The 72,089-nt window shown below is 39.9% G+C and overlaps 5 protein-coding genes across 8 annotated transcripts; 4 read left to right on the plus strand and 1 right to left on the minus strand.

The window, feature by feature from the left end:
• The first annotated feature begins 16,251 nt into the window (after positions 1–16,251).
• Positions 16,252–24,225, plus strand: LOC111896269 (pentatricopeptide repeat-containing protein At4g16470). Of its 3 annotated transcripts, none has more exons than XM_023892280.3 (5): positions 16,252–16,670; positions 16,970–18,313; positions 18,430–18,574; positions 18,800–18,921; positions 19,044–24,225. In XM_023892280.3, exons 1-2 carry the CDS (start codon positions 16,378–16,380, stop codon positions 18,240–18,242), a joined length of 1,566 nt encoding a protein of 521 aa, XP_023748048.1. In that variant the 5' UTR covers positions 16,252–16,377; the 3' UTR covers positions 18,243–18,313; positions 18,430–18,574; positions 18,800–18,921; positions 19,044–24,225. The 3 variants fall into 3 exon arrangements, with proteins under 3 accessions (XP_023748048.1, XP_042754580.1, XP_052620910.1); XM_042898646.2 differs by having other exon boundaries at positions 16,530–16,670; positions 16,960–18,313; XM_052764950.1 differs by lacking the exon at positions 16,970–18,313 and having other exon boundaries at positions 16,532–16,670.
• Positions 24,226–24,729: 504 nt separating this feature from the next.
• Positions 24,730–27,109, plus strand: LOC111896279 (pentatricopeptide repeat-containing protein At5g64320, mitochondrial). Its single transcript, XM_023892284.3, has one exon. It carries the CDS (start codon positions 24,890–24,892, stop codon positions 27,029–27,031), a length of 2,142 nt encoding a protein of 713 aa, XP_023748052.1. The 5' UTR covers positions 24,730–24,889; the 3' UTR covers positions 27,032–27,109.
• A 133-nt stretch (positions 27,110–27,242) lies between these two features.
• On the minus strand, positions 27,243–29,070 carry LOC111896285 (pentatricopeptide repeat-containing protein At5g66520). Its single transcript, XM_023892292.3, has one exon. The coding sequence runs from the start codon at positions 28,991–28,993 to the stop codon at positions 27,401–27,403; it is 1,593 nt and encodes a 530-aa protein (XP_023748060.2). The 5' UTR covers positions 28,994–29,070; the 3' UTR covers positions 27,243–27,400.
• A 2,759-nt stretch (positions 29,071–31,829) lies between these two features.
• LOC111896293 (OBERON-like protein) lies at positions 31,830–35,481 on the plus strand. Its single transcript, XM_023892299.3, has 3 exons — positions 31,830–32,065; positions 32,686–33,736; positions 34,537–35,481. Exons 2-3 carry the CDS (start codon positions 32,692–32,694, stop codon positions 35,187–35,189), a joined length of 1,698 nt encoding a protein of 565 aa, XP_023748067.1. The 5' UTR covers positions 31,830–32,065; positions 32,686–32,691; the 3' UTR covers positions 35,190–35,481.
• Positions 35,482–43,148: 7,667 nt separating this feature from the next.
• LOC111896300 (protein NAR1) lies at positions 43,149–47,269 on the plus strand. 2 transcript variants are annotated; one of them, XM_023892319.3, is made up of 11 exons: positions 43,149–43,488; positions 44,058–44,140; positions 44,234–44,387; positions 44,525–44,711; positions 44,804–44,930; positions 45,078–45,231; positions 45,392–45,444; positions 45,513–45,684; positions 45,774–45,900; positions 45,992–46,060; positions 46,860–47,025. In XM_023892319.3, exons 1-11 carry the CDS (start codon positions 43,369–43,371, stop codon positions 46,880–46,882), a joined length of 1,269 nt encoding a protein of 422 aa, XP_023748087.2. In that variant the 5' UTR covers positions 43,149–43,368; the 3' UTR covers positions 46,883–47,025. The 2 variants fall into 2 exon arrangements, with proteins under 2 accessions (XP_023748087.2, XP_052620921.1); XM_052764961.1 differs by having other exon boundaries at positions 43,150–43,488; positions 45,774–45,899; positions 45,980–46,060; positions 46,860–47,269.
• Positions 47,270–72,089: the final 24,820 nt, after the last annotated feature.

Below are 72,089 nucleotides of genomic sequence, written 5' to 3' on the forward strand. Positions count from 1 at the left end.
AGATGTTGGATTAATGTCTAAGTCCATAACTATAATTGGTAAGACTTGACCCGACCCGGCATGGTCCATTTGGGTTGCATACCATCATGCACTTGAATGAGAGAAATAAGACACTTATGGTTATTAATATATTATAAGTTCTAGTATATTAATAATAAGAATAATAAGATTATTTAATTAGTATTGATCAAGAATTAATCTAGGATTAATTAAGTGATCAAAAGAAGACTAATTAAATATATGGGTTGATTGTGTAAATCATCCATACTTGTATAGTGGGCTAATGCTCCATGGATAATCAAGTTGGGCTAAAACCCATAGGATGGTCCATGGATGCTCCATGGTGTATTTGTACCCATGGATCCAAGGAAATGGAAAGCCATGACAATTAAGAGTTTATCCTAATTGTGTAACTATATAAGCATCTTATTATTGAGGAAAAATCGGCCACTAGAGATAGTGAAGAAAGGGCTAGCCGATTTTGAAGAGTGTAGAATTCTCTCAAATCATTCCAAGTGTTTTGATGATTGTGATTCCATTTGAGGTGTCACACTTGGGGCACTAGGCACTCAAGCTTCATGAAGACTTTCTACATCAAAGAGGTATGTATTCTATCTTGTTACATTCATTGTTTTGTATGCTAGATTAGGATAATACCTTGGAAGTTCTTATTTGCATGTATAATAGAGAAAACATAGATCCAAGGTATTTAGTGGAGCGTGTGTGGTTAACCGGCACACTAACTTGGACTTAACAAGGTAGGTAAAGGGTGACTTAATATTTATCATAGTATTGATGGAGCGTGTGTGGTTAACCGGCACATCGATTGAGGGGTAATTTATTAAGGGTACCAAGTGATTTGCATGGTTACTTCACACCTTGTTTTGTGATCCTCGGCATCCCAGTCACAAAACCTGAAGGGCACACTCGAGATTGAAACATGCCTTTGAAAAGTTCAATGAATCTCAAAGATCTAGGAGTTTCAAAACCAATTAAAACCTAATAATACATTTCGTTTATCTTGGTGGAAATTGGTGAATCGTCATTCACCTACCTTCAAATATTTTATAGCTTGGATTACGGCATACCTCTTCTAAGTTATAAAATAGTTTGTTGGGTCCTAGCCTTAATATTTCATATTGGGTGTCATATTAAGGACTTAAGATCAACTATCTTGAATATCTCCCAAAAGATGTCTGGTTTAGACACTTATGATCTTCCCAAGTCTCTTGAAACAAGGTTTCCTAATGAAGATGATGTCCCATGGATATCATACTTCTTTCTCCTCCTCCAATTATTCTCCCTAACCCACAAGTTCTTGAAAAGTTTAAGGTCACTCAAGCCCTATTGGCAAGGCAAGGTCTAGGTGTGAGCACATCTTGGAGATGTAGTCACATATTGACAAGCCGGGAGAGTTGGGTGTCAAAGTCTTGAGAAAGTTGGTGGTTCAATCACTTTCTAAGTCACATAGTGAGTTCCTTTGGGACACCTATGAAACAGACTATGACAAGACCCTTAATGATCTTATCTATTTGTTAAGATCAACTTCCTTAATACTTGATGGACATTGACAATAGTGACACAGGAAATCCAGTAAAGCATTCTCTTCCCAATGGAAAGGGATCGGCCATAGTCAATTCGGTTGACCAAATGGTAAAGAGAAAAGCTAAGTCTGTGATAGTCCTGTGTGTCTTTATCAAAGGGTCCATATGTTTATATTGCCAAAGAAAGGGGCATTGGTTGCGAAGCTGCCAAAATTTACCTAAGGATGTTAAAGTCAATAAGTTTGACTCTACTTCAGGTAAAGTCCACTATCTAACTCTGTTAAGTTTCTATTCTGAGATTCTTGATACATGATGTGACTGGGTCACATGGTGATGTTTTAAGAATGAAAGAAAAGTGAAGAAACTTAAAGAAAGAATATGCTGAATCTGATGGCGTAGATGGATTTCTATCGCGTAGTTTGAAGATCGGATTCTTGAGCTACTTCTTAGGAGTTATGAGATATTGCTTAAGGAATAGATAACAACAAGTTTTCATATGGATTGTAAGGATAAGTTTTTCCGCAAAGTTTTAAAATAAAAGAAAATTTTTTATTTTATTTATTTTAAAATATCCTTACAATGGCATTTGAGGAAAAATTGTTGCTTATATGATTCCATTAAGAGCAAGAGTGGAAATATGAAATTGATTCTTTCATTTGTGGTAATGTCTAAATTTACCAAATAAGGAAAGATTCTCATCACCCAAGTTTCAGTTGGACCGGAACTTGGAATCATGCAAGTTGTATAGCATGATGAATGAGAACTTTCAAGTATTGGAAAATTAAGACTAATTACTTGTTCACATGGATGTGTGAGTCAAGTAAAGGACTAAGGGACCGAGTACACATTCTTGTGCACTGATTAAGTCTACCACGAAAGTTTGATAAGACTATTCATCATAGTTTACTAAAGCTCAGTAAATATGATTATACTTACATGCTTAAGTATAACTCTGAGACATTGGAAAAAGGTTCCAATGTAAGGCAGAGCGAATAAGAAGAATCAAATTAGGCAGAAGAATAAAAGTTTCTCAAATCTGAAAAGATGGGAGAGTACTTTAGTATCAGTTTTTGTGATCATCTTAATGATTAAGAAACCATAGCACAATTAGTTCTCTAAGGAAGTCTTAGTGCATTCTTATGACTAAGAAGAGGGATCTTGAATTGTTGAAATGGTTAAATCAAGAAGATGAGTCATACTGCAAGTCTTAGAGTCATACTCCAAGATTGTAATTTGAGTGACATGTCTTAAAGAAGGTATAAAACACTTGTCAAATGTAAGAGTAAAAGTTTCCTACTCTTGTACATTTGAAATTGGTAAGTTGTGATGTTTTGGATAAAACAGAGACCAACTAAGGCCAATTGTGTGAAGTGTTTGTCTTGATTAGAATCTGCACTGTCTCTTGGATGTTTGACAAGAGAGTCTTATAGGTCAAGAGGACAGTGGGAGTCTTAAAGGTCTTGAAAGTCTCAAGAACTAATCAAGAATAAACCTGAAGTTTTTCTCTAGCACATGACTTGAGCTTTATAACCTATCATGTTGACATATTATGTGCCCATTCCAGTTAGAGCTGGCTTTGCATATGAGTTCTTAGAGTTCTCAAAGTGTTGCACAAACAACTTGGAAGTAATGGCAGGCCCTTGAGCTGCCAGGTGGCAAGAAATTAAGATTGAGTTCAGTCCATATGAGTTTGGATTTGTCATTATCCTTGTCTTGTGACTATGATTTTGACCATTCACATGGATAAGAACACATACACCAGTAAATCTAAGTGTCATAAGGTTTCTCTCCGATTCATGAAAATGATGGTGAGGAAACACTTTCACTAAGTAGATTTTATCTAGATAGCAATTATGATATTTGCATTCTCAAAGTCGTTAGTGGAGCGCGTGTGGTTAACCGGCACACTAATATGGACTTGTGAGAAGTGGAAAAAAGGTCTAACCATTATGATTACGACATACCTCTTCATAATTGTTTAGACACACAAGTGTGCTATCTAAGGGAAGGTGTATGATTTTGATAGAGTTTTATCAAAACAATCTAGTATCAGAAATCTGAACTTTGGTAAGAAAGTCAGCTATTTTCTGAGTACATGTCAAAGCTAGTGGGAGCATAAGTGTTATGCTAATAATCATCATGTTAGTGGGAGCATGATAATTATGATAAGTATTGCAAGTTAGCAATGTTAATTATAGAAAACAAAAAGTTTCAATTCGTGAGGTTGCAGGGGTTGAAAAAGTTGTTTTGCTATAATTAAGGGAGAGGAAATTATACTTCATCTCAAATCTATAAGCTTAGATCGTGAGGTTTTAATCATTTAGTCAAGGATATATATGAATTTCATGTTGGAATGGCTCAACATAAGGAAATTCTATATACGGGTCCATTATTTGCGTTCTAAAATTCGATTATGATTACGGCATCCCTTTTCATAATCTGAATTATGAGAACTTGGCAAATAGAAATGGAAATATTATAGCAAAAGACTGGTTTAGTCTTATGTAAGACATCATGAATCGTGTCCCATATGCTTTGGATATAGGATCGATTACATGTGCTATAATCATCCGTTCTAAAATTTTCCAAATGCCTGGGGCATTAAGAAGGGAAAAAGGTTTAGAACTGGATATGACTAAAAGGATTAAACAATTGTCGAGGACAATCTAAGGTTTACCAAAGATTGGTTGCTCAAGGACAGTTGGAAGTATAGTGATAATTCTGGAAGGACCACATTGACATAATCTGTAAGGAGGCAACTCTTGTTCAGAAGTGATAGTCAAAATGGAATCTGGAAATGTTTCAAAGTTAGAATTTTCAATCTGTGTAAGATTAAGGAAACTTAATGCAAGAAGGATATTTCCAAGGAGTTGATCTCCTTTGGAATACTCTGTAATGATTGTTGCCAAGTCTTTATGACTTTGTGCATAATCATTACGAGAGGATCAATGCATATAAGTTTAGAATCTAACAGATTTCAGTAAATGGCATGAATTTGGAATTCTTGCATTTGCAGTAAGGATTTGGGAGTGTGAAAAGAGAATCATTGAAGTTATGTTCAATTGATCTAGTTCACAAAGTAAAGATCATAGACAAACATAGTATGCATACTTGGTGTGTGGCATGACTAGTGTTTAAGAAAACATAGTGTACATGCTTGGAGCATGGGACAACTATTGTTTTAAATTCAAGAATAAAGTTGATAGCTGAAACAGTATACAATGAATAATGTGTAATCATATGGTGATAAATAAAAGGTGTTTTATTTATGTTCAAAGGGTTGATACCATATTAGATTCAATTGTTATTGTGTTTCACTTTGCATGTTTTGACTTCCCGAATAAACTAGGTTATTCTTCCGGAATGACTAAGTTATTCAAACCATCTACAGTCGGTCATATTTTGGAAGTAGATATGAATTAAGACTGTCATGATGGGTTGTAGAGGTCTAAGGTGTTGGACAAGGCTACAACAATCATGAGTGCTCATAAGTTCTGAGTATTGGATTCAACCCGCGCTCATTGGAATCACTTCATGGATTTTATCACGAGTGATCATGAGACGATAATATCTTATATTCTTCAAACCTAGAGATATGAGTTGTTACTATGAGTTGATAGTACATTGATTGCACGAAACCGCATTTGGTAACTCTGTGCTATAAAACGTGCCTTTGTGTATGATTCAACAAGTAGTAGAACAAGCCATATGAGTCGAAGTTTATCCGTTCCTTTTACCTTCGGGATAAAAGCGATATCTGTGGGCCCCTCGATGATTTGATGATGACAAATGGAAGTGCTTGGCCGGGCCAGGACTGATTTGATTTGTTCAATTAGTCAGTCGTCATAAATCGGAAATCGGGAAACAACAAATGGACAGAGAGAATGATTATAATCCATGTCTCAGTCCATATGATATCTAGAATGGAGGAATATATGATCCCTTATCTAATGGACAAGTCATTGACAAAGGTCAGAGTTCATCGACAAGGTCAGAGTTCGACAGAAGCTTTTGAGAGCTACGATTGCCGGTTGGTTCCTGAAGTCATACGCAATAATAGTTTTAGACTTATCCAAGTGGGAGACTGTTGGATTAATGTCTAAGTCCATAACTATAATTGGTAAGACTTGACCCGACCCGGCATGGTCCATTTGGGTTGCATACCATCATGCACTTGAATGAGAGAAATAAGACACTTATGGTTATTAATATATTATAAGTTCTAGTATATTAATAATAAGAATAATAAGATTATTTAATTAGTATTGATCAAGAATTAATCTAGGATTAATTAAGTGATCAAAAGAAGACTAATTAAATATATGGGTTGATTGTGTAAATCATCCATACTTGTATAGTGGGCTAATGCTCCATGGATAATCAAGTTGGGCTAAAACCCATAGGATGGTCCATGGATGCTCCATGGTGTATTTGTACCCATGGATCCAAGGAAATGGAAAGCCATGACAATTAAGAGTTTACCCTAATTGTGTAACTATATAAGCATCTTATTATTGAGGAAAAATCGGCCACTAGAGATAGTGAAGAAAGGGCTAGCCGATTTTGAAGAGTGTAGAATTCTCTCAAATCATTCCAAGTGTTTTGATGATTGTGATTCCATTTGAGGTGTCACACTTGGGGCACTAGGCACTCAAGCTTCATGAAGACTTTCTACATCAAAGAGGTATGTATTCTATCTTGTTACATTCATTGTTTTGTATGCTAGATTAGGATAATACCTTGGAAGTTCTTATTTGCATGTATAATAGAGAAAACATAGATCCAAGGTATTTAGGGTTGCATGTACACTTAGGAAGTGTTAGAATGCTCAAAACCCAACAATAGACTCATGAATGAACTGACTCTTGTGTGATTCCTTGTAATAGGAATTATGTTTGATATCTTCAAATTATCCCCATGATAATTAACTAAGAGTTAATTGGTTGATCATGTAGGTTTATACACTCTTACTACTCAAGGGTGTGGGAAACTGAATGAAAGGTGTAAACTGAAACATCAATACATATATAAGAATATAAGTGTATATGCATAGTTTAGTTCAAGAATGTAAAATAATGGTTTTTCAAGATATCTAGGAGTTTTGAACAATAATTAAGAATGACTTGGTGTCATTTTAATAAACATTTCAAAACTAATACTTTTGTTATCAAGGTATTTGAAGATAGAAAACCATTTCATGCATCACATTTTGTAGTATGTGAAATCTATTAAATGACAAACACAGTTTTAAAATACATATCAATGATTTAATAACATGTTTGTTTCTACTTGTATTTCCCCCCCCCCCCCCATTAAAGCATTTAACATCATTTAAAACATTGATTAGGGGTATGAACTCACCTGTAGTTGGTGATTGGGATGAACTGAATGGTATAGGATGGCTAGGTGTCAAGCGAGGACTTGTACACACACTACGATCCTAATGAACATATAATCACACATATATGCACTCAATTAGTCTCAAATCACTAATTGATAATGTTAAGACATCCTAGACATAATAAACACTTTATATAAGTGTTTTAAGCCCTAAGGATTGCATCTAAGCTATTGTGGGACAAGGTACTTGTGTTTAGGGTTCCAAAGGACCCCATATATGAGTTTACTCCTCATATACTAACACACATGGAGTTTACGGTTGTAAACTCTTGAGTTTACAGCCGTAAACTCCCAACCATGGGTGTTTTGTGTGTTTTGAAGTTCCAAATGATTCCTAGAATTATTCCAACTTGGTGGTTAAATTCTTGGAAGGGTTTAAGGTCTAGAAACACTCCATTTAGGAGTTTACGGCCCCAAGGCCATTTCCCTTGGATTTTACGGTTGTAAACTCCCTTGGGGTGTTGTTTTTGTTGTTTTCAAGCCTCATGCACAAGTGGGATAATTTCTAGGCATGTGTTTAAAGCTAATGAGGACCCTAGGCACACTTTGGTGCCATTGTTTGGTGTTTACGGCCTAGGAGCATTACCAAGGCCGTAAACTCACTTCAAGAGGTGATTTTGATGTGGTTTTGTCCTTCAATTAAGTGGGAAACAATTCCATGTAAAGGTCTAGGGCTTTAGGTGTCTTAAAAACACCCTTTGGTCCATTTCTATGGAGTTTACGGCCTAAGATACACTTGGGCCGTAAACTCTCATTGGTTTGTGTTCTTTGATTGTTTTCTTGTCCTTAATACACCTACAATTGAGTCTAAGGAAGTAGCATAACACAAGGAACAATCTAGGCTCGGTTTCGAGAGTTTACCGCCCACGAACACCTTGGGGAGTAAACTCCTAGATCTAGTGATTTAGCCTTCTAAATCATGTTATAAATACATATTAAGCTTTCTAACATTACTAGAAAGAGGTACTCACAATTTGGGATAAAAACCCGAAGATCCGTGAGAGAGAAAATGGCTTTTCTCTAGTTGGAAATGTGAATAATGAATGAATTTGGTTCAGAATTCTATTTATAGTCCTGAGATATTTTTGGCAGAAAATATTTTTATTCCTGTAATGATCTCTAATATAATAGAGTGTTGGAATAACAGTGTTGCACAAAACCCTAGTGCACCCACTCTCCTGATATTTCCTGAAGTGTAAACCCTAAATTACTCAAACTTACGCGAAAAGTCTGAAAATTAACTGTGACTGCTATAACTTCTATTGAAGTGATATAGTTTATACAGAATGGAAATTTCGGGTTGTCACATGTTTTGACTTCCAGAATAATTGAGTTTATTAAGAATAATCGAATTATTCAAACGGTCCATAGTCGTTCATATGTTGGAAGTAGGTATGAGTGAAGACTGTCATGAATTAGTGTGTAGATTGTTTGAAAAGTATTAGACATAAAAAAAAGTTTATTACAACATTCGTGAGTGCTTATGAAAGAGTTTTTAGCATTGGAATAAACCCGCGCTTGCTGGAATCACTTTATGGAATGTACTGCAAGTGATCGCGAGACGATAATATCATATGGTCTTAAAACCAAGATATATGCTTTATTGTTTACTAATTGGTTGTGCGTTGATAATTTGAAACCACATCAGTAAATAGATGTCATAAAACGCATTTTTGTGTATACTTGATTAGTGAATAGTAAATGCATATAAGTCGAAGTTTATCTATTACTTTTATCCTAAGAGGTTAAAGGCGATATCAGGGCCCCTCGATGCTTTGATTTGACTTATGTGTCGGGCCCGATCAAGACTGAATTGATGTGTTCAATTAAGTTCTATGTCAAATAAATCTGATATCGAGAAACTAATTGCTAGACAATAAGTATGACAATGTTTCATGAGATTGTCTGCACAGTATCAAAACAGAGGACTGTATGATCCCTTATCTAAAGGACAGGATACTGATAAGATCAGAGTTTGACAGCGTCTTTGAGAGCTAAGATTGCTAATCGGATTGTGTTTGCATTTATAGTTACTAGACTTATCCAAGTGGGAGACTATTGGATTAGTGTCTAAGGCTGTAACTATAATTGGTAAATACCTGACCCGGTTGTGCATGGTCCTTTAGGGTTGCCTTCACCATAGCAACTTGACACGGTGATTTATAAAGAGAGAAGAGATATTATTATTAATGTATTATAAGAGTAATATATTAAAGGAATAATAATATTATTTTATTTATATAAGTCATAAATTAATTAAGAATTAATTTGGTGACTTAAAGAGGTTAATTGAATAAAGGGGCATAAACTGTCAAATGTATGATAGTTGTGTTTTTGGGCTATGAATCCTTATGGATATTAGGGTGGACGATTTTTAGGGATTGGATATCTTAAAATCGTCCAAGCCTCATATCTAGAAGGATCTTTGGATTTCTTAGGGCCTAAGTTATTCAATTAGGGTTAAGGGTGTAACCCTAGTAAGCTCATAGTATAAATAGACCCCATGGGTGAGGGAAATCGGCCACTCTTGAAAAGAAAGAAACCCTAGAGCCAATTTCCTCACCTCTCCTCTCTCTCAAATCATCCTCTTGATAGTTGGTGTTTGTAAGCCATTAGAGGAGTGACAATTGTGACTCTAAGCTCCAAGAACAAGAAGTTTCAAGCAATCAACTTAAGGTATTCTTGTAGATCTGATTTCATATGTTATGATTCAATTGTTTACACTAGATCTAGGATTGTAAGCCTTGGATACATTGCATATTCAATTAGAGAAACCTAGATCCAAGCATTAGGGTTTGCATGTGCACATAGGAAAGTTCTTATGGCTAAAACCCATCAAATATACCATTCCTGCTCGTCATGTATAATCTGCAAAAATTAAGCAGATTTAGGAACCCAAAGTTGGTTGGGTCCTCCTGAGCCTTTTACTGAACAAGGAAAACTAATTGCAGGATCAACCAAATACATCCATTTTTCTAAAGTGGTTTCATTTTTCCTTTTAATGGTGAAAACTTTGATTTTGTTATTTGCTTTGTTAGAATCGGTTTGTTTTACTTTATGTTGATTCTTAACAACTCCTTTCATATCCTTTGTAAGGTTAGAGGTCATCTTCTTTATTTGCTCTTCTGAATCGGAGACTAGCTTCCATTTTCCTTTAACATCCTCGAGGAGTTTGGTTTGGTTGAGAGCGAGGATGGTTGTTTTTCTTGGTGAAGTTTCTTAGTGAAGATGACCTGTAAGAGACATGTTCCTTATGTTTCTGTAAAGCACGTGAATGATAGTGAGAGCATTGCTTGGGTTTCGCCTGCGAATTTGCTTTTGCTCCATGATTGGAAGACTTATCTCTATGCACATAGTTAGAGTTCTGGGATTGCCAAAACTGCTTCCTTTCATTGAGATTCTTCTGATATCTTCTGTTTTGTTGATGCTTTTGCTCTGCAAGTTGCTTGGAAGATTTTTGAATATTTACATTTGGTTTCGGTTTCCTTGCAGAAGTTTTGCTCCTTACTAACTGAGATTCGCTTATCCTTTTGGTCTCGCTTTGAGCTTCTTTTGTACCACTTGTACTTGCTTTGGTGAAGTTAGATGGCTTAATGATTGGTTCAGCCACATATCTACCTTTCATCCTCCAAGAGGTTCTTTCCGATAATCCTTTCGTTTCATCTACATTATCAATCGAGGCAGACCAAAAGTACTCATCACAACCATCAGCATTATCTTCATCTACCATGGAAGTTAGCTCAACTGTTTGCTTCTTAGTAACTACAGTGGTGGCGTACACCTGATTCGGTACAGTTGTACCTTTCGGTATACAACCGCCTTTTCTTTCAGGACTTTGTTTTGATCTTTAGACGATCGAGTGAACTCAACAGAGTTTTCAGATATAAGGACTTTTGTTGGTTCGGGTTTAGTTTTAACAAATTCAGAACAGTCAACCACATCCTCTACAGAAATTTCACTCATATCATCGTCCTCATCAAATTCAGAAGTATTGTTGGCATCAATCTTGTTTTCTAAACTTAACTTGGTACTCAATGAATCAAAATTTTGAACAATTTCGGTCTTAATTTTCAACTTGTCATTTTCGTCCAATAATTTTTTAAGCATGTCCTTGTGGTCTTTTGACTTAATAAAGGACTCAATTTTGTCCAGACCAATCCTATAGGCAGCAGTGGTTTCTTCTGATGAGACAATTGATTCAAAGTTATAACAATCAACATTTATTTCGTCTTCCTTTAGTTCAAGAAAAGGCAAAATCATTTTGTGAATCTTTTTGCCAATATCACAATCTAGATGCAACTGAGTAATATTTGTATAAAGACGCTTAGCAATTAAACAAAAAATATTCCTTTGTTTCAAAATTTTCAAATTTTCTCTTTGCAAATATATCAATTCGTCTTTTGCCCTAACCAACTCTAACTCCTTCTGCTCTATCCATATCCTTCGCTCCTCACTCTTGGACGACACCTTGCTCATTTGATCAGTTAGGTTAGCATTTGTGAGGCGAGTTTGTTTTAGGCTACCACTTAGACTATAAAATTTATATTTCAAATCATTTAATTCCTTTTCATAGTTAGAAACGGGTATTTTGAGTTTTTCAAGGATAGAATTTACCTTCTTGATCAACTGATCACATTCGTTGATCTGTTCGCCAAACGGTTTCGCTGTGAAGCATCTATCTTTCCTCTCTTTCGCATCATCATCCCCGTCATCTATAGTGTAGCCTCTCATTTGTGACACTCCAGCCATCACCATCAGACAATTTCCTGCTAAACCAGAACCATCTTCTTTCACCACGAATGCCCTGCCATGAGTGGGCTTGTGTACTTCCTCATCTTCCGAATCAGTAGACCAGATCTCTACTCCGCCGAACTCATTTTCTTCAACATTTTCCTGTACAAGTAACACAGGCATGGATTTATCGTTAGACTTTTTCTTCTTGGCTTCTTCAAGTTTATGAGTGTGGTAAGCTTCATCATCTTCGATCTCTTTCTTCTCGTTCATCCTTCTTAACATGCACTCCTTTGCTAGATGGTTTTTTCCATGAAAATAATTGCAGTCATAGCCGGAATTACCCACAAGTTTGCTTTCTTTCTTTTCCTCCTCTTTCTGAGGAGCACTTTTAACCTCCTCTTTTTCCTTCTCCGAACTATAGCTTCCCTACCAATTTCAGTTCTTGGCTGGGAACTTCTTTCCTGCAAACCGCTTGGGATTAGATACCATCAGTGCATATTCTTCATCTGTTAGATCACATTCAGAAAGGTTAGACTCAGTTTTTCTTCAACCAATTTCTTACCCTTTGAGATAAGAGCCAATGATCCCATTCCAGAAACTACTTTTGTTTCCTTGGTCACAACCCTTTCATGAGACTTGAGAATTCCCACGAGCTTCGCCAGCGAATAGGATTTAAACTTTTCATGAGCTTTAATAGTTGAAACCACAACCATCCATTCTGGCCTTAGACCATTCATAAAGGTGACTTTCTGCTCGATCACCTCTCTACCAATTCCATGTTTGATCATCTTGCTGAGAAGATGGTTGTAACGATCAAATGTTTGAGTGAGACTTTCATATTGTTTTTGCTTGAAGTCACCAAACTCTGAAAGCAGAAGAGTCTAAGTAGAATGTTCAAGATCTTCATTGGTGGAACACAACTCCTTAAGCCAATCCCAAATCTCCTTTGCAGTGGTACATGCACTCACCAAGCGAAAGGTTTCAAATTGTAAAGCAAATCTGACCATCTTCATTGCTTTTATGTTGCTAAGCAACTTGTCCTTCTCGTCTTGAGTAACATCCTTCACATCAATCATCAGCTGATTATACCCCTTTGGAGTCTTGATTGTTCTTTTGGTTCCTGTATGAGAAAAAGGACCCACATGATTGCTTCCCAGATTAAATATTCGTTGTCCTCTGAACCAAGGACATACTCTTCAAAGTGAAGAGCCCATACTTCATACTCTTGAGTATACTGTATTGGAATCCTTATAGTCGATCCAATGTTGTTGGAGATGTTAATGGGATTGGTTTGAGATTCGTCGTAAGACCTAATGACTTGATTTGTTTACTTGTCAAGAATCATACTTGTAAAGCGGTATTAGGGTAATATCGAGATCTATGAACAATGTCAATGAAAAGATGACGGCTCAACAGATTCAATAAAAGCGAAAACCCTAAAAATATTCTTCAAACAGAAGAGATGCGTATGATTTACACAGCCTCCTACTCTGATACCAATTGATGAGATTAAAATATTTAGATCGATAAGATTCTTAAACGAACAAATCAAGAACACAATGAAAATAATAACACGAGATGAATCAACTGTTGGATAAGTGTCTAAGTCCATAACTATTTTGGTATGTACTTGACCCGATGGTGCATGGTCCTTTTGGGTTGCCTTCACCAAAACAACTTGATAGGATGAATTATGGAGAGAACGGATTAAATATGATTTATTAATATATTATGGGAATAATATATTAAAGGAGAAATCATATTGTTTAATTAATATTAGTCAAGAATTAATAAGAATTAAGTTTGTGACTAAAAGAGATTAATTAAACTTAAGGGACTGGAATTGTAATTATAAGAAAATTACAATTGGGCCATGGATTACCTTATATTATAAGGTTGAACGAATTCTATGGGGAAACCCATGAGAAATCGTCCAAGGCCTTTAAGGAAAGGAGTCCATGGGTTGCTTAGGGCTTAAGCATCCAAATTAGGGTTTCCTTGTTAGATAACCCTGATAGCCTCACTATATATAGAACCCTTATGCTCCAAAAACGTGGTGAACTTGTTCTCTAGGGTTTCCACACGTTTTTAAGAGCCTCCTTCTCTTCTCTTCTTCATCCTCTTGCTCTTGGCGTTTGTGAACCATTAGAGGAGTGACATTTGTGACTCTAAGCTTTCTAAAGTCATTACAAGGAGGATTTGAGATTGTTATTGCTACATAACAATCAAGGTAATATCTTTAACCCATTCTTATATATAATATTGATTATCATATTCTAGATCTAGGGTTTATAGTCTTGGATGAATTGCATGTACAATAGAGAAACCTAGATCCAAGCATTAGGGTTTGTATGAGCACATAGGATGTTCTTATAGCCAAAACCCATCATCAACTTGTGTCGAATGATTAATAATCCACAACCTCAGAAGAGCTCTATGAAGAACTGCTACTATAGAGGTTGTGTTAGGGTTACTATACAATCCAAGAAGTAATTATCAAAAGCCCTCATAGTTATGATGCATGCATGCACTATATAAGGTAAACCCTACTAAATGTAAGCGGCTGGACAGGCCCAAAAACCGAGAACATAATAAACCTAAACGAAAGGCCCAATGACACAACACTTCATAGCCTAACAATACCAATTATAGTTATGGGCTTAGACACCTAATCCAATAGTAAGTTAGCTATTAAGTGAATGTGTTAAGTCACATGTAGTAAGGGTTGAATAATCTCATAGTGATGGATTTGACCCTATTGCATAGCTCTCGTTTGAGTCTAACCGTTGCATGGATGAGTCTTTCACTCAAAGGATTATCTGAGCTTTATTTCATGTGACTATATTCATGAGGTAGCTAACTGACATTATGGCGAGTTCTTCAGCAGCTGATGGCAGGGTGAGGACGAAAACCTAGGAAGACCTAGGAAATGCTTTAGTGGATCTCGTTGTGCTATTAGCGAACATTTGGAGTGCCAGTTTGAGATGGTGACTTGGAGGATCCGGGATGATTGTTGAGGAAAGTATGGATAGGTGTGGAAGGTAGTATTAGGCCTGTATTGTTGAAAGCACAAGATCCATACTCGAATCGAGAAGAGTCTTGGAGAATCTAAGAAGCTTACAGGAAGGAAAATTCTTGGTTATGCTTTGATCATGGGAATAGATGCTTTACAAGATAAAGATGAGCATGCATGGGGAAGGACCAGGGTTTGGTCCCGGCTTCGGTGGTGAGCTAGTTAGTGAAAGGACTGCCAGAGTTCTGAGTTCACGAGAATGGAAAGTGTTTTCTGCACTAGCCCTACCCCATAGGAGCTAAGGTTCGGTTCGCCTTGGATCTCTTGTATCGAGTGACAAGGATTGATTGTGCGACCTATTGCACTTTCGGGATTGGAGACTATGTCTGGGGAGTAGATTGTAGTCCGGTTTAGGGCAGAGGTTGCTCCATCTATTGCAGTTCTTCGGTTAACGATTGAGCTGGTAAGTGTGTCAGGGTGCCAGATGAATGATAGGAATCCCAGAGCCCGAGGGCAGGAAATCGATTTGGAGTACCTCGAGAAGATAGGTTTAGGTCAGGTGCATTTAGTGGAGGGTCTCGGGAAGAGACCCAAGACTTCTGAACGACGTTTGAAAGGCCAGCAAGGTCGGAGTCATTATGGCACGTGCGGGGAACCGTACGATGGGGTTATCGCTCCAAGAGTATGGGTTGCTACAAGCGTAGCAGGATTGATCGTGTCAACAGGTGACATTGCTAGTGGGTGCTTGACCTTGGGTGAGACCAATCTGATGGATCGGTGGCAAGGTTTTGGACTGTTGTGTCGGGGCGAGACTGTTTTAGGACTGCAGGGTAGCCCGTAGCATTTATCGGTCTCTAGGCAGTGGTAAGATGGTGGTAAATTTGTATTCACCTTCAGATTTCTTTGGTAAAATGGTGTCTTCGAAAGCGATTGGGATCATCCAATTGGTTAAGATTACAAGAGTAATCTTCAGGATCTCCAGAGCTGAATGATCATTGTGTTTGGCTAGCAATGGGGCGCTTGTATTGTTCGGTGCAAGATTTGGGCAGAGGAATATCAAAGAGTCCAACATCGGTAATAAAGTTGTTAAAAAAAATAGGAGCAAATGAATGAAAAATCGAGCCATATCTTTCATTTTCAAATCGAACTTCATTAACATATTAGTGACCTTATGATTTCTTTTTTCCTAAAAATAAAAATTTAGGATGGCTCTTTTAAAAGCCTATCGAACCTTAAAACTATAACCAAATTTATTAGTAATTGTTCTAAATCAATTATATAAATGTTACATTACATTTTTTTTAGTCAGCAAAATACATCCAAGGAATTGGAAATATGTGTATCCGCTAAAAGGGTTGATGGTTCAAGTCTTATTATGGATAAGAGAGTAATTCAAAAATAAAATTTAATGGGTGTGTTAAACGTTTAAAAAAAATTATAATTAGAAGAAGGAAAAAAAAAAAAAAAAAAAAAAAAAAAAAAAAAAAAAAAAAAAACGTTGTAAACATGAAAAATGAAAAAGGATATAATAAAAGAAATAGAAATTTAAGTATGAGTAGTTCCAGGGCAGCTGCGTGTATGTCTCCGGCGCCAAAATTCCTAAAACCCTAAACCCTGTTTTACTCTTCAGTCTTCACATATTACATTATACACCATATCTTGAGCTCTGCCGCTGATAACTTAACGATGAAATCACTAATCTTTCCAACAAGAACAGCCGCGATCTTAATTCCAAATCTTGTTTTTAATCCGTCTAACTCGCTTTCTTCCATTTCTAATTTCTTACCTGTTAGAAATCCTAATTATCTCCCTCAACTACGTCGTCTTAGATTATCCTCAGCTTATTCTTCGCCAATCACCGAAGAAAACGGCCATTGCCACCAAACTGAGGGTGAAATTCACTTAATTGTGGGCCCTATGTTCGCTGGAAAAACCACCACTTTGCTTCGCCGGATTAAATCTGAAAGCTCTAATGGCAGGTTTGTACCTCACCTTAGTAGTCTGCTAATTGAATTTATTACATGAATGTCTTACTGTATCTGTCGCAATTCATCCAAACAATATTTTTAAGTTGATCATTAGTAAAGCAAAAACGGCTCCAACAACATCATCAAAAGCTGGAATATATTCACCTCACCTTCATATTTTGCGTTCAATCTAAATTATAGCTGAATGTTATTGTTGGATGTTTAATCGATTTACATGTTCAATTCATAAATTTCTCCTTGCTTTCTGTTCCAATAGCTGAATGCAATTATCACTGGTAAGATATTCCCAGATTTCAGGATAAGGTCTCAAAGGGCTTCCTCAACATGGATGAAACATTGAAGAGTCTATGTTTTTCAGGAAGACTAGCAGAAGCAGTTCGACTCCTATGCCATACAGGACACCAAGTTGACTCAGAGACTTACTCCCTTCTTTTGCAAGATTGCATATTCAAAAAAGATTATCAGTTTGGGAAAAGAATCCATTCACAAATGATTATATCTGGTTTTGTTCCCAATGAATACCTAAACATCAAGTTGCTTATATTATATGCAAAATCAGGCGATCTAGTCACTGCCCACATTCTTTTCAAGAAATTACTCATCCCAAATGTGATTTCATGGAACGCCATGATTTCAGGGTATGTCCAAAAGGGTCTTGAAGAACAGGGCTTGAATCTTTATTACAAAATGAGACAAAATGGTTTAACACCTGACCAGTTTACTTTTTCTTCAGTTTTCAGGGCATGTGCCACCCTGGCAACACTAGAACAGGGTAAACGAGCACATGGGGTTATGATCAAGACCCAAATGAATGGAAATCTTGTAGTCAATAGTGCCCTAATCGATATGTATTTCAAGTGCAGCTGCCCCTACGATGGACATTTAGTATTCAACAAGGCCTCAGATAAAAACATTGTTACATGGACTTCCTTAATATCTGGATATGGACAACATGGAAGGGTAAAAGAGGTATTAGATGCTTTCCATAGAATGATAAACGAAGGATTTAGACCAAATAGTGTTACTTTTCTTGTAGTTCTTTCCGCTTGTAGCCATGGAGGTTTGGTAAAAGAGGGCTGGGAGTATTTTCAATCAATGAGAAGAAATTACGGGATTACCCCTGGGGAAAAGCATTATGCAGCAATGGTGGACATTTTAGGGAGATCAGGAAGGTTAGATGAAGCTTTTGAGTTTGTAAAAAGCGCACCTTGTAAAGATCATCCAGTGATATGGGGTGCACTTATTCAAGCTTGTAAGGTATATGGAAACATGGATATGGTGAAAATTGCAGCAAAAAAGTATTTTGAATTGGAAAGTGATAATGTTGGTAAATACGTGGTTTTATCAAATGCTTATGCGACTTTTAGTCAGTGGGATAATGTTGCTGAAATTAGGAGTGGATTGAAGGAATTGGGGATGAAAAAGGAGCCTGGTTATAGCATGATTGAGGTGCAAAAAAAGGTCCATTTTTTCTTTATGGGGGATAACATGCATGAAGAAACTGATGAGATATATGAAGTTATCAAGGATATGAATTGTATATTAAAAGATTCTCTTTTCTAGCTGCTTTTTCTGATCAAAAGGGTTATTCTTCCAGCAAGTATCATATTTTTTTATGATAGCATAAATTTTTTGTGAGTTCATTAGCTGATGTGGATCTTTTTCTTTTTTTGTTTTGGTTGAGGAAAATTATTAGTTTGAATTGTTGTTAGCTTATAGTAGTGTGATTAATGTTTATATTTGTGTGTAGAAATGCAGCTGTTATAAAGTCTAGTAAGGATACAAGATATGGATTGGATTCAATTGTGACACATGATGGGGAGAAGCTTTCATGTTGGCCACTTGAAGCTTTATCATCATTCAAAGAAAGAATTGGTCTTGAAGCTTATCATAAGGTTAATTTACACTTTTGGTCCCTGTATTATATCAAGTTTGTTGGATATAGTCCAAAAAAGAAACTTTTTAATTACCTTTCTAGTTTTGAGCTGTCTAATTTAACATCTCAGCTTGTAAACTTTTGAAAAAATACCATTTTGCCCTTGTCTTCTCTATTTTCTTCTTCTAACTCAAATCAATCCAAATTTAAATTTTAGTGATTTTTTTTAAATGTGTGATGATAGCTAGAGGTGATTGGAATTGATGAAGCTTAGTTTTTTGAAGACTTGTATGATTTCTGCATCAAAGCTGCTGACCATGATGGCAAAACTGTAATTGTTGCTGGCTTGGATGGTGATTATTTGCGGTAATTTTTATTTTTTTCCGTTTGTGGTAATTCAACAATTTTGTATTTGGATGTGGATTTTTGAATAAAAAAAGAAAAGAAAAAGTAGGATTTTATTAATGAAAGTAGGTTGGTTTTTGCAGAAGGAGCTTTGGGGTGCTTGATATAATACCAATTGCAGATTGAGAAGGAACAGGTCAGTCCAACTAACAAGCCCACCAAAGAGCCCAGGCCTTGGAAGGTCTACTCACGCAAGAAGAAAATAGGACAGGTGTAAAGTGATGTCATAGTTTGTTGCATCACTAGAGGGGCACTATATATATCTAGTTGAATGTTAGAATAAGTGTGTGGAGAGAATATTTTCTGTTAGAGAGAATCGGCTAGTGGCTAGCTTGGGCAGGAAGAGTAGTTATTGGCTCTCTTCTCTGACATTCCATTTTGTATTCCTTCCATTATCGTTTCAGAAATAAATCAAGCATTCAACCATTGTTTGTGATTCAATCTTATTAACAGCTATTTGCTTAACCTAAACCTTTCTTATCAATTGGTTCCATTGCCCTGTTTCTCCTCCTCCATCACCATGCCTGATAACACTGATGCTCACGTTACCACTCGTCTCCAATCTCTCCATAATAGAATGAATACTCAGGAGGGGAAAATGGACCAGATCTCAACACAGATGCAGGAATTGACTGTCTCTTTTTCATCCTTGAAGGAGCTCATGGAGAAAATGGTGCAAACTTCTCTCAACCGCCCTGACCATCCTGTTGAAGAAGGTGCTTCCTCCGGTACCTTCCTCCGCTCCGGCCTCTCCAATCCCCTTTTCCAACCAACAGACGATTCGCTGTTCTCTCTACCGAAGGTCAAATTACCTGTGTTCGATGGAGAAGACCCTCGTGGGTGGATAACCAAAGCTGAACTCTACTTTTCCGTTCATCAAACCGCAGATTCCAAAAAATTAAAGCTTACTCAGATGTGTATGGAAGGTTCTGCACTCAATTGGTTCACCACGTTGTTGTTCAAACATCCCCAATCCACTTGGGAACAATTCAAAGACAAACTCATCACTCGATTTGGCGGTTCTCAATTCCTGAACGCACATGAAGCTCTGGGCTCTCTTTTTCAGGAAGCCGACATCGACACCTACATTGAGCAATTTGAGTCAATATCTGCCCTAATTCCCGATCAATCTGAAGACCAGTCCCTTGGGATGTTCTTACGTGGTCTTCAACCAACCATCCGAAACTGGGTTCGTGCTCTACGCCCCAATACCTGTGACACCGCCATGGAATTAGCTCGCCATGTTGCCACCGCCACAACCACCCCTGCCGATTCCACAACTTTCAAACGGAAGACTTCTTCATTTGGATCGGGCTATCCATCATGGAAAGGTACCTTTTCTCCGGCCCAATCCTCTCCTAAACCCACTGATCTGCTTAGCCCAACACCGAAACCCGCGCCTACTCCGGGTCAAACCATGGGTAAACCTCTAGACCCGACCCGACCGGCTACTACTACACCCCGACCCAATCGCACCAAACACCTCACCAAACATGATTGGGAGGAACGCCGTCGTCTAGGGCTCTGTTTCAGCTGCGGTCAAAAGTACTCTCCCCAACATAAATGTACCGATGGTCAATTTCGTGTGCTGCTGCTTACTGATGGTGATATTGTCAATGATTCTGATGACCTCTGTCATCTCGATTCCGACCCAATCGAAGATACGCCCGTCGACGGAGAATGCCATGTGTTAGATTCTCATGGTTTCACTTCCGATCTCTCTACTACACTACGCACCTTGAAGCTTGCGGGTCAGCTCCACGGTTTCACAGCTCTTATGTTGATTGATGGTGGTGCCACATACAATTTCATCTCCAAAACAGTAGTATCAGCTTTGGGTCTCCCCATCTCTCGCACAAAACCTTTGTCTATCAGTTTGGGCAACGGTACCAAGGTCACGATGGATGAAATCTGCAAAGGTATTCCACTGTCCATAGGTTCCTATTCTTGTACAGTTGATGCTCTTGTTTACGAACTAGGATCTTTGGACATTATTTTGGGCGTTGCTTGGCTGGGTACGCTAGGAGACGTTGTGTTTAATTGGTTGAAACAGGAGATGCGTTTTTGGTTCCAGGGTTCACAGATTACATTACAGGGCATTTCTCCTACACCTCCACATCACTCCCTTAATTCATGGCTGGAACTCCATCTGAACACCATCACCGATCCTCCGGAACCCACCACTACCCTCTCTACTACACAGCAAGACCAATTAAATATTATCCTATCACAATTTACACCATTATTTCAATCTCCCCAAGGGCTTCCTCCTGTTCGTTCTATTTAACACCGTATCACCTTGCTCGCGGGACAGGGTCCTATCTGTGTACGTCCTTATAGATACCCTCATCTCCAAAAAGATGAGATTCAACGCCAGGTCGAGGAGATGCTCTCTACTGGAATTATTCTCCTAAGCCATAGTGCTTTCTCCAGTCCAGTTATACTTGTCCGCAAGAAGGATTCTTCCTGGCGACTCTGTATTGACTATCGAGCTCTTAACCGTGTTACAATCCCTGACAAGTATCCAATCCCAGTTGTCGAGGAACTACTCGATGAACTTCATGGCTCTGCTTTCTTTTCGAAGATCGACCTTAAATCCGGATTTTATCAAGTCCGGATGTGCGAATCGGATGCCCATAAGACTGCTTTCCGTACTCATAATGGCCACTATGAGTTTTTAGTTATGCCTTTTGGGCTAACTAATGCGCCTTCTACATTTCAGGCCTTAATGCATGAAGTTTTCCGCCCACTTCTTCGTAGGGGTGTTCTGGTCTTTTTTGACGACATTTTAGTCCACAACACAAATTGGGACTCCCATCTTCAACTCCTTACCCAAGTGCTCATACTCCTACAAGACCACAAATTGGTCATTAACAAAAAGAAAAGCTCGTTTGGTATCCAATCGGTTGAATATCTTGGCCACATTATTTCACAACAGGGCGTTTCCATGGATCCTCAAAAGATTACTGCTGTCCAAGCTTGGCCTACACCAAAAAACGTGAAAGGAGTTCGGGGTTTCCTAGGCCTCACCGGCTATTACCGAAAGTTCATTCCAGGGTATGGCAAGATTGCCCGCCCTCTAACTGAGTTGACAAAAAAAGACAAGTTTTCTTGGGGGCCTGAAGCACAAGCTGCTTTCAATCTTCTGAAACATACAATGACCACAGCCCCTTTTCTCACACTTCCTGATTTCTCCAAACCATTCGAAATCGAATGTGATGCATCAGGCCATGGACTTGGGGTTGTCCTCATGCAATCTCGCAAGCCAATTGCTTATTTTAGCAAGGCATTGTCTGACAAAACGCTCTCCAAATCTGCGTACGAAAAAAATTTGATGGCTCTCGTCTTAGCAATTCAACACTGGCGGCCTTATCTCTTGGGGCGATCTTTCACAGTTTTTACTGACCAAAAGAGCCTCCGCCATCTACTAGAACAACGCATTACCACCACTGACCAACAAAATTGGCTTGCCAAACTTATGGGATACAATTTCTCTATTCTCTACAAACCGGGACGAGATAATAGTGCTGCCGATGCTCTCTCCCGTGTCTCCGAAGCTCCAGACCTTCGCACCCTATTGTCATACCCTTGTTGGCTGGATGGCGATTCCTTGTTGGAGGGTTTCGAGTCTGATTCTCAACTTAAAAAAATTTTTACAGGCCAACCCTTCTTCACATCCTGGTTTTTCCCTCATCCAGGATAAACTATACCACAAAGGCAAATTGGTCATTCCAGCTTCTTCACGTTGGATTCCTCAGCTGATTGCGGAATTTCACGACAGTCCTACTGGGGGCCACTCGGGGTTTTACCGGACTTACCGACGTTTAGCAGCCCAAATTTATTAGATCGGTATGACCAAAACTATCAAAGATTATGTCCAGGCTTGTGACACTTGTCAACGCTACAAACATTCAACCCTTGCTCCTGCGGGTCTTCTACAGCCACTTCCTATTCCATCGCACATATGGGACGATATCTCATTGGATTTTATCACAGGCTTACCCAAATCAAAAGGACATGCAATGGTCTTGGTAGTTGTTGACCGACTGTCCAAATATTGCCACTTTATACCTTTAAAACATCCTATCACAGCTCGTTTCCTCGCTGAAATATTTGTCAAAGAAGTGATACGGTTACATGGTCCACCCAAGACCATCCTTAGTGACCGTGATCCTTTGTTTCTAAGTAAATTTTGGACGGAGATTTTTAAGCTACAAGGGAGTCACTTGAAATTCAGCTCAGCATATCACCCGGAATCCGACGGTCAAACTGAGGTGGTAAATCGTAGTCTTGAAACATACCTCCGATGTTTCGCATCTGAGCAACCCAAGACTTGGTCCCACTGGCTTCCATGGGCAGAATTCTGGCATAACTCTGCTTACCATGTATCCACAAATACCACTCCTTTCCATATAGTCTATGGTCGTCTTCCTCCGACAATTTTTCAGTACACACAAGGTGAGATCAGTTGTGAATCAGTGGCATCGGATTTGGCTGATCGAGACGAGGCACTATCACAGCTAAAATACCACCTTGCACGCTCCCAGTCCTACATGAGGACTTATGCAAATAAACACCGACGGGACGTCGAGTTTTCCGAAGGGGACTGGGTCTTTCTCAAATTGCGTCCCCACCGTCAACAATCAGTTATTCGTCGGATCAACCAAAAAGTGTCACCTCGCTTCTATGGGCCTTTTCTCATCACAACTCGTGTTGGTCCAGTTGCTTATCGCCTCCAATTACCAGATTCTTCAAAAATACACCCCGTGTTTCACGTCTCCCTTCTTAAACGTGCCATTGGGAACCATCAAGCTGAACCATCATTGCCCCCCGGGCTCGAAATGGACTCCACCACCCCTCCACACCCAACTGTAACGAAATTAAAGGCAAGATGTGAGGTGTGTGGGAAGCCTGCTTTTTTTACTTTAAGGAAAACAGAGGAGACAGAGAGAGAAGTAGTGGCTGGTGCTGACGTGTACATGCCTGTTTGTAGAAACCATTATGTGACTGGTCAAAAGGTCAAACAGGCTGCAAGAAATGTTCTGGAAACACACAACCTTCAATGTGGTTCATTCTTATAGTCAATTACTCATTCATTCATGGAATATCTGTAAAACGCGCTTACCCTTTCGTGACATTCAACCCTTATATATTGTATTGTATAAAAACTTTTGTTTTACTGCGTACGTGTTTTCTCTATTTAATGGGATGTTGTACGGAAATTACAAACCAAAATTCAATAAAGGTTTTGGTATACTGCAAAAATGGTCATATAAAGGTTTTAAGTCCATAATGGATTGAACTAGATCTTTATATCAAATATCTAATGGGGCATTGTATATTTGTATATCAGATTTACTTCACTGTTGCTAGAAGAATAATCGTTTACTACAAAAAAAAACATATGATGCAATGTTTATCTTCTCCAAAAATTAAAATGATTCCATTAGGATGGATGGCTTCTATTTACATGGAAGTGATGGACAACCATTGTCATCTATTATATCATTTATAACTCTTGTGGTTTTGAAAGTAAGATATTGCAATAGATTTTTACATTGCTTGTTTATATCAAAAAATATATATTAACTTGATTGGTTTTACAAGAATAATTCTTGTGGTTTTGATGAGTAGGCGTTGAAATAAATCTCTAAATTGTGTTGTTTGTAGGTGTAGATGATACTTTTTTGTTTTTGTAAAAGGAATTATATTATGAATTGGTTTTTAAATTAATAATTATTATTAATAGATTTATGAAAGGCTCGTTATTTAAAAATTAAATTTTACTCTATATTATGTTTGGAGTCGTTAACAACAAAGGAAGATGTTGGAATCTTGTTTTCAGTTGAAGTGGCAACTACGGTGTTCTTCGCTTCCGACCCAGATATGAGCTCTCTGCGATCCTACTATCATCACCACACGCATTTTCATGTCAATCCTTCAAATCATGTTGAAAAGATCAAAATTTTCATCAACCCATCTTCTCCAAATCCTAAAATCTCTAAACAAAACCCAAATTTATCCATTTTCTACTTCAAACGGCAATGGAAGTTGTTCAGAGTCTGAAACCGATTGGGCGAGATTGCTTAAACCTTTCGACATTGAACAACTCAGGGAATCGCTCCATAGAATCACCCCACTTCAGCTTCAGAAATTACTTCACCTTCCACTTGATGTATCAACTTCACTTGAAATATTCAATTCCGCCAGTACCCAAAAAGGCTACGCTCATACGTTCGACGTGTATTACGCATTAATCGATAAGATTGGAGCGGCTGGAGAATTCAAGACCATCGATAGATTGTTGATGCAGATGAAAGACGAAGGGATAGTTTTTCAAGAAACCCTTTTCGTTATGATCATGAGGCATTACCAGAGAGCCGATTTACCTGGTCAAGCCAGGAGATTGCTTTTGGAAAAAATGCGAGACGTTTTCTTGTGTCAACCGACCTCCAAATCGTATAACGCCGTTCTGGATATACTCGTTCAAGGAGGTTGCTTCAAAGACGCACCCAAATTGTTCGACGAAATGCTTGAAAGAGGCATCCCTCCTGATGTCTTCAGTTTTGCGATTGTAATGAAAGCACATTGCTCCATTAACGAAGTTGATTCCGCATGTACTCTCCTTAGACGCATGACAAAGTACGGATGTGCCCCAAACTCAAAAGTTTACCAGACCCTGATTCACGCATTATCCAAAGATAATAGAGTAGATAAAGCGTTAACACTTTTGGAAGAGATGATAGTCATGGGTTGTACACCTGATCTTGAAACTTTCAACGATGCTATTCATGCTCTTTGTAGATCAAATCGAATCCATGAGGCTGCAAAATTAATGGATAGGATGCTTCTTCGTGGGTTCACTCCAAATGCCCTAACTTATGGGGTTCTAATCCATGGATTATGTCGAAATAAGCAAGTGGAAGAAGCTAAAACCCTAATTACTAAAGTTCATGAACCAAATAGCATAATGTACAACATGTTAGTAAACGGGTTTATTGCAAAAGGGCAGTTTGATGAAGCTAAAGCCATTGTGAGTGAAAAGATGTCCATTAATGGCTGTCATCCCGATATTCATACATACACTTCACTCATTCATGGTCTTTGCAAAACTGGGCATTTGGTTTCAGCTCATGATTTGTTGAAAGAAATGGAATCAAAAGGTTATGAACCCAACACAATCACTTACACAATCTTGATTGATGGATTTTGTAAGAATCAAAGATTTGATGAAGCAAGTGAGGTGATTCAAGAAATGTCACAAAAGGGGTTGAGTTTAAACACAATTGGATACAATTCAATCATACATTCGTTATGTAAGTATGGTGATGTCTATAAAGCTGTAAACTTGTTTGAAGAAATGCGTATGAATGGATGCAAACGCGACATTTTCACTTTCAATTCACTAATATTTGGGCTATGTGAGATTGAAATGATTCAACATGCATTGAGAATGTGTCAAAAAGACATGGTGTTGGAAGGTGTTGTTGCGGATACTGTAACTTACAACACTTTGATTCGTTCTTTTCTTAAACAAGGTTTGATTAATGACGCTTTTAACCTCGTAGACACGATGTTATTCCATGGATGCTCACTTGATGAAATCACATATAATGGCCTAATAAAAGCTTTATGCAGAGATGGAGCTGTTGAAAAAGCATACGATGTTTTTGGGAAGATGAGGGAGAAGGATTTCAATCAAACTACTGTTTCTTGCAATCTTTTGATGAATGGATTTGTTAAAACTGGAAAACTGCAAAAGGCGTTTGATTTTTTACAAGATATGAAGAATTCAGGGATGATTCCTGATATTGTGAGTTATAATACTTTAATTAGTGGATTATGCAAGATGAGAAATGTGGAAGAAGGTATGAAGCTGTTTGAAGTTTTGGAGTTGAAAGGTATGAGTCCTGATGTGATTACTTATAATACTTTGATATCTTCGTATTGTAAAGAAAGCATGTTTGATAAAGCGTATTTGCTTTTAAGTAGAGGTGTTGTTAAAGGGTTTGTACCTAATGATGTAACATGGTATATATTGGTGTCTAGTTTGTTAAAAGAGCTTCAATGATTTATAGATAGATTTATGCATTAAAATGGCATTATTGTAAGAGTTATAAGTTATATACAATTTTTTGTTTTCATTTCTTTCTTTTGATGCTTTTGAACACTTGCATGTAACTTATTACTAGACATGGTGCAAACTTCCATCCACCTCCTCTCTTCTCTATATATGTTTTAGTTTCATAATTTCTTTGTAAAGAATAAAGTTATGAATTTTAATCATTCATTTATAAATTATCAACAACAATATTTGGTCTTATCGGTTGCGTTGGTTATTCTGACCAACTAACTTTTGTATGTACGGATGTATAAATTGTATGTATAGATGTAATCATTATTATAATAACAATATATCGATACTGTAGAGAACAAAAAATTATGAATTTTGATACAATATGTCTGTCAGATCTAGATCTTGATTGGGTGTGATATCAACCTCGATTGAACTCATTCCAGAAGACTTTTGTATTCTAACTTCTTCCATCTTCTTCCTAACGTTTACAGCTTCCTCCCACCTCTTACCTTCGCAATATATATCCGATAACAACACATAATTTCCATCATCATAACCTTCTAGTGCCATTATTTTCCTATTAACTTCTTCACCTATTTCAACATTTTTATGAATCTTACATCCCCCAAGAGGCCCTCTCCAAACCACCACATCCGGTTCAAAAGGCATATTCATGATTAAATCTTTGGCTTTATCTAAATGTCCTGCACGACTAAAAATATCAACCATGCAACCATAATGTTCCATTTCTTGTGTTAATCCATATACATCACTCATGGAGTTAAAGTATTCCCACCCTTTATCCACTAAACCAATATGACTACAAGCACTTAAAACACCTATAAAAGTGACACCATTTGGTTTAACTCCTTCATTTATCATATTGTTGAAATGATCAAGTGCAAGATCACCATACCCATGGTTTGAAAGCCCCATGATCATAGCACTCCATAAGAACACATCTTTATTTTTTATGCCATTGAAAACTTTCAATGCAGTGTTTATATCTCCACATTTTGCGTACATGTTGACAAGGGAAGTTGCAAGTTTTATGTCTATTTCGATTCGGTTTTGAATTATGTACTTGTGAACTTTCATGCCTGTAGTTAGAGCACATAAATCTCCACATGCGGATAACACACTCACAATTGTGATTTTATCAGGTAAAAAGTTAGCTAATTGCATATCATGGAAGAGATTCAAAGCCTCGTGAGACTGCTTGCTCCAAGAAACCAAATCTTTATCTCCATGGGGAAGTGAGGCATAACCATGGATCATGATGTTCCATGAAACCAAGTCTCTTTGAGACATTTTATCAAACAGTTGGCGTGCTAAACTTATTTCCCCAATCCTTACATACTCAGCTAGCATTACATTATACGACACCAAGTCTGGATCTTTCATATCACCAAACACCTTCCTCGCAAACTCTATCCACCCGAATTTCACGTACATTTCAGTGAGACCCGTCTGGACAAAGAGATCATTCCCAAAACCAAGTTTCAATACCTGGGTATGTATCGTTTGACCGTTTTGAAAAAAACCCGATCTCCCACACGCTTGAACCACAAGAGAGAGGCTGAAACTGTCTATAAAGAGGTGATCTTGGCGACGCAAATGGTGAAATAAAGACAGACATTCGTCGTGGTTTTGGGAATTTAAGTAAGCTCTGATCATGGTGTTCCAAAGAAATGTGTCTGGACATGGCATTTCGTCGAAAAGGGATCTGGCATAACGCAAATTGTTTGAAGAATTCAAAGAGAAGTTCCGAAGCAGCTTGGTGATGATGAAGTTGTTGGATTGTAAGGAAGTTTTTAGAAGGAATGCATGTATTTGGAAGATGATATGGAGTTCTTTTGAGTCGTGAATTAAGGACATGACTTTTTGTTTGATGGTTTTCGAGGGAGAGTGGGAGAGCATCGCGATGAATCCCATTATGTTTAACTTTACCTTCATTACTTATCGAATATTTATGGTAATTCAACTTGAACACATAAAGAAAATAAAAAATGTTTGTATTTAATGTTTATATTATAGAAATTATTTTTATTTTGTTAGATATAAGATTCGGAATAACAATAAACACTTGGATATTGTTTGGATTGTGATTAATTTACTTTTCGAGATCTGTAATTCATCTATTATTGTCTGCATTTATATAATTTCAGAAGTAGGATAATCCAAAAAAATTTATTTGTATTAAAGGCTTAATCCAAAATCATAAAATATAAGGAAGGTCAACCCTTAGACCAGTTGATGTTTTGATTTTTGGATGGGTTGAAGGAAAACATGCATGTGTGGACCTTACAGGGGTATCCCCTCTCGTAGGCTTGAGAGTCAGGGGTTTCACGGCAGGACAGGTTACATTAAAAAGCTGTCACATGCAATGTCACCAAACATGAGAAATCGTGCACGGAAAATCAACACGTGTTCATACCATTTGCATTTTATACGTTTGGTTTTCTTGCGTCGGATGCAGTGGAGCTTCTTAATAGAGTACAACGGAACATGCATAGCAATGCTATATCTCCCTAGATCTATGGATATAGTCTTCAAGAGAATTGGGTTTGCCATACAAAAAAGCTTAGCGGCGCAACTTGTTACCCGTTTGCCTTCTTATTTCTTGTACGATGATAACTAAGATGTTTTCTCAATAATCTTTCAACTTAAAAAACATAAAAATACTTTGTAATGATTTGTGTTCTTGAAATACAGAGAATTGCAGAGAGAAGGAGAAGATAGAGAAGATAGAGACAATTTTTATGATTCGTTGTATCTTTATTACAACGGTAACATCTTGGTCATATACCAAGATGTCGACAGTTGTATGAAAAGAACTTCATACATGTACCATTCTTTTGTACTTAATAAATGGGTTATTTAACAAGAAATTTTATGAAATCAAAACTCGAATAAAAAGCCAAATTCAAATTTCGATACCAATAGACGATACTAAAAGAACTTGTTTTAGACGATAAGAAAAATTTCTCTTTAATTATTATAGCCTACAATTGGTTATTTTTTCTATATTAATATATTTTAAAATTCTCTATCACTATAAAATTGAAAATTACAGTTAAACATTTTCTTTTAAGTCAGAACGTTATAATAAAGGGAAAATGACACATACACCGTATGAAGTTTCTAGGGTTTACTCTTTTAGTCACTTAAGTTTTTAAGTGGCTTTTTAAGGGAACAAATTTGCTTTTGTCGGGTCCAATATGTCCTTTTTGAGAAAATGAAGGGGTAACCCGGTTACCCCTTGTGCCAGCTCACTTATTTTTATATTTTAATAAATTAAAAAAATTAAAAGGTCTCATAACATCTCTCCCTCTCCCCCATAACACACACACATACACACACCTGCAAGTTCCTTCCATAGTCTTTTCCCTCCCTTTTTTTATTCATCGATCCGACATTTCCCAACTCATCTGATCGATCCAGGTTGTGGTGTTTCCCGTCTTACTGTCATCTTTGACTGACAATTAGCTCCCCTCCCCATCTGATTCGTCTTCTCGGTGACCCATGTGAGAAATTTCAAACCAAAAAAACCCACATACAATCATTATCAATGAAGAACATCTCACAAATACATACACAAGACCCAGAAGGAATTCAAACCCGGATCAGATCTAATTTCTGGATTGGTCCCTCAAACTCCATCGATGGGTGTGGAGAGCAGTCTCTCTGCTAAGTTCTCGTTCTCCATTTGTCATCGTTGAGGTCCTAGTGCTAGGCTTACTAGATTACAATGAAATCCTTGATTTCCCAAGAAAGTTCCTCATCAACACCAGATTGAACCAACGACTCCCAAACCTGAGCAGCTACAACGAGTCGATTATGCTCAACACCACTGATGCCAGTGACTTCTTCGAGGGTGGATGGTGCAAATCCTTCTAGAATCAATGGAGGAATGAGACAGATGTATTCAAACCACAGGCCAAGGCGATTCGAAAGAACATCGAGGCGGCTTCTATGTCGAGGTTACGATATTGGGGTGGTATTGGAGATTGCGATGTCGGTGGGCGAAAGGGTTGGTAGAGTTTTTGAGACGGTGGCTTAGATGCGGGGATAAGAGTGGCTGAGATGGGTTTTCAGATATTGGGTCTGTGGTGGGAAGTGAGAGGAAACGGGGAGGAGAGGAATGGTGAATGGAGGAAAGTAGGGGTAGGTTTGGGAGAATTCGGAGCTAAAGAGAGCATGATGGAAGGTTGAAGAAATGGAGGGAATTGGGGAAACCTTATCCCGTGTGAGAGAGAGAGATGGGTGGGCCCCATGTTTTGCCTATGTGTCCCCAAAACTGGCTAAAACAAGTAAAAGGGACTAAAAGGACAGGTTGCCCACAACTTGGTTCCCTCATAAAGCCACGAAAAACTTAAGTAACTAAAAGAGTAAACCCTAGAAACTTCATAGGATGTATGTGTCATTTTCCCTATAATAAAAATATAAAGATAAAATATAGTCAAATTACGTTCCTATTTTTGCATTTAATGCTAGCATTTTTATAAAATGGTCGAAGGGCCCAAACTGTTAGGGAGCATATGTTTCCAATAGCAAGAGTCAGTCCAAGCAGCGGAACACGTTACCCATTTCAACTAGGGAAGTTTCCAAACTCAAATTCGAAATGAGATCTTCCATCTTGATTAGCATGGTAGGTAGGCATGTGTTACCATTTACCGAATCATGGAGGGGTGTCTATAATATATAGAGATAGTTGTGGGGCTTGTTAGTCCACTGCCGAAATAAGTGAAAGAACGCTGAAGCCGCCAAGACGATGACCGGATAAACCGGTCAACGCATTGAAGAAAAAGGCGAAAAGGGAAAAAACGGTCGGCTTCCTTCTTTGGTATAAACACAAGAAAAATGGATTAGGGTTTTCGTCAGGTCAAATCGAAGGATTGCAGAAGTAGAGAAGGGAGAGCGATCTTAAAATTACGTGTTTCTCTCTCTTCATCGACTTAATTTGAAAGCTTGATTTGAAGGCTATCCATCTAATTTCTCTTCAAATCGAGGACTTTTTGGTTTCTGGTGAGTATACTTCCCATTAGATTTATGTTATTTTTGCATTTCGTGTTATATTTGTTGGATTTTAACGGAATCCATAGTTCCCGTTTCATAGTCTTTGTCGATTGGAACATCAAATCGTTGATTTAGCACTAGACGTGTGTAGAAGGTAGTGTTTGCAAGCTTAGGATCCCGAGCTTTATGAATTGCGGTGTGATGAAATTGAAAATGAAGAAGCTCTCTAAGTTTCAAAAGTCAACTGTTTTGCTCGAATTACGATTCTAAGACATTTTTAAGATTTCGAAGATGACATATATGAAATTTACGACGTTTATGAAGATCGAATTAGGTGCTTACTATATCCAGATTTCCATTTTTGGTATTTGGATATCACCGGAAAGATTTTGGGCTTTTTTACAAACTTAGTTTACGGTTTATAAGGGCACATGAGAAAAATCTCTCTACTTCCTTGATGATACCCCTTTTTCCCTGAACATTTTAGAGACTCAAATATGTAACTGTTCATTTGTTCTTGAATCTTACTCTATTATGCAAATGTTTGACCTATCATCTTCAATTACAGTCATGATGATTCATTCTGAATATTAAACTAAATCTCCATATGTGTTTGTTAATCACTTCAGTAATCAATGTTGCCGCCACGTCAGCAACCAAAGTCCGGGGTCCTCCACACATCTCTAACTCTGGTTCCAGGTGAAGCATGTGGATCTCCCAACATTCAAGAACGTGGCTCAAATTCAGACCAAATCCGTGATTCACCAACCGAAAGTGCAAGTTCCCGTGAAACCTGGCCCACACCCGACCCATTAACAATATCCAAACCACTAGAAGCCGAACATTCAGTCATCCGCCATATAACTGACAAAATGTCCCTTAGAGACATTTCAAGAGAAAGAGTCGATATAATCGCAGATAGAATGCATCATCTTCCTAACGAGTATTTAGACAAGCTAAAAAACGAACTCCGTGGTCTAATCGAAGGAATGGGTGGTCATCAACATAGAGAAGAATACATTTTTCTTCAAAAAATGGTTCTGAGTCGTGGTGATTTGACCGAAAAGACCCTGGTTTTAGCTAACCGAGGACAGTTAGAAATCTTGGTTGCTATAAAAACTGGAATCCAAGCTTTCCTTCATCCAACTGTTAGTCTATCTCAATCTTCTTTAATCGAAATCTTTTTATACAAAAGATGTAGAAACATCGCGTGTGGAAACCAGATCCCTGCTGATAGCTGCACGTGTGAGATTTGTGTAAAAAGAAACGGTTTCTGTAATCTTTGCATGTGTGTGATCTGTAGCAAGTTTGATTTTGAGGTGAATACGTGTCGTTGGATAGGGTGTGATGTGTGTTCTCATTGGACGCATACGGATTGTGCAATACATAATGCACAAATTGGGAATGGTGGGAGTTTGGGGGAGATGGTTTTCAGGTGTAGGGCGTGTATGAGGACATCTGAATTGTTTGGATGGGTGAAAGATGTGTTTCATCATTGTGCTCCTTTGTGGGATCGAGAGGCTTTGGTTAGAGAACTTGAATATGTGAGTAGGATTTTTCGAGGGAGTGAAGAAGTTAGAGGGAGGAAATTGTATTGGAAGTGTGGAGAACTTGTGGAAAAGCTGAAAACTGGGGTAGCAGAACCTGTTGCTTCGAAGGCAATACTCTCCTTTTTCCAAGGTAATCAATATTCTCATGTGGTTTTTTTTTTTTTTTTTTTTTTTTTTGAGTAAATTACACGAATGGTCCTTATGGTTTGGGGTAATTTGCACGTTTGGTCCATAACTTATTTTTTTAACTCGGAAGGTCCCTACTGTTTGTTTTTGTTGCACGCTTGATCCCTGTCTTAACACACCCCAACCCCATTTCCGCCTCACATTACCTTACCTTACCTACCCCAACGTATTTAAATAAATCAAAAAATCAAGGGCAAAATAGTCTTTTTATGTAAGACAGGGACCAAGCGCACAACAAAAACAAACTGTAGGGACCTTCCAAGTTAAAAAAATAAGTTACGGACCAAATGTGCAAATTACCCCAAACCATGAGGACCATTTTTGTAATTTACTCTTGTTTTTTTTTTCTGCTGAAATACTTAATTAGTTAATTTGATTGTAGTTTTCATTTTATAAGGTCAAATATCATAATTCGGCAATTATCCATGAAAAATAACTAGTCTGATATGGGATAAGAGATCATTCTTCATGGTCAAATATCATAATTCCGTAGTAATACATCGGAAAAACTTAGAAAAATAGAGAAAGGAGAAATTAATAATAATAATAGCTATCGTTATAATAATTATAAAATCAATATTGAAGTTTACTGGTATAATCGGGATGGAATATAGTTTAATTGCTTTGTATTTGGATGATATTGCTATAATTGGGTTTATCTTTTAAAGTACAACGCCATAATAGGAAAAAACAAAAGTAGACTGCTGTAAAATATCAATGAAAGTACATTGTGATTTATTGCAGAGTTTGATATAGACCCTCGAAAACACGAAGAAAGTGGTGGGGTAATGGCCCCACAAGAAGCATTCAACCGAATAGCAGATGTGGTCCAAGAAGCAATTAAAAAAATGGAAATGGTGGAAGAAGAGAAAGTGCGTATGACAAAAAAAGCGCGTTTAGCACTGGAGGCATGCGATCAAGAACTGAAAGACAAAGCGCGTGAAGTAGCCGCCTTAAAAATGGAAAGACAAAAAAAGAAGCAACAAGTGGAGGAGCTCGAAAGCATCGTCAGACTCAAGCAGGCCGAGGCCGAGATGTTTGACCTCAAAGCCGCCGAGGCCCGCCGCGAAGCCGACCGCCTGCAACGGATCGCGCTTGCAAAAGTTGAAAAATCAGAGGACGATTACGCCAGCAGGTATTTGAAACAGAGGTTACATGAGGCTGAAGCTGAAAAACAGTATTTATTTGAGAAGATGAAGTTGGCGGAAACTTCATCCAGAGGCGGCGGCAGTAGCGGCAGCGGTGGTTGTGGTGGTGGCAGCGGCGGTGGTGGTGGTGGGGAGCCGTCTCAGATGATGATGTATAATAAGATTCAGGATTTGCTCAAGAACATGTACACCGTGCCGACAAAAGGAGACGGGCAAGCGAGTGATATACGCTCACGTGGGTCCGTTTGATTTGGTTATTTTATTTTATTTTATTTTTTTCGGGGATGATTTGGATTTTTTTTATTTTTTTTTGTTATGTTATGTTGTTTATAATTGTAGTTCAAAGTTGTAGTAACTTAACTTTATACCGGATAAGGTAGAGTATGATGACGTTGTACTGTGTTTGACATGCATTGGAGTCTGATTGAGATTGATATCCATTGTAGTGGGATAAAACTTGTGATCTTTAAACATAACCATAAAATGTTTGTGTATGTTACTACTAATAGAAAGGTGATGAGTCTCTAGTAGTTTTTGTAAAGCGCTTTATAATTTTTATTTGAAAAATATTTGTCATTTGTTTTGACGTCAAGGAGCAACATATTTTGCTTTGAAAGGAATACAATATTCCTTTTATTGATGTAATTGTTAATTTTTAAATAATAAAGTGATAATATAGATATTGACGCACCTATTACATAGGTTTATTTTAAAAAAAGTTAAATATGAAATTTTAACAATTTGAAAAGTTTGAATTTATAAGAAAAATAAGAAAAATTTTGAATTATTAAAATTAATGAGAGTTTAATGTCTTGAATACATTATATATATAAACTCTTTTTATTAAATTCCTTACATATATATTACCTTATATATTAAATGTGAAATTTTAATTTAATAAAATAAAAAATACAATAAAATGACAAGTGGAAAATAGAAAATTTTAAAATTCTAAAAAATGTCATGTGTCCAAATGAAGGAGAAGAGGACATGTGGCAAAAAGTTCTTTATTTATTAGGGAGTATTGATAAATTTAATAACAATATTAAAGATAATGTTAATAATAATAATATATGATATATTAATAATATTTATAATGTATATTATTTTTTATTTTAAATATATTCGGAAGTTCCAAAAAACTTTCTAGGAATCCACTTAAATGAAAAACTTGAGCCTCTTTTCCTTCTGCCCAGCTCCACGAAAACAACGTTCGACTCGACTTACATGTGTTAAGCATATAGCTAGCATTTTCTTCTAAGCCATGATCAAACTCTTCTTTTCACTATGATTTGCCCCCTACAGTGGTAGAACCTGGTGAACCAAGCGTACTACTTCTCAACGTCCAAAATTCCCATGTCTTTCTTGGTTGGACCAACCGGCGAAATCCGTCTTCCTTAATTGGAAAAGCAAGAACAAGTCTCTCCATTTTTTTGGGGGAACAGAGCAGTCAAAGAATGAAACAGATCAAATGATTGTTCTAGAAGTCTATCAGTGGTGCTATTTACTATTATTTCTAGTTTTGAAATAGGAAGTTGATCTCGATCTCAAGAGAAGCGTGACGATCATTCAAAAGGAGAAGGATCGGACAAAAGAAGGTGGTGACGACGGCCCGGGTGGATAGGATGGGATTCTGACCTCCACACTTAATTAAAAAACTTTTAACGTAAAATGTGAGGCTCCTTGGAGGTTCCTACACCTTACTAAGGATTTTTTGAGAAAATATCAGAACGTATTTTCCTTGAAAGTTCATTGGTAATGTGTAGGAAACACCGATGAATTATCAGACATCGGAAATTTTTGTAGGAATCTCTACCTTTTTCTAGTAGTGTTTATGATAGAATGATTTTAAACCCTAAGAAATAGTTACTTGGTTACCAAGCAACTATTCTTAACTTTGGTAATTATCTGACCTTCAGATTCTTACACTCAGACCCTTATACATCTACAAGTTTCATTAAATTAATTAATGACTTAATTAATTAACAAACAAGATCCTTATAATTCTTTTCAAAATCAATATTGCTTATATTTGTTCTTTCGTGTAACCCAAAATGACACTGTCATTAATAGTTGTAACAACGTAAATTTTCAAACCAAAATTTTCAATTTAAAACACATTTATCTCAAACCAAAAATCACAAAAGTGTCATAATGTCAAATCATCATATCACATATCCAAAAACTGTATAAATCATAACTCTAGGATCCTCTCAAAACATAACTCAAGCTCTGATGTGTGTACAATCAAGTCGACACCTTCCCGTGATCCTGAGAAGTACCTGAAACACATAACACATAACACGGTAAGTACAAAGCTTAGTGAGTTCCCCAAAATATCACACACAAATCATTAGCCACTCGAGGCTATAACTCAGGAAGACCCTCCGGTCAATGTATCTCAGTGGGACCCTGTTATGAACTGGATTCTAAAACCAGATTCAATAACATAAAACAATCAAAAGATTCTAATATTGATTGTGAAACAATCTATAATACCAATTGATTACAAGGTTGAAGATAGGATAGCTGATTCGAGATAGCCAATCTCCTAAGGAACGAATTCCAAATTTCACACAAAAGATAGATACCTCACTCCCTGCCCACTACCCTCTTCTTATACTATCTGACATAACAAACTAAGTAATATAAAATACCTAAACTGCCCCTACTGTCATTTTATTTGTTGAATTTCCCATATTGCCCTTATCTATCATATATAGCAGAAGTTGATGCATAACAATACTCCACCCCCAAAAGAACCACCTTGTCCTCAAGGTGGATAGAAATGGTGTAACATCCAAACGCCCCCGGTGACCTCTTTGTCTTGCCTTGTGCCTTACCATGATCAGCAATTCCTATTCCTACATATGTCCCACTCACTTGCTCTACTAAATCTGATATGAAGGACGTCTCTGCCACATACTCCCAGTAAGATATCACCATCTTCATGGGATCAATAACATCAATCTCCATTAATTCCTCATACTTGTCTGAATTAAAATTTTCCCAAATCTTGACCTTGGTATCCATTCCAGCCAACAAAAGCAAGTGGTTGTTATCAAGTAGGAACCTAATGGCTAAAACCCCCTTTGTGTGCCCATTCCATGTTTGCATCATTCTTTTTGGAATATAACAGTGTTCACTTTTTGCATTGGCATCATTTGGAGGTGTAAACCAAGACATGCCTTGATAATTTTTTTCTTCTTTTCCATGAAAGGTACTCATGTCTAAGTTGCCCTCACCTTTGTTACCAATTGTCACTGACTCACTCGAGGCTATAACTCAGGAAGACCCTCCGGTCAATGTATCTCAGTGGGACCCTGTTATGAACTGGATTCTAAAACCAGATTCAATAACATAAAACAATCAAAAGATTCTAATATTGATTGTGAAACAATCTATAATACCAATTGATTACAAGGTTGAAGATAGGATAGCTGATTCGAGATAGCCAATCTCCTAAGGAACGAATTCCAAATTTCACACAAAAGATAGATACCTCACTCCCTGCCCACTACCCTCTTCTTATACTATCTGACATAACAAACTAAGTAATATAAAATACCTAAACTGCCCCTACTGTCATTTTATTTGTTGAATTTCCCATATTGCCCTTATCTATCATATATAGCAGAAGTTGATGCATAACAATACTCCACCCCCAAAAGAACCACCTTGTCCTCAAGGTGGATAGAAATGGTGTAACATCCAAACGCCCCCGGTGACCTCTTTGTCTTGCCTTGTGCCTTACCATGATCAGCAATTCCTATTCCTACATATGTCCCACTCACTTGCTCTACTAAATCTGATATGAAGGACGTCTCTGCCACATACTCCCAGTAAGATATCACCATCTTCATGGGATCAATAACATCAATCTCCATTAATTCCTCATACTTGTCTGAATTAAAATTTTCCCAAATCTTGACCTTGGTATCCATTCCAGCCAACAAAAGCAAGTGGTTGTTATCAAGTAGGAACCTAATGGCTAAAACCCCCTTTGTGTGCCCATTCCATGTTTGCATCATTCTTTTTGGAATATAACAGTGTTCACTTTTTGCATTGGCATCATTTGGAGGTGTAAACCAAGACATGCCTTGATAATTTTTTTCTTCTTTTCCATGAAAGGTACTCATGTCTAAGTTGCCCTCACCTTTGTTACCAATTGTCACTGACTCACTAATCCCCTTCTCAGCCTCCCTAGCCACCCCTTGTTGAAATCCAGTTCCATTTCTCCTCATGGTATGAGTGAAGTTTGACTTACCTGATTGATCATTGACATCTCTGTTCTCAACTTCAGTGTTTGGTATACTTGATTCCTCCTTGATTTGATTTTCTTTTGCAGCAATAAATCCAGTGGTTAGAGCGTTTGTACACCAGTGAGGCATTACATCACCTAGTGAGGGAAATGGCAAATCATTTGGTGCGTTTGTAAGACGTATTTGAAAATCTATACTAAAGTACCCAGCCTCAAACCACCTAATGATGTCAAAAGCAGTAAATGGACTTTCTGGAAACATGACAGTTGTGTCAAGATTCAAGCCAATAGCATCAGTTGAACCAGAAGCCACATAGTTATCATCCATTACGCTATGTATCAAGCTTAATTGTTCCTTGAATCCTTGGCGGGTCCTCAACAGCTTCAGACTTGATGCTCGACTTTTAGATGGATGGTATACCCCACATCCACGATAATAGGGGCTGTGCAAATCTTGTGCTAATGATTTTGGATTTCTAGAAGAATTGTTCAGAGGTTCGAGTCTGGCATACCAAGAACTTAAAAGTGAAGCATTTGACTTTAAATTCTCTAGGTAATAGACCATGTTTGGAATAGAAGTGATAACTTGTGAAGTCCAATAAAAAGTAGATTTAGTTGTTTGAGCTATAGTACCGGTCTCAACACGTCCCACTGGTACGGTTCCAAAACTCGGGTGGACCCTCTGGTCCTAACTCAATAAGCCCATAATAATAATACTCAACATAAATCACAATGACATAATGCAGAATATCACATAACTCAAGTAAGCACATAAGACCCTTCGGTCACACATAGATACCACTCATGGTAAAGTATAATGAGAAGACTCACCTCGTAAGAACTCGGATAATCTCGAACTCGACTCACCGTTCTAGCCTCCGCCTAACACAACGATAATTATCCCTAATTAATAATCGCTCTCACTGAAGCTAGACTAACCCTACTACAAACTCACAGAAGGGTAAAATACCATTTTACCCCTCCATGGGCTTAATATTCCACAAATTGACCAAACCATAAAAGTCAACCAAAAGTCAACGAGGGAGTACGCTGCGCGTAGTAGCTCTCTATGCTGGGCATACTCAGCTGCCATGCAGGCATCGGGGATGCTCGACCCCTACGCCGCGCGTATTGGGATTACGCCCAACGTACACTCCAGATTCACACTTCTGACTCGGTTGGTCTTAATCAGTTAAGACCTTGGCTCATATCACAGATCTGGACTCCCTAAAAGCTCTTACTCCATAAAGTCAGTGACTTTAAGCCTTTGCATGGCTGGAATGGTCACCAACACACAATACACTCACTCTATTATCTCAAAAGCCCATAACTCATGCATGGCTTGATTCCAATGTCCAAGATTGGATTTTTATGACACTACACCACTAAATACACTAAAAGGGGGTTGATCATAGTCTCTGGAACTCAATATCTCATAAAGTCTCCAACTTTAAGGACAAAACCCTAAAATACTCTACTATGATGCACAAAATCAAAAAAGTGAGAAAGCTTTGAGCTTTATACATCAAAATGAAGCTCTACACTCAGATAAGCTCAAATCCAAAGCCTGGAATCCCACTCGTTCTTCTTCAAGGCTCCTTCTTCACTTTAAAGAAACATAAGAATTCTCTCAAGGCTCTTAAATGCACTCACAAGCTCTAAGAACGAAAATTAGGGTTTAGGAGGGTTGTTGTCTGAAAATGGTGGCTAGGAATGAGGCCATCATATCCTTTGAATAGGGGTCTCGCCCTAAATTAGGGTTTTCACTCTAGGCCTAGTACGCCCAACGTACTAGGTGGCTTATGTGTCAAAAGAACGCATATAAGTACGTTGATCGTACACTCGCGTACGCCCCACATACTCATTCACCACCTTTTCTCAATAAGGGATTAAAATGGACAAGCACTCAAAAGATCAAGGGTCACAAGGCATACCTGAACTTGGGATGTTACAATAGTAATATCACAAACTTATTGTGGTTGTGGACACTATCTTCCAACAAAGAGTATCTTAGTCATGAGTTCAACGATCATCTTAGGAACTATTAAATAGTTTCACAGTTGGTTCCACCTATTATACCACAGCATAATGGTATGTCTGAAAGGAGAACTAAAAAATTACTCAATATGGTTTGATCTATGATGAATCGTGCTACACTTCCTATCATATTCTAGGGATTTTTCTTAGAGACTATTGCCTATATTCTAAACCTTGTACCAACTAAGAAGGTTTCAAAAACACCATCTAAAAATATGGAGTGGGGTTTAACCTTCACTGGCACATGTTAATGACTTTGCTGTGGCTCCTTTGGAGGATATTTAGGTGGATGAGCACCTCAATTACATAGAGAGACCTATTGCGATCCTAGATAAGAAGACGAAGACTTTGTGAAACAGGGTTGTAGGTCTAGTGAAGGTGCAATGGCAGCACTGTAATGGTTCATAGTGGATGTGGGAGCCCGATGAGGAGATGCGAGAGCATTACCCTGAGTTATTTGCATCGGCGGACTTCGAGGACGAAGTCTGATATAAGTGGGGGAGAATTGTAACGCCCGGTTCCCTGATAAATTCATTGAATTTTTAATGTTAAACTAAATTGCATTTGTGTTAATTACGTTGTGCATAATTGGGGTATGCTGGGCATACCTTAGCAAGACTTGGACACACAGTTTTCCCCTTAGTACGTTGGGTGTACCTATGGTACGTTGGAGGTAGTCGAGCCAGAGGTAAACCCAAAAATTTAGGGTTTGAACCCTATTTAAGCACCTTATAACCCTTAAGTCCTCTTCTATGATCAACTTGCTTCCTTCCAAAGCATCTTCCATAAAGCCCTAATCCATTTTGAGAGAATATTGAACCTTGTGTGTGTTTTGGTGTGTGTTTGGTGCATCTTGAAGAAAGAAGAACCCTTTGGAGAAGCCCTTGTTGATTTGAAGCTTGTGGATCCAGAACCTATTCACCTTCATCATCTTCCAGAAGGTATAAAGTCTCAATCTTGGTGATTCTTTGTTTAGATCTTCTAGGCTAGTTAGGGCTTTAGGCATATTTTGGTCCCTTGAGTTGATTCATGTGAGATCAAATTAAGATCAAACAACTAAAACAATCAGAATTCAACAATCGAACACTCGATTTTACAACTAGAATGCAAAATCAAATCACAACAGATGATCTAAGATGATTTTCTGAAACAGAAGAGCGGAAAATTGAAATCTAGAACGAGACTCAAAACTTTTGCAAAAACTCAGAAAAAACAGATCAATTCTATATGAATCCTGCTCTGATACCAAATGTAGTTGTAATAGAATCGAGTATGAATTACGAGATCAGAGTAAAGTAAGAATAATGTACACAAGATTTAAATAAGTTTTGTTTGACTCAATTATGCTTTCAATGAGTACAAAGAGTGGACGATACAAGATAGACAAAGTAACAAAAGTTCTATCATCTCTAGTACATATCTCATATTTATAGGGATCATGAAAGCATACAAAATAATACAAAGGACTGAACATTAAAAGTTTCGATACATAAAAGTGCCATTATAATAAAATAACAAACCGTCGAAACTATCCATGACCTTCGACATCTCACAAGGATATTCGACATCTACAAATATCAGAGAAGAAGAAATCAAGATGAAGTTTAAAAACCTTGCAGATGTCTCTTATATGTCCAACTAATGCCATATAGGAATCTTTGTGGCTACCACAATACCCACTTGACAACATCAACTCGAATGATACCAGGTAATCCGGAGGAAATCAGATATGTGGTCAACATTTGACAAAATTGTATAATGCAGGGTTCAATTTAGAAAAATGTAAGGCTTGATCAAAATAAAAAAAATGAAATTAGAGTGTTTTTTTCTTCTCACTTGCTTTTTATCTAAAAATAACATACAATATGACTTAATTATATGTTAAAATAACAGACAATATGACGGATACAACCGTCACCTAAAAAATACTTTACGTTTCTCTCTTTTTCTCCCACGCGCGAGCACATTTATTCTTCCACCGCCGCCGATGACCGCCATATGCCCGTAAAAATCCTTTCTACCATATATTCCAGACGAAACTTAATTTTCCAGACAAACAACATTCCCTTTCAATTTCTACCATCAAAATCACGCACAGTTTGACTCTAAATCACAAATCGACTCGAAAATATGTCGGAAAAATTCTCGGCAACACTAAGGATCGGCGACCTTAATGATTTCATCGCACCATCACAGGGCTGTGTTGTTTCTATGAAGTCCGGTTCCGCTAGGCTCGTTGATAAGCCAAAGGTTTCTATCATCTCTACTTTCTGAACCCTAGCTTGTTTTATACTAATCATAACCCATGTTTTAGCTAATTGTTCAGTTTTTAACGATGCTTTTGACTTGGTTGTGATTCTACTAGCTTCATCAGGAATGTGTTAGAGCACTAGAACGTAGAACTCTCTGATTTTAGCTTAACTTTTGAACGGAAAGGAGTAGCTTTGCCATGCTTATTGTGAATTTAACTGCGCGTCTAAGTTCTAACCCTAGTTCGTTAGCTGTAGAACCATTAACATTTGTTCTAGCCTTTAACTTGCTTCTATATTTTGTTCGAATTGTAACCACACTTGAATAGTAATATCTTGTGATTTTATTTAGAAAGTTGCCCTCTTTCAGTTTATCATCACATCCAAAAGTTGCATCTTCTTTGCTGGAATGGTGGGTATATTTGTTATTAGGGAAAACCATCTGAATTCACGAATTTGTATGATTGTATCAATGCTAGAACAGTTTTAACTTGTGATTTCAGCAACCATAAGAACAGACCTATTACACATATGACTATTGTTGTTCACCAAGTGCTTTTTCTTGAACAGAAGCTGGTAAAAACAACACCTGTTAAAGAGACTCTTGAAACAGATCCAGTAAAAATATCACTCAAGGATTGCTTAGCATGCAGGTAACACTTCCTGATCACTAACTCCTAGAAGCCATTATACATCAAATGTTGATGAATTGAATTTGTAACAATAACATTGTTGTAATCATGCAGTGGGTGTATTACTTCTGCAGAGACTGTTATGTTAGAGAAGCAAAGCTTGGATGAGTTTCTATCCAATATAAACAATGGCAAAACTGTTATTGTCTCTCTTTCACCTCAGTCAAGAGCTTCCATTGCTGTGCATTATGGTCTTTCTCCACTTCAGGTAAATTCCTTTATATTACCACCCTTCCACTTTCTTTATATCAATCAATGTGCAATGAGATAGAGCTAGCTTTCTCAAAAATGCTTTTTTTTTCTAAATGAAAATTCAGTATCTGTTTGTGAATGGCATGCTTTTAGGTTTTCAAGAAACTGACCACACTTTTCAAATCTTTGGGGGTTAAAGCTGTATTTGATACAAGTTGTAGTAGAGATTTGTCTCTTATTGAATCTTGTAACGAATTCATATCACGTTATAAACAAAGCAATTCAGATGACAAGGAATCTTCTAGATCGTTTCTACCCATGATATCCTCTGCATGTCCAGGTTGTGTATTATAGCATCCTACTTTCATCTCTTTCTATACTTTCATTTTTTTTCTTTTTAAGATTTAAGCCTTTCTTGTTGTATACTTTCAGGGTGGAAATGCTATGCTGAAAAAACACTTGGTTCGTATGTTTTGCCATATATTTCTTCAGTGAAGAGTCCTCAACAATCCATTGGAGCTATCATTAAGCACCATCTATGCCACAAGCTAGGCGTTAGGTGATAATCTTTTCTTATTGTATGTCATTAGTTTGCAATAATTTGAAATTACAAGATTAAATTTTTAAGTAGATTGGTTTAATAAGAAATAATTATATTATTGAGTATTATGCTTTTACTTGATGTTTATGTGCATTAATTGTATAGGGCAACTGAGATTTATCATGTGACTGTGATGCCTTGTTATGACAAAAAGCTGGAGGCTTCAAGAGATGATTTTGTTTTTCATGATGAATCTGGTGAAATGACTACAGAGGTAGATTCTGTTTTGACAACTGGAGAGGTCTTAGATTTAATACAGGTAAACACTCAACAATGAATTTCGCTCTAGTTAAAAATAAAATATGACTCATCAAATACCTAAAATATCCTTCATATGATGATGATGGGCTAGGGCAAATCGGTAATTTTTGATATGAGGCGAAAATACAGAAATAAATCTAGTTTTGTTATTTTTGCAGACAAAAGCAGTAGTAGATTTCGTGAATTTGGATGAATCTCCTGTTGATAAATTGTAAGTGTACATATTTGGGTGAATTTAAAATTTTGTTGAAATAAAATTGATATTTATTTAGTTGGCAGGTTATCGAATGTGAGTGAAGAAGAGAATCTTTTTGGGGTTAGAGTAAGCTCAGGAGGATATGCAGATACAATCTTTCGTTATGCTGCAAAGACACTTTTTGATCAGGATCTCAAAGGCCCTTTGGATTTTAAAACCATAAGAAATTCCGACTTTCAGGAAGTCAGCTTACAAGTATGTTGTTGTGTTGTAATCAAATGAAACTATTTGGATTTATTTATTTTTATTTTTATTTTTATTTGAATGTGAATGTGAATGTGTAGGTAGAAGGTAAAACAGTATTGAAGTTTGCATTGTGTTATGGATTCCGAAACTTGCAAAATGTAGTCAGGAAACTTAAAATGGGAAAATGTGACTATCACTATTTGGAGATCATGGCATGCCCTTCAGGTATAAAAACTTAATTTTTTATTTTTATTTTTGATTTTTATGAGCTTGTTATATTTTTGAAAAATCCGGGTGCTTAAATGGAGGTGGGCAGCTGAAGCCAAAATCAGGACAATCTGGCAAAGACTTGATTCAAGCATTAGAGACCACATACATGCAAAATGTAAGTATTCCTGTTTTCTTTCTTTTACTTTGATTTAATTATTTATGTTTTATATTATATTTAGAGTAAATTACACGAATGGTCTCTATGGTTTGCACGTTTGGTCCCTAACTTATTTTTTATGAGTAAATTACTGAGATTGTCCCTGTGGTTTGGTCAAAATTTCACATTTGGTCCCTAACTTTTTTTTTTGCACTCGGATCGTCCCTGTGGTTTGATTTTGTTGCGTTTTTCGTCCCTATGGTTTGATTTTGTTGCATTTTTCGTCCCTTACATACATAAAGTTAGGGACCAAACATGCAATTTTTACCAAACCGTAGGGACGAAAAAAACAACAAAATCAAACCACAGGGACGATCCGAGTGCAAAAAAAAAAGTTAGGGACCAAACGTGCAATTTTGACCAAACCATAGGGACGATTTCAGTAATTTACTCTTTTTTAACTCAGAAAGTTCCTACTGTTTGTTTTTGTTACGCACTTGGTCCCTATTTGTTTTTGTTACGCGTTTGGTCTCTGTCTTACCTAAAAAGAAAATTATTTAAATAGGGAAAAGTGGTGGGGTAGGTAAGGTAAGGTGGTTGGGGGTATGTTTATTTAAATAAATTAAAAAATCAAGGGCAAAATAGTATTTTTAGGTAAGACAGGGACCAAACGCGTAGCAAAAACAAACAGTAGGGACCTTCCGAGTTAAAAATATAAGTTAGGGACCAAACGTGAAAATTACCCTAAACCATAGGGACCATTTGTGTAATCTACTGTTAAATTTATATTTATGTATTAATGAAAAATGAATGTTAGGTTTTGGTTGCGGATCTATTTGAAAACATGATGGTGAAGAGGTTATACGAGTCATGGCTGGAACATCCGGGTTCAGAAAAAGCCAAGAAACACATACACACACACAATATCATCCCATTGTAAAAAGCATTACTTCTCAGCTCAATAACTGGTGAACATTAACAACCACTTTCAACTTCTCATGTCCTTCAACATTGACTTTTTTTTTGCGTTGACCTTATGCCAACTGGTGAAGAAGTTGCAATTTTGAATTTTGATGGTGGCCATAAAAAGATTTATTCTACATTCATACACACAAGAGAAAAAGGGGTTGGTGTAGGTGTATTTTTATTTCTTATGTATTTTGTAGATATATATTTTGTAATTTTTATGGAGAACGTGTATAATTTTATCTTAGTTTTTTAATTCCATTTGTTTCCAATGCACTTTATACTAAAACATCCTTGTTTGCTTCTTTTAATGGCTGCCTAATAACATAAATCATCAAAAGGGTAGGGAGGGTTTTGATATTAAAGAACAACCATATTTTTTTAACATTTATATCACCCATTTTGGTCAGGTGAATATACTTTGTAGTTTGTAATATTCGTTAATTTCGTCAAACAACTTCGGTAGATATTAGTGAATCTTTAAGTCTGGTATATGTTCTTGGGCCAAAATTTGAAAAGGGGTGGCCTAAATATCCTTATGGCCTTTTTATTATAAATGAAGTAAGTTTGATGTGGTATAAAATCGATTTGGAAAATGCATTTGATTCCTATAGTGTCATGGAACAAATGAACTTTGGTGGTAACTATACTTACTTTCCGTAGGGTTTTGATTCTCATCAATGGATCTTCTAAAATCGAGTTTGGTATTTCCAAAGGTGTCCGGTGAGGGGAACCTATTTTCGCACTTCTCTTTATCTTGGCAATTTAGGGTCTTAATGATGCTTTGAAGTTTACAATTGATAATAATTTATTCCATGTCTAAGGGATGAGGATGACTCACCATGTCCAAACAGAAAAAACAATCACAAATATGCCCCTTGATACGCTGTGTTTTTCTGGACAGAAGCACTTCTTCGATTAAGTGCTAAATCCCTTAAGCCCAAGGTTCATACTCTCATATCTTAATCAAATAAGGGTCTTAATGGATAATTTTCTAACTTTATCCGGATACATGGCTCAATCAAGCAAAATACTAAACCTCAACTCAAAAAGGAGTCTAAAATAACCAAAACCTTGTGCATGGCTTAAAGAGAGTTCTATCATGCATTCAAAAATGACCCAAGAACATCAAGAAAAAGGCAACTAAAAGGAAAAAAAACTCATCTATCCATGAAATAACATAAAGTAGAAAAAAACTCATCTATCCATGAAATAACATAAAGTAGAAAACTTTGAGGCTTGCAAAGCTTGCAATGGGTCTAGAATGCAGAATCTTCTGCTGGAATGAGCTTCACAATACACCAAATGCTTCATTCTTCGCCAACAATCACAAAAAAGCTACAAGGAGAGAGAGGTAAAAGGTTAGGGTTTCTCGTGTGTGTGTGTGTGTGTGGGGGGGGGGGGGGGGGGGGGGGGGGCGCTAAGGAGAGTGACAAACCGTAAATGTTAGATCCATTAAATTGCATCCAAAACCGGAGACCTAGGGGTCTTGAACTGTTGCGTCAACGTGTCATGCTTTTCCATTGAGATTATGCGCCGTGCTTTTCTATAGACAAGCCGTGATTTTCACTTCCCCGCCCAACACCATTTTCTTATTTTTATAAAATTGTCTATAATAACTTATCCGGAAAATGGGCACTACGCTTTTTAAACCTTTGTTTTGATATATGTTGCAGCTTTCTCTCATGAAATGTTTTTATTGAACACTAAATGTTTTGAAATTTTGGTTCGAGACCATTACCCACATTTTAATTCTAAAAATATTTTAATTTAAACTTTGAGACTGTTTTCTGCAAACTAAACTTTTAGATTATTTTATAAGATTTTATTAAAGCTGATTTCAAATAGGCCGTTGTTGACATGGTGTTGCATTCATTATTTAACTTATTTTACTATGTGTTCAAATTTAAAGACTTAACATATGAGTATCATGGATTTTAGAAGTCCCCTATTTGTGGGGGTAATTAGACTATTTTTAAGGGGATAATGTCATAAAAAGCCTTAAGTTTGGAAGAAAATGTCGGTTTACCCTTCGGCAGATTTTTGGTTCGTTTATACCGCAAACTTGTCATTTTTTTGTCGGTTTTGCCCTTGTTACCTGCAATAGCAGGTTTCCAGGTTACTATGAATTGTTACCCTTAAGTTTACAAATATTTTGCAAAAAAAACCTTTAAGATTATAAACATATAAAATATAAATATAAATTTAAAATTTGATAAAACTAAATAGTTTTCTACTGAAACATATTTTAGCTATACATACCGTAACTTTTATATTAGTTTGATATAAACTTTTTATATTTAAATTCTTAAAAAAATACCTAGTTTTATCAAAATTTGAATATATTTCTTAATTAATACTTCAACTTTTCAAATAATCTTTTGGTTCTGAATGGTCCGCTCACTCTGCCCATCGGTCTGCGGATGGAACGCCGTACTAAAATGCAGCCGAGTACCCAGTTCCTCATGGAACTTCTGCCAGAAACGGGAAGTAAACCTCACATCCCGATCGGAGACAATGGAGACTGGGAACCCATGGCGAGAGACAATCTCGCGGACGTACATGTTGGCCAATTTTTCGGCCGACGAATTCTCCCGTATGGCCAAGAAATGGGCACTCTTGGTCAAGCGGTCCATGATGACCCATATAGCATCGAACCCCTTCGTCGTCCTCGGAAACTTCATAATGAAGTACACCGTGATCTGCTCCTATTTCCACATGGGAATCTCCAGAGGCTGCAGCTTACCATGCGACCTCTCCACATACCAAGCGATTTCTCGCTTCATACCAGGCCACCAATAACTTAAACTCAAATCGCGGTACATCTTGGTGGCCTCCGGGTGAATGGAAAAGTGAGACTTATGAGCCTCTTCCATCACTGTCTGGCGGACCCCTCCGGACATCGGAACCCAAACTCGACCGTATCGAGTCAATAATCCACGACTATCCTGAACAAACCGGACGCTCTCGCCTTTAATCCTCTCTAACTTCCAGTTCTCCGATCTCATACCCTCAACCTGAGCATCCCTAATCAAGCTCACAAGCGGGGAATCGACCGCTATCCTCATACACCTTGTTGGGGGTAGAAGACCCAGCCGACTTGCGGCTCAAAGCATCCGCGACCACATTCGCTTTACCAGGATGGTAAAGGATCTCACAATCATAGTCCTTGACCACATCCAGCCACCTGTGCTGCCTCATGTTCAGGTTCGGCTGGTCCATGATGTGTCTCAAACTCTTGTGATCCGTATATATAGTGCAACGGACCCCGTACAGATAATGCCTCCAAATCTTGAGATCGAAAACCACTACTCCCAACTCAAGATCGTGCGTAGGGTATCTCGTCTCATGCGGCTTCAGCTGCCGCGGTGCATAAGCTACCGCTCGTCCCCTCTGCATGAGGATTGCCCCAAGCCCGAGATGGATGCATCACAAAATACCACAAAATCCTCGAATCCCTCGGGGAGTATCAACACCGGCGCCTCGCACAAACACCGTCGGAGGGTCTCAAATGCCCTCTGCTACTCAGGGCCACGCCGAAAATCCACCCCCTTCCTCGTTAAACGAGTGAGGGGTACCGCAATCTTGGAGAAATCTCGGATAAATCTCCGGTAGTACCCTGCTAAACCCAAGAAACTCCTGATGTCTGGGGGAGATTTTGGAATCTCCCACTGCATAACCGCCTCCACCTTGGCCGGATCGACCAAAATCCCCTCCTGGTTAACGAGATGTCCGAGGAACTGGACCTCTCGTAACCAAAACTCACACTTCGAGAACTTGGCATACAACCGTTCTTGCCACAAAACCTCTAGCAGCTCCCTGAGATGCTCCTCATGCTGTTCTCGGGTCTTGGAATACACCAAGATATCATCTATGAACACAATGACCGAGCGATCGAGCATCGGTCTGTAGACTCAGTTCATCAAATCCATGAAAACTGGCGGTGCGTTGGTGAGCCCAAACAACATCACCACGAACTCGTAATGACCATAACGATTCTGAAACGGGGTCTTCTCCACATCTTCCTCGCTCACCCTGACCTGGTAATATTCAGATCTCAAATCGATCTTGGAGAACCAAGATGCAACCTGCAACTGATCGAAAAGATCATCTATCCTCGGGAGTGGATAACGGTTCTTCACCGTTAACTTGTTCAACTCCCTATAGTCAATGCACATCCTGTACGAACCATCCTTCTTCTTGACGAAGAGGATCAGTGCTCCCCAGGGTGAACTACTCGGACGAATAAATTGCTTACCTAGCAGTTCCTGCAGCTGAGATGATAGCTCCTGCATCTCAGGCGGTGCCAGACGGTACGACGCCTTGGCGATAGGGGCTGCACCTGGCACTAGATCAATCCTGAACTCAACCTGCCTCTCCGGAGGCACTTCGGGTAAATCCTTCGGAAACATGTCAGCAAACTCCCTAACCGTCGGGACCTCTAAGACTGAGGGATGCCCCATATCCTGCGTATCCACCACATACGCTAAATAACCGGCACACCCGTGCTGAATATACTGCCGAGTCCTGGCTATCGAACAAAACCCTTATCCGATCCTTATGCTCATGCCATATACCACTAGTTCTCCCCCACTTAAGGTTCGAACCACTACTCGCTATCCCTCACAGTCGATCATGATGCCAAATCGACTGAGCCAACCCATCCTTACTATCACGCATACTTCGCTCATGGGAATAGGAATCAAGTCTATCGGGAAGGATACCCCGAAAATCTCCAACTCGCATCCCCGGTAGACCAAAAAAGCAGAAACCCCGTGATCGTTGGCGATCGACACTCGCAAAGGACACTCAAGCTCATCCACCGGCACACTGAACCCTCTACCGGAAGCCTGAGATACAAACGATCGACTTGCCCCCTAGTCGAATAATACCAAAGCAGGCAAATAATTTACTAAAAATGTACCAGCAACCACATCCGGTGCTGCCTTGGCCTCCTCGGCCATAAGCTGGAAGGCGCGCCCCTGAGCCTTCGGAGGCTCCACCTTGACTGGCCTCCCATCCCCAATCCTCAAAGTAGTCGATGCGAAACCCTGCGCCGGCTTGGCGGCGAGCTGCGTACAGTTGCTCTTCATGTGACCAACCTGATGACAATGGAAACAAATCCTCATATCTGCTGGAGGGGCGGACTGACGGCTATCTCGGGCATAATGCCCCTCCTTGCCACATTTGTGGCAACCACCTCCCGCATGACAGACCCAGGAATGACCCCGACCACACTTTCCAGAAGTGCAGCTCTTCTGACCCCCGGTCCGAGTATCAGCGGTCTTAGACCGCTTAGGTGCCGGCTTAGACTGTGTCAGAACCTGATGCTGCTCCCTCAACTGCAGCTCAATCTCTAACTCACGCCGCCTCGTGGCTTCCTAAAGATCCAGGAGGGTATCACAACGCTGTGTAGCCACAAACTGTCGAATATCCGTCTTGAGCATACTCAGATAACGAGTCATCTGAGACTGCTTTGAAGCAAACTATGGGCAGAACATAGCCCTCTTCGTGAACATACGAGTAATCTCCATCACAGACTCCCCATCCTGCCTCAATGTCAAAAACTCCTGAGCCAGCCGCTCTCGCTCAAAACGTGAAACGTAGCGGGTATGGAACATATCCCTGAACTGCTCCCAAGTAACAGCAGCCCGCTGGTCATCAGTGTACAACCCTATCGTCAATCTCCACCAGTCCTTTGCCCCGAGCCTCAACAGGTTCAGGGCATACCCAACCTTTTGGTCAGCAGGACATGAGCACGTGAAGAAACAACACTCCACGTCAGATAACCACCTCATAGCCCTAATCGCATCCTGTGTACCATCAAACGTCAGGGGCTTCGTGTTATCGAAGTCCCGGTACTGGAAAGCTTTGCCGGCTCCTCCTCCAACCCCTGCCGCGGTTACAGCTGATGTGGCTGCAGCGGCTGCTGTCTCTACTAGAGCTGCATATCGCTCATCAAAATATTCGACCATTGTGGTCTTAATCGACCCAAACATCTCCGACAGCTGCGCTTGAAAAGCCGCAACAACCTCATCGTGCAGAATCTCCCGGATCCTGACATCCAACTCCTCTGTCCCTATCTGAACCACGGGCTCAGGTGCTACCGGCACCTCTGACCCTCCGTCTCCCGACCTTGACCCTGATCTGGATCCCGATCCTGATCCGGACCCAGCAACAAAATGTCTCGTCACCACCATACTAAAAGATACACTCAAGACATCTGATAAACAACATAATATCGGGAGACCAAAGCCCACAAACTCTAGGGGTTGTGACATCCCTACTACGCGTATGGGTCCTGTGCTTTCAGTAATACGGGCCCATACTACCTTCCACACCTACCCATATTTGTCTGAAGTATCACCACAACACCCTAACACTATCATCAACATAATATGCGCTCAACCCTCACTCCTAGGGGAGCATTGCCTATCTCACAACTGACCTCACTACTCCTACAACTCACACGTCCATGAAACTTCCATCAACCCCTGCAGTGCTAGTGCATGCTAGTCACACATAACACTAGACCCAATAGACTTTTGAATATCCGATCCTATCCGAAGACTGAATCAAACATTCTCCGGCTATAAGATCTTGATTATGCACAACCGTGATGCCTACACTAACAACTACGGTAATGATGTCAATTCCATATACAAGAAACCCTAGGCTAGTAGACATCATATAATCATGCAAGTCTATCATACGATTCCTGAAGATCCCTAGCCTAGCACTAGCATGTTGTTCTAACATATCCTAGTATCAAATAACTGTATGGTATTTTGGGGTTTACTTACGGCTCCGGCTGATCATACCCTCTGCATCCTCCATCCTTTATTTTGGAAAACATTTTAAAATTTTTGTTTTTTTTCCAGAAATTTCCTTGATTTGAGACTGGATTCACACGAGTGTTCCAATTCACTCAAACCAAGAATCTGATACCAACTTATAACATCCATAAATTTTACGCCAAAATTATACTTTTTGAATCATAAATAAAACCAAAATAGTATTTGTTTACAAAATGTTTTCAAATCATTGTTCATCAGAGTGTCCCAATAACTAGATCAAAAGGATGAGGAACGATACGGTCACGCCTTTTCCTTGCCATGATCTCCTGAAGTACCTGAAACAATAACTGAAAACTGTAATCCCGAAGGCTTAGTGAGCTACCCCCAAAATACCAATACCACACTGATAATGCCATATCAGTAATCATCAATCAATCAACATGCATACTGGGCCATCGGCCTGACTGGACCGCCCTACAGGGTCTACAGTCTAACTGAATCTATACCGAGCCTTCGGCATGACTGGACCGCCACGTGGGCCTAGTCTCCCCGGACTACTCATAGGGTATGTTGACCTACAACACAAAGCAGGACCACCTCAACCCAACCAACAAGCAAATAACTATGTGCGCATAACTAACATATACTGGCATATACAGACATCAAATATATCTATCTTACGGATCATCAATCACAGCAATCTCTCATAACTAGAGCACAGGCCCAGCAGGCCACTAACATACCAATCCCTAAGGATCATAAAAACATAACTTACTGTCTATCCTGATTCTGATCTATCAGATCATAATCGCATATATCATATCATAACCATAACAACTAAAGGGTCGGACTTGGTGCCTTAGACCCTTTTGAGACAGTAAGGATAACTCACCTTGCAGATTTCGACTCGGTAGATAAACTCCAACTCTCGGATCACTTGCCAAAGACTCCACCACCTATTATCATAATACGAATATACCCATAAGTCCTCAACCTTACAAGGTACTCCATAAACCAACTAGTCAACCCTTGGTCAAAGTAAAAGTCCTCAGTTAAGGTCAACGGTCCATGTTGACCCTTACTCGCCGAGTTCCTTGAAGTACTTGTCCACTCGCCGAGTCATCGGAGTGACTCATCGAGTTCCTTTGGTTTACGATCGAACTCTAAGGCCACTTGTCAAGTTTCCTTCTTGCAACTCGACGGTTACACATGCATACATAAATTGGGGAAACTTTAACCGAATCGCCGAGTTGTTCATACAACTCGTCGAGCCTATGGCAATCTACAACGGATTCGCCGAGTTGTTATTCCAACTTGTCGAGTTCGTTCCTATCTTCATATGACTCGCCGAGTCGACCATGCAACTCGCCGAGTCCCTTCAGTCCTTTTTTCCATACAGACTCATTGGAGCCTTGCAGCGGCTCCAAACTATAGATCCAAGCTTCTAAGGCATGCTTTTCATGTAAAGTTGCAAACTTTACTTGCATGCATAGCTAAAAAGGCTCTTAATGTCAAATCCAAGCTCACAATGGGGTTTCATACTCAAGGAAAGCTTCATACATGGCCAAACTCGGAGCTTTATGACTCTGGGACCCAAGAAGGGTCCAGATATGAAGTTACAACTTTAGATCTAGCTCATATCCCACACTATCATCACAATCAAACCATAAAAGCCCTAGATCTCAACCAAATGAGGTCTAGAAGGAAAATGAGGTAAAGGTGGCGACTCGATACCTCCAAATGATGCTAACTGTGGTAGATTTCTGACTCCCACACCTTCCTTGCTCTTAGTATCTTTCCCTCCAAGCTCTTCTTTTCCAAAAACCTTCCTTCCAAAGCCCAAGACACACAAGAATGAAGCACCACACAAATTAGGGTTTATATGAGCTCTCAAGGACTACAAAGAGGACAAAGGAGGCTTAAGCCTCTTTAAATAGGGTGAAAAACCCCATGATTTAGGGTTTCATTTTCCAGCTCCTACTCGTCGAGTCCCTTCATGGGCTCGGTGAGTAGGTCACTAAATACGCGGTCCCACCCCGCTGCTACTCGACGAGTAGGGCAACCAACTCGTCGAGTAGGACTTAAAACCAAAGAAATTCATATTTAAATCAATACCTGAGAATCGGGGCGTTACACTACTGTTGGAAAGGAAGAGCTTGGTCACAGTCAAAGTCCTCAGTCAAGGTCAATGGTCCATGTTAACCCTTACTCGCCGAGTACCCTCGACTACTTGCCGAGTTCCTTGAAGTACTTGTCCACTCGCCGAGTCACCGGAGTGACTCGACGAGTTCCTTTGGTTTACGATCGAACTCTAAGGCCACTCGTCGAGTTTCCTTCTTGCAACTCGACGGTTACACACAAATACATAAATTGGGGAAACGTCAACCAACTCGCCGAGTTGTTCATACAACTCGTCGAGCCTATGGCAATCTACAACGGACTCGCCGAGTTGTTCTTCTAACTTTTTGAGTTCGTTCCTATGTAACACCCTGATCCTCAGGTATTAATAATGATATTTTGGTTTGGTTTTTGAGAACCTACTCGGCGAGTTGGCCTCCCTACTCGTCGAGTAGTAGCGGGTCTATCCGTGAAGTTTAATGATCTACTCGCCGAGTCCATTATGGTACTCGACGAGTAGATGCTGGCAGATGAAACCCTAGATTTCAGGGCCTTGCACCTTATTTAAAGGGTCATTATCCTCCCTTGGCCTCCCCTTTACAGCTCTTTACCTCCCAAAAACCCTGTTTAGAGTGTGAGTGTGTTTCTTGGTGATTTAAATCTTGAAGGAGGGATTTGGTGAAGGAATCACTTGAAGAATCAAGCTAGAAGAAGCAAAGGACTCGTGGGGATTCAAGATCTACTTTTGTGGAGCACTTTCTAAAGGTATTAAGCTGTCTCTTGGCTCAATTCCACCCAAAACCCTCTTGTGCATGGATTCTAAGAAAGGGATTTTGTGTTTAAGCCAAGATCTGAAGTTGTAACTTCATATCTGAACTCCTTTTGGCCTTAAGATGCATAAAGTTATCATTTGAGCTTAGCATGTGCCTTCCCTTAAGTGTATAACTCCATTCCAAGCTTAGATTTTCTATTTTAGGGCCTTAAAGCCTTGCATGCACGTAAAGTTTGCAACTTTACGTGGAAAGCATGCCTCAGGAGCCTAGATCTGTAGTTTGGAAGCATTGCATGGCTCAAAAGAGTCTGTATGGCTTGAGATCTGATAGGACTTGGCGAGTCGCAGGGGGAGACTTGGCGAGTCATATGAAGGAAGGCATGTACTCGACGAGTTGGATGAACAACTCGGCGAGCCCGATGAATATTGCTATGAACTCGACGAGTTGGATGAACAACTCAGCGAGCCGGATGAAAATTACCTAGAACTCGACGAGTTGAAGGAACAACTCGGCGAGTCGAGTAAGATTCCCCCAATTGTTTGATGTTCTTAGACGTGTCGAGTGGCAAGCAAGGAAACTCGACGAAGGACCTTAGATTATCAATCAAGACCGTATGAACTCGATGAGTCACCTCGATGACTCGGCGAGTAGATGTTATCCCGGGAAACTCAGGGAGTCACTAGTTGTACTCGGCGAGTTAGGGTCAACATGGACTGTTGACTTAATCTTGGCTGTAGTTGACCAGGATGAACTTTGGGGAAATGACTGGATATTGTATAACACTTTTTAGGCAGTTGCTTGGAGCAGCCCATAGGGTATATTTGGTCGCAAAGTGTCAGTTCAGCATTCGTGACAGGTGAGTCTTCTCCCCATACCTATGGGTCTAAGGCACCAAGGCCGACCCATTATGTGATTATGATATATGTGTTAGACATTCTGTGTTTTGTTATGTGGGGTAGCCCATGGCAGTCCTAGGTGAAGACCATGTAGGGTAGCCCATGGCATTGGATGTAAGGCCATATGGGGGAGCCCATGGCAGTCTTAGGTAAAGACCATGTGGGGTAGCCCCTGTAAATCTCACAGGTTTCATGTATGCATGGCTTATGTGACATGTGTGTAGGTTTTATAGCTAACAGGATATATGATATGTGGTTTGTGTGTGTGTGGTATGCTCTGGGAAACTCACTAAGCATTTCGCTTACAGGTTGTTGATTGTTTCAGGTACTTCAGAGCCTAAGGGAAAAGGCAAGGCGTGATGACGTGGCATGCACTCTACCTCTCTTTTTGTGTGTTGGGACTCTCTGATGTTTTCAAAACGACAATGAAATTGTAATAATGGTGAATTGGGAAACAAATGGTTTGGAAATCTATGGATTATGGGAATTGTTTGATTAATTAAAAATGAAAAATTTCTTGGTAAAAATTGGGTCGTTACAAGTTGGTATCAGAGCCTTGTTTTGAGGGATTCGGACACATTCTCGGGTGTGTCGGGACTCAAACTAAGGAAGTGGTAAAATGTTTTCAAACGAAACTTAAAAAGGATTTTTAAGCCAAAAAGAGGAGAGTGCAACGCGCGTGATCAGCTGAGCCAAGTAAGTTGTTTCCCAAGTTGGATAGCCATGTTATATGATAGTGAGCTTTGTCGATTATATGGAATTGCTAAGTGTATGTTTTCAAAATATATACGATTAGGAGCTGATAGCCTCAGAATGATTGATTTAGCCTATTTGATCCTTTCTGTGTATAATTTGCATGCCTAAAAGCAACCTGAAGTGATTGGTTTGACTGTTATGAGTAGGACAATCATAGGGTGTCCAGGTTTGACTCATGCGAGAGTTGTGAGTCATGATTTGTGTGGATAGATTTGGAGGTACCAGGTAAAGCAGCGGGGTAAGGTGCGAGTAGGTGCGGAAGGTAGTATTGGACTCGTACTACTAGAAGCACAAGACTCGTACCCAAACCCATGTTTTACCTGGGAATTCCAAAGGAAAATGGTATGGAAGTAACCTCGTTATGGGTATCCTGATCATTATGTTTTGTGAAAATGACAGTCCAAAATGGTGGTTATGCGATTGGGATCAGGACCGGGATCAGGATCGGGATCCGGGGCTGGGTCGGGCGGCCCTACTGATGGTATTGATGAGAGGCTGCGTGAGCTGATTGCGGCCGAGGTTACGAGGGGCATCCTTGACGCTACCCCAGTAATCTTTGGGACGGTCAAGGAGGGTATGATGGAGATCATGGAGGAGAGACTTAGAGCATTCAAGGCTGATATTTTTGCGGGCCAGGGTGGAGCTCGAACCCCCTCGTTTAGGGAGTTCAAGGCATGCGGAGCTCCGGAGTTTTCTGGGGTCAGGGATCCCATTGTGAGCAGACGCTGGGTGGCGGACATTGAGAATGCCCAGCGCACGAGTTCTTGCCCGGAGGAGGCAAAGTGTAACACTCGTGTTTCTAGCCTAGGCATTTATATTGAGGTGATAGTCTAGGTTAACCTTTGTAACTCATTTTGAAGAAATTAAAAAGGAATTATGTGAATTCTATGTGTTTTATGTGTTTTATGCTTAATTATTAGGGTTTAATTAATTAAGAATAAAAATAAGCGTCAAAATTAAAATGTGAGATAAGCCTGATATCTTTACATAAAGTTGTAGTGGTCGAAACAAGGATTTCAGGGATATAAAGAATACCAAAATCCGAGTTATAACAAAGAAGTTATGACCTGTCGAAGTTTCGCGACAAAACCGGCACGGTGCTGAATGTCGTAAAAAGTGAGTTTTTGATAAACTACTTTTTAGCCTTAGTGATCTAAATGAAAGTCGTAGTATTCGTTAAACCGAGAAGTTCGATAAAAAGAACGCCTAAATCTGACTTCGTATGAGGAAGTTATGATTTTTCGAAGTTTCAACTTAGCAATAGGCAGCTAAAAACTCGAATTTTAGATCTAGCGATTTTTAGCCGGCACAACCTAAACGAGAATCGAAGTTCTCGTCATTAGTAGCACAACGGTAAAAAGTCTGACGAAAACGGACGTCGGATGAAGAAGTTATGAATTTTTAATGGATTTCCTGTCCCGGCCTGTTAAAAATAATAATAAAAAATTAAATTCAAAATTAGCCGATGAAATCTAAACGGAAGTTGTAGAGCGTAATTTTAGCTACGCGTGCATATAAAGAACATAAAAAATGGAGCTCGTATGCGAAAGTTATGGATTTTAGAGGTTTTGTCGCGAAAATCGAGAAAATTCGCATAGTCACGTTTTGCCACGTCACCCTCGCTTAGAATGTGACACGTGTCCTGCTGAGTCACCGAGCTACTGAGTCATGCGAAGCCACGCGTCTGATTCTGATTTGACCGAAGGGAGGTCCAATCCGAGGCTCGCATATGGACCGAACCTCGCACCACTTAGCTCCGAGCCTCGCACATGGGTCACGACTCCGCGGTCCAATCAGCAAGTGCCACCGAGGCCCTCGCACGTGCTGACCACCTGCGCACCGGAACCGACTTCGAACACACGCTTCGGACCAATCACAAGAAGCTTGTAGCCCCTTCGCACATGCTACCCTCGTGCGAGCCACCCCCTGCGAGACCTCTCAGCCGTCGGATCAGGAGCCTCTCAGTCGTAGGATCAGGACTTCGGACCCTATAAATAGAAGGGTACCTGCGAAGCCTCTCAGGTACTTTTGAGATTTTACCATCTTTCACCCGTTTCTTCATATTTTCTTCATCTTAGAATCCCCCAAATCCCCGGTATCGATTATAAGCCCCGGAATATGCCACGAAGTGCCCGAGAAGCCCGAAAAATTTATCTTTTCGGTTTCGAAGCCCGACTTTTGCAAAGCCCGGTTTCTCAATAAAACTCTCGGTTTTATTAGAAACGATCGTTTTAGGAAACGAATTGCTGCCCGATTATCATCAAAGCATGGGAGTGTATAGTCACTTTCATTTTATACATAGATATGAAGTATTTACCTTATAATACGTGCTATGTGTAAATATATTAATTGTTTATTTGAGGTGACTGTCGAGTTGATGTTTTATACAAGTATTAAACTGTATATGTATTTTTATCTACAAATATGTTGGGTAGAACATGGGTAGATAGTGATGTGTGATAAAATAAAATTGATGAGAGGCCTCAATGTGTTTTGAGATCAAGTCATCTAGTGGAGTTTGGATGACGACCACAGACTTTCTAGACGGCCCAGTGGGAAACATTAACTGGTCCGCAACCTGTAGGTGTTAATGAACTAGAGTGTTCATTCGTTGTACTCCATCCCCCTCATGGTTGCCTTCAGGACATGTATGGCTGAGGAAACCCCTTAGCAGTAGTGTCCATCCCGATGATATTCTTTAGGCTAGGTCCCTTGTGAAAAGTGTTTAAGGACGTAAAGTGAGGATAACGGGAACGGGTAATCAGGGTTATTGTTGATTGGTGAACTTAATAAGTTTATTATTATTGTGGGTTGAAACCCTATATGCTCACCAAGCTCCCAAGCCCGACCCACTCAGCTTTTTATGTTATAGGTAGTGGACCCCGGGCATAGTCGGAGGACGACGAGAGATTTTTGGATTATAGGCCAGTAGTTGTAAATAACTGTCGAAAGGCTTATAATGTCTTGTTTATGCTTTTGATTTGTATTGGAACATGACATCCCGAGGTTTTGATATATATATGGAAAATATATACCTTCTTAATGAAGGGTTTTGATAAACTTTTATCATATGTTGTTTGGGGACCAATTCCGCAACATCTTTTAAAAAAGATTTCTCTGATTTTATTTTAAAAAGCATAAATTAAATCGGTCTTTTCTGGCCGAGAAATTAGGGGATGTCACACAAAGGTTGGATTTGCTTCCTGTATGCTGAGGGACAGGGCCCGAGATTGGTGGGGCGAGATTACTAGTCAGGTGGGAGCAGCCGGTGTGGCTGACATCTCATGGGCCGAGTTTGTTCGACGATTCGATCAGGAGTTTGCACCACCTATTGAGGTGCAACGGATGGTGAGGGATTTTCATGATTTACAACAGACTACTGAGACTGTGGTGGAGATCACCGCCAAGTTTCGAGAGCGAACTTTGTTGATCCCTCAGTATGCGACAGATGAGTACATGAGGAGGACCCGTGAAAGGGTGATGGAGTTGCAGTCCCGCACGAAGCGGAATACTGAGCAGGTTCAGGCAGCGGGGGCTCATGCTAAGAAGCCTAAGACCTCCAATTCTTTGAGTAAGGGCCAACAGGGTCGGGGCCGGTGTGCCAAGTGCGGGAGATTTCATGGTGGAGCTTGTCGGACAGCCGGGATGTCGGGATGCTACTCATGTGGCCAGCAGGGTCACTTGAGTAAGGATTGCCCCAAGAAGGGCTTGATATGCTTTCACTGCAACCAGACAGACCATAAAAGGCCGATTGTCCGAGGTTGCAAGGAGGAGGAGGAGGAGGATCTGTGGCAGCGCCCGCGCCCGCCACTATGAGGATTACTGATGGCCGCCCTAAGGCGGAAGCTCCGGCGGTGAAGAGCCGTGCATTCCAGCTGACTACCAAGGAGGCTCGGGCCGCGCCAGACGTCGTAGCTGGTATGTGTTCGTTATCCTCTGTCTCTTTTATGTTAAATCTTTATATGTATGCTTATTATGATTTGTATAGGGACCTTTCTGGTCAATGGTATGACGGCCCATGTCTTATTCGATTCGGGGGCTACCCGATCTTTTATGTCTCTTGCGCTTAGCAAGAAATTCCGAGACGCACCAGGGACTCTGGATACCCCGCTCGAGGTGGAGATTGCAGATGATAGCACTGTGAGTGCTGCGAGGGTGTGTCAGGACTGTGTCCTGAATGTGCACGGCGAAAGCTTTCGCGTTGATTTCGCTCCCATACCATTGCGAAGATTGAAAGTGATTATTGGGATGGATTGGATGGGGGCCAATGGGGCCATGATCGATTGTGAGCGGCAGCTAGTCCGGGTTCGAACCCCAAGGGGGGAGAATTGGTTATCCACGGTGAGAGGACCACGTAGGGCCCGACCCTCTATTCAGCTGTGAGGGCGAGGAGGTTTCTGCAATAGGGCTGCATGGGATTTTTGGCCTATGTTTCAGATACGCGAGTGGAGGCAGTGACGAATATCGATAGTGTACCAGTGGTGCGGGATTTTCAGGCCGTTTTCCCCGAAGAATTACCCGGAGTGCCTCTGGAAAGGCAGGTGGAGTTTCGTATTGACCTGGTACCAGGTGCCGCCTCGATAGCAAAGGCACCATATCGGTTGGCCCCACCTGAGATGTAGGAATTATCTGCACAGCTTCAAGAGCTACTAGACCGAGGGTTCATCCGTCCGAGTAGTTCTCTGTGGGGAGCTCCGATCCTTTTCGTGAAAAAGAAGTACGGGTCGCACAGGATGTGCATCGATTACAGAGAACTGAATAAGCTGACGGTGAAGAACCGTTATCCTTTGCCTAGGATTGACGACCTGTTTGGTCAGCTTCAGGGAGAGTCGTGGTTCTCTAAGATTGATCTTCGGTCAGGGTATCATCAGGTGAGGATTCGAGACGAGGATATACCAAAGACAACTTTCAGGACTCGTTATGGGCATTACGCGTTCGTGGTGATGCCATTCGGGCTCACCAATGCTCCGGCCGCGTTCATGGATCTCATGAACCGGGTGTGCAGGCCGATGTTGGATCAGTCGGTGATCGTTTTTATTGATGATATCCTGGTCTACTCCAAGACCAGGGAACAACATGAGCAACATTTGAGAGAGGTGCTGGAGACCTTGAGGACGGAGAAGCTGTATGCAAAGTTCTCCAAGTGTGACTTTTGGTCGCGGGAAGTACAGTTTTTGGGTCATGCCATCAATCAAGAGGGTATTTCGGTTGATCTAGTGAGGGTGGAGGCTGTGATGTGATGGGAAGTACTGAGGAATGCCTCAGAGATTCGTAGTTTCTTGGGCTTAGCGGGTTATTATCGGAGATTTATCCAAGATTTCTCCAAGACTGCGGTGCCATTGACCCGTTTGACCAAGAAGAATGTGGCTTTTCGATGGAGTGAAGATCAGCAGAGGGCTTTTGAGACCCTGAGGCAGAGGTTATGTGAGGCTCCGATCCTATTATTGCCCGAGGGATTGGATGATTTCGTGGTATATTGTGATGCATCGATTTCAGGACTGGGTGCGGTACTGATGCAGAGGGGACACGTGATCGCATATGCCTCGAGGCAGTTGAAGCCGCCTCATGAGGCAAATTACCCCATGCATGACCTGGAGTTGGGGGCAGTGGTGTTTGCCCTCAAGATTTGGAGGCACTATTTATATGGGGTGAAATTCGTTGTGTATACCGATCACAAGAGTCTGAAGTATTTGATGGACGAGAAGAACCTGAATATGCGACAGAGGAGATGGTTGGACGTGCTAAAGGACTATGACTGCGAGATCCTATACCATCCAGGGAAGGCCAATGTAGTGGCCGATGCACTGAGTTGTAAAGCGATGGGGTCACCGATCAGGGGTATTTGTATGAGGGTGACGGTAAGTCCACCCCTGATAGACATGATTCGAGAGGCTCAGGTCGAGGGGGTGAAGAAAGAGAACTGGAAATTGGAAAGAATTCGGGGGCAGTATCCTTTGTTTGTTAAGGATAGTCGTGGCTTGTTGACGCAGTGCGGCCGGGTATAAGTGCCAATGACAGGGGGAGTGAGGCAGAGATTGTGTAACATCCCGAGTTCAGGGGTGCAAAGTTCAGGGTTCAAAGTGAAAATGTGAATGGTCAACTCGGCGAGTCCATGGGTAGACTCGGCGAGTAGGGTCGCGATTCTGGTCGCGTGTCTAGTGGCCAACTCGGCGAGTCGGTGGCTGGACTCGACGAGTTGGTGCTGTGTGGAGAAAACCCTAATCCCAGGGATTGAGCCCTATATAAAGAACATAATACCCTCTCCCCAGCCTCTTTGCTCTCCCTTGAAGTCCAGAAACCCTAATATTTGTTTGTCAGAGAATTAGAGAGCATTTGGATCTTGAAGGAGTGTTTGTTGAAGAGATCTTTGAAGATTAAGAGGCTTGGAGTATGGGGCTTTTCAAGGTTTTGGCTTATTCTTATGTTGGAGTCTTCTTTTGAGGTAATGATTCGTTGCTTGAGCTGTTATCCATCTAGATCTATCATTTGTGGGATTTTTGGGTGTATATCTAGTGCTATCTTGAGTTTGGAGTTGGATCTGTGGTTGCTACCTCAGATCTAGAGTAGTGATGATCCAAAAGAGCATAAAGTCCCTGTTCAAGAGCTGATGATGAAGCCTTTTAGTCCCAAACCATAGCCCAAGAGTGTATTATGCTTAGATCTCCTTGGATTCACATAAAGTTTGCCACTTTATGTGATGGATGGCTTGTATAAGAGTAGATCTATGGATTGGAGACCCTGCATGGCTTGGAAAGCCTCTGTATGGGTTAAGAGCTAGTGGTACTCGGCGAGTCACATGGGTGCACTCGGCGAGTTGCATGAAGATAGGCAGCAACTCGACGAGTTGGAAGAACAACTCGGCGAGTTGGTTGAAGATAGCCTTGGACTTGGCGAGTCTGTTCTTGGACTTGACGAGTCTGGTCGTGAGGTCCTAACCTTTTCTGGTTAAGCTGTGAATCGGTGAGTCAAGGGATGAATCAGTGAGTTGAGTACGGTTAGACTCAGAGTTGTGGGACTCGGCGAGTCTTGGGGCAACTCGGCGAGTTGAGTCATGTTATGGGAGTTTCAGAGCATGGGGACTCGACGAGTCAGCGGGTTGAGTCGGCGAGTAGAGTCAGTCAGGAGGGTTGACTTTGATTGAGGACTTTGACTTTGACCAAGAGTTGACCAGATGACTTCCAGGGGTATTTTGGTAATTATTGGTATGTATTGATTTTAGTCTTTTGGCATTGGAGTGGTGGTGTTCGTGTCGGGGGTTGGAGTAGCACGATCTTATCCTTTCAGTCCGCGGTTGCGAGGTGAGTTATCCTCACTATATCAACAGGGTCTAAGGCACCAAGGCCGGCCCTTTATCGGATTGTAATCCGGGTATTGTTGTCATGTTTTTGCTTGCTATGTTTACATCCTGGTAGTTAGGATGGTATATGTTAGAGACCTGGTTAAAGTCGGTATCCTGATATATAGGATGGTATATGTTAGAGACCTGGTTAAGGTCGGTATCCTGGTATATAAGATGATGCTATGCTAGTGACCGGTTAGGTCGGTATCCTTGTTAGGATGAGGTTATGTTATGTGATCTGCTAGATCGGTTTAATTGGATGTGGATTGTTATATGATTATATGTTTATGTGCACATGGTTTTCGGATTAGGGTTGGGTTGAGCGGGTCCTGCTTTGTGTTGTAGGCCAACATACCCAGGGCGGACAGGTTATCCCGAAAGCCCAGCGAGCGGTCCGGATAGGCTGTAGGCCCCAAGAGGGCGGACTAGACGTGCCGAAGCTCGGGGAGTGGACCAGGCCGAATGAAGGCCTGGTGCGGGCGGACCAGTCATACTGTAGACTCAGAGAGTGGACTAGGTGGATTGAAGCCCCGGTGCGGGCGGACCAATCACACTGTAGACTCGATGTATATGGCTAGACTCGGAGGGTGGACCAGGTGGACTGAAGGCCCGGTATGGCGGACTAGTCACACAGTAGACCCGAAGTGCATGGCTGTTCTGTTATGTTCTGTTATGTTGTGTTATGTTGTGTGTATGGTATATGTGGTTGGTATTTTGGGGGTATCTCACTAAGATTTCGGGCTTACAGTTGTGGTTTAAATGTTTCAGGTACTTCAGGAGACCGTGGCAAGGCAAAGGCGTGATCGTACCGCTCCTCATGTTTATGTTTTATATGGTTCTAGGGAATACTCTGATAATAAAAGTGTTGAAAACCTTTTTGTAATAATTTTATGAATGTGGATTGTTTTTGAAAAGTTTTAAATTGGTTGAAATTTTTAGAGCGTTACAAATTGTTAGAGGAGGCGCATAAGTCCAAATTTTCTATACACCCAGGTGCAACAAAAATGTATAGGGATTTGAGGCTGAGCTATTGGTGGCCCTTCATGAAGCGGGAGATCGCCGGGTATGTGGAGCGATGCTTGACCTGCGGGAAGGTCAAGGCCAAGCACCAGCGACCTCATGGTAAGGTTCAGCCACTACTCATTCCCATGTGGAAGTGGGAAGAGATCACTATGGACTTCATCACGAAGCTACCACGGACAGCGAGGGGAGTAGATGCCATATGGGTGATCGTGGATAGACTGACGAAGAGTGCTCTCTTCATTCCGATCTCTGAGAGTATATCTGCAGAGAAGTTGGTGGACATTTATATTCAAGAGGTGGTGGCTAGGCACGGAGTGCCGGTATCAGTGGTTTCAAATAGGGATGTTCGGTTTACATCCAGGTTTTGGAAGAAGTTCCACGAGGAACTGGGTACTCAGCTGCATTTTAGTACGACATATCACCCCCAGACTGACAGCCAAAGTGAGAGGACGATCCAGACATTGGAGGATATGCTGCGGGCATGTGTGCTGGATTTCGGAGGGAGTTGGGATACGTACCTCCCACTGGAAGAGTTTTCGTACAATAACAATTATCATGCCAGTATCGACCGAGCACCATTTAAGATGTTATATGGACGGAGGTGCAGGACCCAGTGTGATGGGATGAGGTTGGACATTGAGTGTTGGGGAGCACGGAGGTGGTACTTGAGACCACCGAACTGATTCAGCAGGTGCATGACCGATTGCGAGTCGCATAGAGTCGCCAGAAGAGTTATGCGGACCGACGGCGGTCAGATCTCAAATTTCAGGAAGGAGACTTTGTCTTACTGAAGGTGTCACCTTGGAAAGGGATTATCCGGTTCCGCAAGAGGGGCAAATTGGGACCTCGGTTCATAGGTCCGTTTAGGATCATAGCCCGGGTGGGCAAGGTGGCATATCGTTTAGAGCTCCCGGAGGAGCTTAGTCGGATTCACAACACCTTCCATGTGTCTCAGCTCCGGAAGTGTGTTGCCGACGAATCTTCAGTCATATCCTTGGACGACATTCAGTTGGATGGGAGTCTGAATTATGTCGAGAAACCAGTTGCGATCCTAGACAGGAAGACGAAGAAGCTCCGTAATAAAGAAGTGAAGTTGGTAAAGGTGCAATGGCAGCACCGAAAGGGTTCCGAATGGACTTGGGAATCGGAAGATGAAATGCGAGGTTTCTATCCGGAGTTGTTTGGACCAGCAGGCTTCGAGGACGAAGCCTAATTCAAGTGGAGGAGACTTATAACACCCTGATCCTTAGGTATTAATAATGATATTTTGGTTTGGTTTTTGAGAACCTACTCGGTGATTTGGCCTCCCTACTCGTCGAGTAGTAGTGGGTCTGTCTGCGAAGTTTAATGATCTACTCGCCGAGTCCATTGTGGTACTCGACGAGTAGATGCTGGCAGATGAAACCCTAGATGTCGGGGCCTTGCACCATATTTAAAGGGTCATTAGCTTCCCTTGGCCTCCTCTTTACAGCTCTTTACCTCCCAAAAACATTGTTTTGAGTGTGAGTGTGTTTCTTGGTGATTTAAAGCTTGAAGGAGGGATTTGGTGAAGGAATCACTTGAGGAATCAAGCTAGAAGAAGCAAAGGACTCGTGGCTCATTTCCATCCAAAACCCTCTTGTGCATGGATTCTAAGAAAGGGATTTTGTGTTTAAGCCAAGATCTGAAGTTGTAACTTCATATCTGAACTCCTTTTGGCCTTAAGATGCATAAAGTTATCAGTTGAGCTTAGCATGTGCCTTCCCTCAAGTGTATGACTCCATTCCAAGCTTAGATTTTCTATTTTAGGGCCTTAAAGCCTTGCATGCACGTAAAGTTTGCAACTTTACGTGGAAAGCATGCCTCAGGAGCCTAGATCTGTAGTTTGGAAGCATTGCATGGCTCAAAAGAGTCTGTATGGCTTGAGATCTGATAGGACTCGGCGAGTCGCAGGGGGAGACTCGGCGAGTCATATGAAGGAAGGCATGGACTCGACGAGTTGGATGAACAACTCGATGAGCTCGATGAATATTGCTATGAACTCAACGAGTTGGATGAACAACTCAACGAGCCGGATGAAGATTACCTAGAACTCAACGAGTTAAAGGAACAAGTCGGCGAGTCGAGTAAGATTCCCCCAATTGTTAGATGTTCGTAGACGTGTCGAGTGGCAAGCAAGGAAACTCGATGAAGGACCTTAGATTATCAATCAAGACCGTATGAAATCGACGAGTCACCTCGATGACTCGGCGAGTAGATGTTATCCCAGGAAACTCGACGAGTCACTAGTTGTACTCGGCGAGTTAGGGTCAACATGGACTGTTGACTTAATCTTGGCTGTAGTTGACCATGATGGACTTTGGGGAAATGACTGGATATTGTATAACACTTTTTAGGCAGTTGCGTGGAGCAGCCCGTACGGTATATTTGGTCGCAAAGTGTCAGTTCAACATTCGTGAGAGGTGAGTCTTCTCACCATACCTATGGGTCTAAGGCACCAAGGCCGGCCCATTATGTGATTATGATATATGTGTTAGACATTCTGTGTTTTGTTATGTGATTGCATCTTTTGTATGAAGACCCCGGGGAAAGCCCGTGGCATTGGATGTAAGACCATGTGGGGTAGCCCATGGCAGTCCTTGGTGAAGACCATGTGGGGTAGCCCATGGCATTGGATGTAAGGCCATGTGGGGGATCCCATGGCAGTGCTAGGTAAAGACCATGTGGGGTAGCCCATGGCAATCTCACAGGTTTCATGTATGCATGGCTTACGTGACATGTGTGGAGCTTTTATAGCTAACAGGATATATGATATGTGGTTTGTGTGTGTATGGTATGCTCTGGGAAACTCATTAAGCATTTCGCTTACAGGTTGTTGATTGTTTCAGGTACTTCATAGCCTAAGGGAAAAGGCAAGGCGTGATAACGTGGCATGCACTCTACCTCTCTTTTTGTGTGTTGGGACTCTCTGATGTTTTCAAAAGTACAATGAAATTGTAATCATGGTGAATTGGGAAACAAATGGTTTGGAAATCTATGGATTATGGGAATTGTTTGATTAATTAAAAATAAAAAATTTCTTGGTAAAAATTGGGTCGTTACATCCTATCTTCATATGACTCGCCGAGTTGACCATGCAACTCGCCGAGTCCCTTCAGTCCTTTTTGCCATACAGACTCATTTGAGCCATGCAGCGACTCCAAACTACAGATCCAAGCTTCTAGGGAATTCTTTTCACGTAAAGTTGCAAACTTTACGTGCATGCATAGCTAAAAAGGCTCTTAATTTCAAATCCAAGCTCACAATGGGGTTTTATACTCAAGGAAAGCTTCATACATGGCCAAACTCGGAGCTTTATGACTCTAGTACCCAAGAAGGCTCCAGATCTGAAGTTACATCTTCAGATCTAGCTCATATCCCACAATATCATCACAATCAAACCATAAAAGCCCTAGATCTCAACCAAATGAGGTCTAGAAGGAAAATGAGGTAAAGGTGGCGACTTGATACCTCCAAATGATGCTAATTGAGGTAGATTTTGATGGGTTTTGGTCATAAGACATCCTATGTGCTCATACAAACCCTAATGCTTGGATCTAGGTTTCTCTATTGTACATGCAAGTTATCCAAGACTATAAACCCTAATTCTAGCATTCAAGTAATCATATTGACATGAGAATAGGTTTATAATGTTACCTTGATTGTTATGTAGCAATAACAATCCCAAATCTCCTTGTATTGACTTTGGAAGGCTTAGAGTCACAAGTGTCACTCCTCTAATGGTTCACAAACACCATAAGCAAGAGGATGAGGAGGAGAGAGGATGGAGGCTGCCCAAAAACGTCTACAAACCCTAGAGGGGTCTTAGCCACGTTTTTGGGTCATAAGGGATCTATATATATATATATATATATATATATATATATATATATATATATATATATATATATAGGTGGCTATTAGGGTTATCTAACAAGGAAACCCTAATTTGGATGCTTAAGCCCTAAGCAACCCATGGACTCCTTTCCTTAAGGCCTTGGACGATTTCCTCATGGGTTTCCCCATAGAATTCGTCCACTCCTTAATATAAGGCAATCCATGGCCCAAATTGCAATTATCTTATAATTACAATTCCAGTCCCTTAAGTTTAATTAATCTCTTTTAGTCACAAAACTAATTACCAATTAATTATTGACTAATATTAATTAAACAATATGATTTCTCCTTTAATATATTATTCCCATAATATATTAATAAATCATATTTAATCCTTTCTCTCCATAATTCATCCTATCAAGTTGCTTTGGTGAAGGCAACCCAAAAGGACCATGCACCATCGGGTCAAGTACATACCAAAATAGTTATGGACTTAGACACTAATCCAACAGTCTCCCACTTGGATAAGTCTAATAACTATTATGCATATGACTTCAGATCCTGATCTGCAATCGTAGCTTTCCAAAGCCGCTGTCAACTCTGATCCTATCAGATACGTGTGTCCTTTAGATAAGGGATCATATATTCCTCCATTCTAGATATCATAAGACATGATTTCTAATCATTCTCTTTGTACTATTTCTCGATTTCCGATTTATGACGAATGACTAATTGAACAAATCAAATTAGCCCTAGCCCGACCGAGCATTTACGTTTGTCATCACTATATCATCGAGGGGCGCAAAGATATCGCTTTTATCCTACTTTAGATAAAAGGAACGGATAAACTTTGATACAATGCTCGCTTGCACTCATTCACCGAATCACACACAACAATGTGTTTTATAACACCAAGTTACTAGTGCGTTTACATATTATCAATATGCGACCGATTCGCAAGATACAACTCACACATCTCGGTTTCAAGAATATAAGATGTTATCGTCTCACCAATCACTCATGATACAATTCATGGAGTGATCCAAGTGAGCGTGGGTTTAATCCAATGCTCAAGTCATATTCATAAGCACTCATGAACGTTGCAGCAAACATTTGCTTATGTCTAATGCTCTTTAGACAATCCACACACCAATTCACGACAGTCTTCTTTCATATCTACTTCCAACATATGAACGACTGTGGCCCGTTCGAATAATTTGACTGTTCTTAACCAATTAAATTATTCAGGAAGTCAAAACATGCAAAGTGAAATACAAGCATAATACTAATCCCATATGGTCTCAACCCTTTGAGCATAAATAAAACACCTTTTATTTATCACCATATCAATTACTCATTATTTGTTGTTTCGGTTAATCAACTTCTTACTTGAATTACAACACTTGTCCCATGCTCCTAGCATGCACACAATGTTTACCTATGGTTCTTACTTTGTGAAATAGATCGCATTGAACACATTTCCAATCATACTCATTTCACAACTCCAAATCCTTTTTCATAAGT

This window comes from Lactuca sativa, chromosome 1, assembly GCF_002870075.4.
Source record: "Lactuca sativa cultivar Salinas chromosome 1, Lsat_Salinas_v11, whole genome shotgun sequence".
Classification (NCBI taxonomy): domain Eukaryota; kingdom Viridiplantae; phylum Streptophyta; class Magnoliopsida; order Asterales; family Asteraceae; genus Lactuca; species Lactuca sativa.

Coding starts and splice junctions, on each gene's coding strand:
- LOC111896269 (XM_052764950.1), top strand. CDS start 19,481: ATGCCTGATAACACTGATGCTCACGTTACCACTCGTCTCCAATCTCTC.
- LOC111896279 (XM_023892284.3), top strand. CDS start 24,890: ATGTCAATCCTTCAAATCATGTTGAAAAGATCAAAATTTTCATCAACC.
- LOC111896285 (XM_023892292.3), bottom strand. CDS start 28,993: ATGAAGGTAAAGTTAAACATAATGGGATTCATCGCGATGCTCTCCCAC.
- LOC111896293 (XM_023892299.3), top strand. CDS start 32,692: ATGTTGCCGCCACGTCAGCAACCAAAGTCCGGGGTCCTCCACACATCT. Junction 33,737..34,536: donor AATACTCTCCTTTTTCCAAG/GTAATCAATATT, acceptor GATTTATTGCAG/AGTTTGATATAGACCCTCGA.
- LOC111896300 (XM_052764961.1), top strand. CDS start 43,369: ATGTCGGAAAAATTCTCGGCAACACTAAGGATCGGCGACCTTAATGAT. Junction 44,712..44,803: donor GATATCCTCTGCATGTCCAG/GTTGTGTATTAT, acceptor GTATACTTTCAG/GGTGGAAATGCTATGCTGAA. Junction 46,061..46,859: donor AGACCACATACATGCAAAAT/GTAAGTATTCCT, acceptor AATGAATGTTAG/GTTTTGGTTGCGGATCTATT.